This window comes from Gossypium hirsutum, chromosome D07 (genome assembly GCF_007990345.1).
Source record: "Gossypium hirsutum isolate 1008001.06 chromosome D07, Gossypium_hirsutum_v2.1, whole genome shotgun sequence".
Taxonomy (NCBI): Eukaryota; Viridiplantae; Streptophyta; class Magnoliopsida; order Malvales; family Malvaceae; genus Gossypium; species Gossypium hirsutum.
In genome coordinates, this window is record NC_053443.1 from 55,022,984 (window position 1) to 55,083,822 (window position 60,839).

The 60,839-nt window shown below is 33.6% G+C and overlaps 4 protein-coding genes across 6 annotated transcripts; 1 reads left to right on the forward strand and 3 right to left on the reverse strand.

The window, feature by feature from the left end:
* Positions 1 to 5,506: 5,506 nt before the first annotated feature.
* Positions 5,507 to 7,177, reverse strand: LOC107937648 (BRCA1-associated RING domain protein 1). The gene is made up of 5 exons (XM_016870577.2): positions 6,980 to 7,177; positions 6,840 to 6,893; positions 6,681 to 6,748; positions 5,970 to 6,301; positions 5,507 to 5,761 (listed from the first exon to the last, which is right to left on the reverse strand). Exons 1-5 carry the CDS (start codon positions 7,072 to 7,074, stop codon positions 5,606 to 5,608), a joined length of 705 nt encoding a protein of 234 aa, XP_016726066.2. The 5' UTR covers positions 7,075 to 7,177; the 3' UTR covers positions 5,507 to 5,605.
* Positions 7,178 to 22,624: 15,447 nt separating this feature from the next.
* On the reverse strand, positions 22,625 to 23,621 carry LOC107925849 (uncharacterized). Its single transcript, XM_016856579.2, has 2 exons — positions 22,979 to 23,621; positions 22,625 to 22,867 (listed from the first exon to the last, which is right to left on the reverse strand). Exon 1 carries the CDS (start codon positions 23,339 to 23,341, stop codon positions 23,006 to 23,008), a length of 336 nt encoding a protein of 111 aa, XP_016712068.1. The 5' UTR covers positions 23,342 to 23,621; the 3' UTR covers positions 22,625 to 22,867; positions 22,979 to 23,005.
* Positions 23,622 to 26,773: 3,152 nt separating this feature from the next.
* Positions 26,774 to 29,262, reverse strand: LOC107925957 (40S ribosomal protein S9-2). 3 transcript variants are annotated; one of them, XR_001692091.2, is made up of 4 exons: positions 29,052 to 29,226; positions 28,265 to 28,646; positions 27,900 to 28,166; positions 26,774 to 27,358 (listed from the first exon to the last, which is right to left on the reverse strand). XR_001692091.2 is itself a non-coding variant. In XM_016856728.2 (3 exons), the coding sequence occupies exons 1-3, from the start codon at positions 29,077 to 29,079 to the stop codon at positions 27,983 to 27,985; spliced, it is 594 nt and encodes a 197-aa protein (XP_016712217.1). In that variant the 5' UTR covers positions 29,080 to 29,262; the 3' UTR covers positions 27,583 to 27,982. The 3 variants fall into 3 exon arrangements, 1 of the variants encoding a protein (XP_016712217.1); XR_001692092.2 differs by having other exon boundaries at positions 26,774 to 27,416; XM_016856728.2 differs by lacking the exon at positions 26,774 to 27,358 and having other exon boundaries at positions 27,583 to 28,166; positions 29,052 to 29,262.
* A 10,526-nt stretch (positions 29,263 to 39,788) lies between these two features.
* On the forward strand, positions 39,789 to 45,044 carry LOC107925726 (uncharacterized). The gene is made up of 13 exons (XM_016856447.2): positions 39,789 to 39,980; positions 40,310 to 40,773; positions 40,980 to 41,046; positions 41,135 to 41,539; positions 41,963 to 42,093; positions 42,184 to 42,292; positions 42,389 to 42,534; positions 42,618 to 42,691; positions 42,778 to 42,895; positions 43,050 to 43,249; positions 43,365 to 44,413; positions 44,488 to 44,762; positions 44,930 to 45,044. The coding sequence occupies exons 1-13, from the start codon at positions 39,972 to 39,974 to the stop codon at positions 44,958 to 44,960; spliced, it is 3,078 nt and encodes a 1,025-aa protein (XP_016711936.1). The 5' UTR covers positions 39,789 to 39,971; the 3' UTR covers positions 44,961 to 45,044.
* Positions 45,045 to 60,839: the final 15,795 nt, after the last annotated feature.

Consider the following 60,839-nt stretch of genomic DNA (forward strand, 5'->3'; position numbering starts at 1 on the left):
CAGGATTAGGCAAGTTCTTGCCATCCATTTCGGTCAAAATCAATGCCCCTCAAGAACAGGCTTTCTTTACCACATAAAGTCATTCCTAATTTGGCATTCACTTTCCTCTAAAGTCTTTTTGCATGGGGAGAATTTTTTTCAATAGCAAGTCTCATTCGTGGAATTCCCTAAGACGAACCTTTTTGCTGTAAGCTCGCATCATTCTCTTTTAGTACATTTGACCATGACGTATAGCTTGTAACCTCTTTTCTTCAATCAAATTAAGTTGATCATATCGGGATTGAATCCATTCCGCTTGATCAAGTTTCAGTTCTGATAAAACTCGGAATGAATGAATCTCTACTTCAATGGGAAAAACTGCCTCTATTCCATACACCAATGAGAAAGGTGTTGCCCCGATAGAGGTTCTGATGAACGTTCAATAGGCAAAAAGGGCAAATGGGAACTTCTCGTGCCAATCCTTTTAAGTCTCAGTCATCTTCCCTACGATCTTTTTGATGTTTTTATTGGCCGCTTCTATCGCGCCATTCATTTTTGGGCGATATGGCGATGAGTTGTGGTGTTTGATCTTGAATTGGTTACAGACATCCACTATCGTGTTGTTGTTCAAATTCAACGTATTGCCAGATATAATTATTTCTAGCATCTCATACCGACATATGATCTTATTTTTTAGGAATCTGCTGACTCCCGACTTTTTAACGTTGGCGTAAGAAATAGCCTCTACCCACATAGTAAAGTAGTCAATAACTACGAATATAAACCGATGCCCATTTGAAGCTTTTGGCGAGATCGGCCTAATGACATCCATGCCCTATATAGAGAAAGGTCATGGAGAAGTCATAACATGGAGATGTGAATGGGGCACGTGAATCTTGTCTCCATAAATTTGGCAGCTATGGCATTTCTTGACATATTTGATGCAATCTCATTTCATGGTGGACCAATAATATCTGAATCTCATGATCTGTTTGGCCATCGTGAAACCATTAGCTTGCGTTCCACAAACTCACTCATGGACATCCTATAAGATTTGTCTGGCCTCTACAGCGTCTACGCATCTTAGCAACACTTGATCTTTTCCTCTTCTATATAAGATATCTCCATTTAAAACATAATCATTGGTCAGCCTTCTAAATGTCTTCTTTTCATTCTCAGTATGTCGTGATACCAAGGGTGATCATCCTTTTCTTCTTCATTGTCAGTGTTGTAACAATGAGCTGGAGTCTCGTAAATGTTCATCTAGATAGGCTTCACATCCTCTTGTTTATTTACCTTAACCATAGAGGCTAATGTAGCCAATGCGTCAGCCATCTGATTTTCATCCCGCGGAGATAACAGAAGGTAATGTCATCAAACTCCTTAATTAATTCCAGGACCAATTTTCAATAATTAATCAACTTGGAGTCTCTTGTCTCCCATTCATCTTTGAGCTGATAAATTACCAATGCAGAATCCCCATACACCTCTAACACTTTGATTTTACGTTCAATAACTGTACGAATTCCCATTATGCATGCTTCATACTCAGCCATGTTATATGTGCAATCAAAATCTAATTTGCTAGCGATTGGGTAATTATCACCATCGGGAGATACCAAGACTGCCCCAATCCCATTGCCCATAGCATTCGAAACTCCGTCAAAATTAAACTTCCAAGGTTCGTATTCTTGAAAGTTTTTTTTGCGGTTGCAATATACATCAAATCCTCATTCGGGAAATCGAAGTTTAGTGGCTCATAATCTTCCAAAGCTCTACTGTCCAGAAAGTCCGCTATTGCACTCCCTTTTACTACTTTCTGGTTCACATAGACTATATTAAATTCTGACAGTAAAATTTACTATCGGGCCATTCTTCCATTCAGAGCAGTCGACTCCATCATATATTTCAGAGGGTCCAGTTTAGAGATTAACCAGGTTGTATGATACAACATGTATTGTCTCAATCTCCGAGTTTTCCAGATCAGGGCGCAATAAAACTTCTCAATTGGCGAATATCTCATCTCGCATTCAGTGAACTTCTTACTGAGATAGTAGATCACTCTTTCTTTTCATCCTAACTCATCATGTTGGCAAAGCACGTATCCTATTGAATTTTTAAATACTGCCAAATACAATATCAGTGGCTTGTTTGGGCAAAGTGGCATTAGCACTGAGGAGTTGGACAAATAATGTTTGACTTTTTTAAAAGTTTTCTGACATTCTTCATCTCATACACTTGGGTTCTGTTTATTAAGAAAACGAAATATGGGGTCACATTTCTCAGTTAACTGTGAAATGAACCGAGCGATGCAGTTTAGTCTCCCTAGAAAACCTCGAACTTCTTTTTGATACACGGCGGGGGTAGTTCTTGTACAACCTTTACTTTGTCTGGATCGATCTAAATTCCTTTCTCACTGACCAGAAATCCCAATAATTTTTCTGATCTGGCCCCGAAGGTGCATTTCGCTAGATTTAGCTTTAGTTGGAATTTCCTTAACCTTATGAACAATTTTCTAAGGACTTGCACATGTTTCCCTTCAGTTCTAGACTTCGCAATCATGTCATCGACATAAACTTCTATTTTTTTATGCATCATGTCATGGAACAAGGTTAGCATGACTCTCTAATACATTGCCCCCGTATTTTTTAATCCAAACGACATCACTTTGTAGCTGAAAGTTCCCCACATGGTTATGAAGGTGGTATTCTCCATTTCTTAAGGATGTATCCTAATTTGGTTGTACCCGGAGAAACCATCCATTCGCACACATTCGCACTTTCCCATTTTTCTTAGGAATAAAAACTATGTTGGCTACCCATTCTGAATACTTAACCACCTGTAAGAAACCAGTATCAAACTGCTTCTTAACTTATTTTATTTTCGACAAGACATTAGGTCTTATCTTTCGGAGTTTTTGTTGAATTGTTTTATATTCTTTCTTTATGGGGAGTCGATGTACTATTATATCAGTATTTAACTCGAGCATGTCTTGATAGTACCATGTAAAGAAATCTTTGAATTCTTATAGCAACTCAATAAGATTTCACTTCATCTCTACATCAATGCAAGCTCCAATTTTCACTTTTTTTCCCTTTCCTAAGCTCACAACTTCTACTGACTCTTTATAAGATATGATTTGTTTTTCTCCTCGTTCTATCATTCTTAACAAATCAGGAGATAAATTACAGCCTCGATCATCTTTAAAATCTTAAGCATCCTCTATACCCATGTCTTGCTCAAAAGGAAACAATATCGCTGACATCATTAATATCTAGACACCTATTATTAAGGTGAAGGGAAATTCAAAGAAAAGGAATCTAAAAATAATTGTATGCACAGTATGTTTATGAATGGTGTTGCGCGGAAGGTTAATGATGATCCAGCTAATATTGAAAGAACAAATGATGAAGAAGTTTCGACCCAAGAACTTCTACAGCAACAAGATTCAATTGCATATAGGAGGCCAAGAAGAGAGATTCGTAAGCCTGCTCGCTTTGACGATATGGTGGCCTATGCACTTCCAATTGCAGATGATGATGTTCCTTCCACTTACACAGAAACAATAAGTAACTCTGATGGTGTAAAGTGGAAGCAAGCTATGAATGAAGAAATGCAGTCTCTTCATAAAAATAGGACTTGGGAGTTGGTGAGACTGCCCAAGGGAAAGAAGGCAATTGGATGCAAATGGGTATATGCAAAGAAGGAAGGATTTCCTGGTAAAAATGAAATTCGATACAAGGCTAGATTGGTAGCAAAGGGTTACGCTCAGAAAGAAGGAATAAACTACAATGAAGTGTTTTCTCCAGTTGTGAAGCATTCGTCTATTCGAATTTTGCTAGCCTTGGTTGCGCAATATGATCTTGAACTAGTTCAACTTGATGTGAAGACCGCGTTTTTACACGGTGATTTGGAAGAGGAAATCTATATGACTCAGCCAGATGGATTCAAGGTTGCTGGAAAAGAAAATTGGGTTTGCAAACTGACAAAGTCGCTTTATGGATTGAAGCAATCTCCGAGGCAGTGGTACAAGCGATTTGATCAGTTCATGAAAGGGCAAAGGTACACAAGAAGTAAATTTGATCATTGCGTGTATTTTCAGAAGCTACAAGAAGGAACTTTCATATACTTGCTCTTATATGTTGATGATATGCTAATAGCATCTAAGAGCAAAGTTGAGATTGAAAGATTGAAGACTCAACTCAATCTCGAGTTTGAGATGAAAGATCTAGGAGAAGCTAAAAAGATTCTCGGCATGGAAATATGTAGAGATAGAGCTCATGGCAGAGTTAGCTTGTCTCAGAAGCAGTATTTGAAGAAAGTACTACAGCAGTTTGGCATGAACAAGCAGACCAAACCTATAAGTACCCCGTTGGCTTCTCATTTCAAGCTTTCTGCACAACTATCTCCTTCGACGAATACGGAACGAGAATACATGTTGCAAGTTCCGTATTCTAATGCAGTGGGTAGCTTGATGTATGCAACGGTGTGTACAAGACCCGACATTTCACAGGCAGTTAGTATAGTGAGCAGGTATATGCATAATCCTAGAAAAGGACATTGGCAAGCTGTGAAATGGATTCTACGGTATATTCAGAAGACCGTGGATGTTGGATTACTGTTCAAGCAGGATAATACACTTGGTAAAGGTGTTATTGGGTACGTTGATTCTGACTATGCCGGTGATTTGGACAAGCGAAGATCAACCACCGGTTATGTGTTTACACTTGCTGGAGGACCAATAAGTTGGAAGTCTACACTACAGTCTACAGTTGCATTGTCAACCACAGAAGCCGAATACATGGCTGTAACAGAGGCTGTAAAGGAGGCTATTTGGTTACAAGGTATGGCTAAAACCTTGGGGTTGGTTCAGGAGCATATTAACGTGTATTGTGATAGTCAAAGTGCTATTCATTTAGCAAAGAATCAAGTCTATCATGCACGTACAAAACATATCGACGTACGATTCCATTTTGTGCGGGAAATTATTGAAGAGGGAAAATTTGTCTTCAGAAGATCAAGACTGCAGATAATCCCGCAGATATGATGACTAAGGTGGTAACAACAACCAAGTTCGAACATTGTTTGAACTTGATCAATATCCTGCAAGTTTAACAGTTGAAGAAGACACTATCAAGTATTGTTGTCAAAAGTAGAAAGAATTATGTGAAGATAAGATTATCCTAATCAAATCTTCAAGGTGGAGATTATTGGATACCTACAATCTTTGACTTTTCAAAGATGAATAGTGGCAGAAAGTTGGCACCGAAAGGCACCGAAAGTAGAAAGTAAGATTAGTTGGCATGGGATAATTGCAATTTTGGTCCCTAATTGTATAGGGACATTGCAAGTTGATCCTTAAACCTCAACTATAAATAGGCCTAACCATTTCTTACTTTCTACTTTCAGTGCCTTTCGGTGCCAACTTTCTGCCACTATTCATCTTTGAAAAGTCAAAGATTGTAGGTATCCAATAATCTCCACCTTGAAGGTTTGATTAGGATAAAATAATATTTGCTCAAAATGATACTGAATGATATATTTCATTAAAATAAGATTTTAAACATGTCTTTTACAAAAGATTTTTTTTACTCTCAGGCTCAGAGCAACAAGTGTGTTCTGAATATTACTTTAAATTGAGTTTAAAAATTACAGGAATCTCCTCGACAGTCCAATTATTTAAAACTTCTCCCGGCTCACAAGGGCGAATGCCTGATGAATTCCCTTCTCCCACCTTTGAATTTCTCTTCCCCGCTCCCTTGGCTGGAAAGTTTGCAAGACTCTGAGAAATCATTAAGAGACTGTGAGCAAGTAATATTATAAACAAACAGATGCAACAAAATTCAAAATGCTCCACAAGAAGTAGTATAAACATAAGCAGTCTAAAGACCGAGGGAAGTGTTATACAGCTACAAACATAAACGGTAGAAACAAAGTTAAAGAATTTATGCATCCAGCTATAACATAATGCCGGAAAGGTGAATTCTTACATGCTCGCTATCGTTGTCAGAGACCTTTGTATCACCATAGGAAGGCGGGCTGAGGGATGCTTGATCAGCTCGGCTCATGATGATCTGCCTATTCCTAGACTCTTTAGATGCCCCTATTTGTTTATGGGAAACTGATCGTAACAAATCAACTCCATCTTTGTTAGGAGTCTCGTATCCTACATCTGTAGCACGCCTTTGCATGCTGCACTTATCAAAATTTTCAGTTTTGCCAACCCCATCTTCAATGGAATGAGAAAGGTTGGCAGAAAATGCAGAATCCAAACTTCTATAGATTCCTACTATATTCTCCATGAAGGTCAAAGGCCTTAGATCTGCATCCAACACAGCCATTTGTCATCCATAAAATGAAACTCATAATACAAAACAAAAACAAATTTCCAAATAATCATGGAAAAGCAGAGAGACGTTCATCCTAATACCTACCAATAAAATTAAGTATTATCTACTTAAATTTTAATTTAATTTGGTTTTAAAATTAATAGACTAAAAATTAAACTCAAATTAACTAAACCAAAAATAATCCGAAACATGAAAACGATATTAATCCAAAAATTTTTAACCACAAATGGACTCAAACTAAATCCGTCAACTCAATAAGTCCAGAAATAAGATAAACCTAAATATTAACCTTCTTTAGCTCCGCCGCCTTTTTTCGGAAATGAAAAATCAAAGTACATAAATGAAATGTACCTCGATTTGCGCATTGAACTTTGCAAATAGGGCACTCTGAACCAAACTCAGTTCTTGCTACGCACGAACTGCAATATTTTCGGAAAGAGAAAAAAAATTAAAACCAAGCAATGAATAATCAAAACTCGAAATGGAGATGGAGAAGGAAAAGACAGTAACTCGCAGAACAAATGATCACATGGGAGCAACAATGGCCGCTTAAACAAGTTCAAACTGCAAAAAAAAAACAGCATTTAAAATGATAATAAATCCAAAATCCGAAACTAAAAAAAAAACGGCGAAAATAACATAACACGAACCAGAGAGGACACTTAAGCTCGAGACCCAGTTTTTGGAGATGAAGAACGCAAGGATTCATTGCTCTGCTACTATTCTGTTTAGTCGAAAAGCTCATTCTTTGAGAACTCTAAAACTAAACCCCAGAATGCTCTTTCCTGAGAGTGAATTAAAATAAAATAAAAAGGAAAGTGAGGGGTTTTCAGGGATGGGATGGGACTGGTTAAGAGGTTTATAGAGGAAGCTCTAAACGACAGAGAGATCTTTCGCATCTGATTGACGTGGGTGGATATGCTTACACGTGGACGGCTGAGATTTGTTAGGTTAGAAAAAGGCAGCCTTTGAGATTTGTAGTTGGCGGAACTGAATGGGTTTATGTGTTTGAAGTTTTGTTTTTCAATTTTAGAAATGTATGTTTGTGAGAAGTTTTTGTAATGATCCAATCTTCATGGGCATTGGAAAAGTATATTATCGAGCCTCTGTCTTAATGAAATGAGTTCATAAATAATTATTAGAAATATTTATGAGTCTAGTGGTGAGCTTAATTAGGTTTTAATTAAGTAAATTTAGCTTAATTAAGAGAAAATAAAAAGAAAGACTAGATTGAATAAGAGGTAAAATTTGAATTATAAATTAAAAGAAAATATAAAAGATCAAAATCTCAAATATGCCATTAAGTAATAGTTGAGGCGCAGCGGCAAAACAATGAGAAATATATAAAGATTTTTAATGATTTAAGTTATTATTAATTAATATTAGAATATAATAGTATAAATTATTATTTAATTGATATTATCTTATTAAATTAATGAAATATATATATTAAAGCCAAATGTATATATGTGTAATAAAAATAAGCATAGAATTGTAATTCATGGATTTAAATTAATTATTATTTAAGTAAATAAATATTTATTATTTATTTTTAAGTAAAATATATTTATTAATTAAATAATTATATTATAATATTTTTATGTGATAAAAATATTAAAACATGAAAAATATATGATGATGATTTAGTCCATGTGTAAATATAAGTAATATTACACTTGTAATAAATATATTGATTATTAAATAGATGTTTACTAAATTATTATATTATTATTAAACAAATAAAACTAGGGTTTGGAAGCTTTAAGCTTTAATTGGTAAGTCAATTAAGTCCTTTTTACTTAAATTTGATGTTTTAGAAGCTTTAAAACAAAGTTTAGGGTCTGTTTGATTGACGAAATTGATTTTCCAGAAAATCATTTCTAACTTTTTCAGCGTTTGATTGGCGGAAAACATTTTCCATTTGGAAAATGAACTCCAAAACAAGGGAAAATGGGTTACATTTTAGGGAAAATGTCTTACCCTTTCAATTTCCGTAAGACATTTTACGTGCTCTCCTCTCTATCGCCTCCTTCATTCCTTCCTTCATTTCCGATAGAAAACTGCTTCTGTTTATTGATTTTCCAGTAACTTGTTTTTTTAATTATTCAATACTTGTTTTTTTAACACAATTATAAATAATTTATTTGATATTAGTTTTTTCAATTTATAACGATTAATATTGTAGCTTAATAATTGAGTATTATTATAAATAAATCATTGCAATATATGTAAAAATAATTAAAAATATAAAAATTTATTAATATATATTAATATATGTAAAAACAAATTTTTCGAAAAATATTTTCAAAAAATCTGTCAAGCAGCAGAAAATATTTTACACAGATTCAATCAAACACCAGAAAATATTTTCCAGTAAATCATTTTACAGAAAAGTAAAATATTTTCCAGAAATCATTTTACAGAAAATATTTTACTGGCAATCAAACAGACCCTTAGTTGAAATTAAGTTGAGGTTTTGGAAGTTTTTTTTAGGTTTTTTGAACATAGTTCGTGTTGAACAAAATAATGAATTAGGGGTTTAATTGAATGAAATTTAAGTTAGAATTGATTAAAGGATTAAATTGTAAACTAGGCTATAAGTTTTGTGTTGTAGGGATTAAATTGAAAGAAGTTTTAAATTAGGGTTTTATTATGAACATTAGATAGTTAAGTGGAATATGGAAGGAAATTGAATAGAAATAAAGTATGAATTTAGTTAGAAAAGTAAATGAGTTAATTAGGATTAAATTGGAATTAAGGTATAGATGGAAAAGAGATTCAGTTAATTATTGTAAATTAGTGTTGTAATTAATAATGTAAATTATTATTATTTTCGTAGCTAGCAAAGAACCCGGGGCATCGATACTGAAAGGAAAGGAAAAAGTTGTCGAGGAGTAATCGAACAAATCCAGGTTTGTATTACTATAATTCAAACTACATTTATTAAATGTTATATTTAAATTTATGTGTATGGTAAGTAAAATTTTAAGGTAGGTATCAATATTGAAATGAATGAAATTGAGATGAAGTATGATTATGTATGAATATTTGATAGTTTATTGTTGGAAAGTGAAAATTTGTATCAAATTGAATTGTACATTGAAAGTGAAGCTGAAGTTGAGAAAGTGATTTGAATACCCTATTAACTAATCGAGTTTAGTCGGATATAATTGGCATGCCATAGGATTGGAAGAGTACGAGAATTTATCGGCTTTGTCGATCAGGCACTATATGTGTCGTATTAGGTACTTTATGTGTCGTATTAGGTACCACGTGTGTCGTTTCAGGCACTTTATGTGTCGTATACTGCTTCTGATATGTTAATTAGTATTGAGTACCGTTTTAGGCACAATGTGTCGTATTGATGTGTTTGGTTGGAATCCGTGTATCCGCCAAGGTCCATGTTTGTTAATAGAGTGAATAATCGAAATGTGAGAATTGAATAAATTTGATTGATCGTACTTCTAAAAGTGTAATAAATAAATTGTTAGTCGAATTGTGAGATTTGAAAGCATGAACCTAAGGTTCATGAATTGATCAAATTCAAGTCATTAATATATAAATTATTATATGAAATAATGAAACTGAATGTAAATTAGTTCTTATAAGTTATATATTTTACATGTTTAATGTTATATGATTAATATTTATAATTCATTAAAGTTATATAGTTTGAATTATGGTAATACCACTGAGTATGAAATACTCAGCGTACGGCTGTTTCCGTGAGCAGGTCAGTAGAAATCAAAGGTCTCGGTTCAGCATCCAGATCAATCCCGACTTTAGAGACAATTTGGTGATATAATATTTTTTTTAAAGTGACATATGCTTAGGTATTATATATAAATTATGTACTTAAGTCTTGTAACTTTTGTTGTAAAATGATGTCTAATATGGATTATAAGTATGAAATGAAATAATATGGCATATTTAGTAAATGTGGCATGAAACTAAATTGGAAATAACTGAAATTATTAGTTCAATTAAAAAAAATTCGGAGCACTCGAACAAGTCCCGATTCATTTCTAATACGTATTCTGGGCCTCGAAGGTCCATGAAAGGGACTAAATCATTAAATTGTAATATGTATGTTATTTATTTGTGAATTTAATCGTAAATTATCCGATATGTTCGGTAATGCCTTGTAACCCTATTTTGAGAACCGTATGAGGTTAAGGGGTGTTACAGTTGTTGGTATCAGAGTTATCAGGTTTAACCGATTCTCGACTAAATCGAGCTTGAAAATTGAGCCTATAAGTACATGCCAATGTTGAGTTGAAAATGAGTCGGGATTTGGATGCTGACCTATTTGTTTGTTATTGTTTATATATTAAATATGTCAAATGAACGAATAAATGATATTGATCAAGAAATATACACCGGATATGAAGAACTGTATGAATTAGATGAAACTGAATCAATAACACCTAGTGTAAACCCGATGAGAAATCAACCTTCTAATGTAGATAGAATAAATGATAGAAATAAAGATGATTCTCACTTACTATGAGTTATTGCTGATGCTTTACAAAGAGTAGCGGAGACTGTTCCTGCTACGACTTTCGTACCTATTTAGAGACGAGTCCCGATAAAAGAATTAAGAAAATACGGTGTCACTGAATTCTTGGGTCTGAAGGGAGTTGATCCATCCACAATAGAGAATTGGATGGAATCAACTAAAAGAGTTCTGTCACAATTGGAATGTACCCCCCAAGAGTGTTTGATTTGCGTTGTTTCTCTACTATAAGGAAAAGCTTATCTGTGGTGGGAATATGTAATTCGACATCTGCCAGCAGAATAAGTAACATGAGAATTATTTCGGAAAGAATTCCAGAAGAAATATGTCGGGGAATTATATATCAAAAATAAAAAGTAAGAATTTCTGATGTTACACAAAGTGATTTATCAGTAGTGGATTATGAACGAGAATTCTCTAGACTCAGCCGATATGCTTCAGAGTTTATACCAACAGAGGCCGACAGTTGTAAGAGATTTTTGCGGGGCTTAAGAGATGAAATTAGGGTACAATTGGTATCCCATCGAATCACAGAATTCGTAGATTTGGTTGAGCGAGCAAAAATGGTAGAACAAGTTCTAGGATTGGAAAAAAAGTAAAAAACAACTAGATTGATCAGGAAACGAGTGGGAGCAACTAGTTTAAATCATTTACCAAAAAGATCCAGAGAATCCAAGGGTGGTTGGAGACCAAGTTTTAGATCGGATCAAGGTGATAGAAACTGGGGAAAACAGACGATAATATTTACCGGTAGTGTGAGAGGTCCATCCCGGGATGTAGAAAATCCAGAATGTGAACATTGTGAGAAAAAAACATCTGGGTGAATGCTGGAAAGTGATTAGAGGTTGTTTCTGCTGCGAGTCGGTAGAGCATTTTGTTAAAGATTGTCCGAATAATAAAAATGTTACACCTACAGCATCCCAGAGATTAGTATCTACTGCTCGAGGCAGAGGTTCGGGTAGAGGTGGTTCTGTATCCAGAGGTGGAGGTGTAAGAAGGGGCAGTGATATATTTACACAACAGTTGGAGGCTAGAGCACCAGCCAGAGTACGTGGTTCAGACTCGGGAATAAGGTGATGCACATGACGTTGTAATAGGTATATTTTTATTGTATTCTGAACCTGTTTATGCATTAATTGATTCGGGTTCGTCACATTCATATATTAATTCAAAACTAGTTGAGTTGGGAAAATGTCTAGAGTTTTAATAGAAGTGACTAACCATTTTGGACAAACCGTGTGCAGGACAAAATATGTCGTAACTTTCTTTACTTTTGTAAATTTAAAATTTAATCTCTTTACTTTTATTATAAGAAATCTAGTCTTTCTATTATTTAGATTTCAAAAGGTTTAATCTATGATTTAGCCCCTAAAATATATCAATTTTCCTACTTTGGCATTTAATTTTTTTTGGTCCTATTTTGATACCTAAAGTATACCAATTTATTTTTAAACTTAAAAAAAATTACAATTTTTTTATAATTCTTTTTACATTTTTGTAATAACATTATTAATTTATATGTTTTTTTGTAAATTTTAATTTTATAATTTTTTATAATTTATATGTTTTTTCTATATTATATATTTATGAATTTTTCTATACTTATTTCCATTTTTTATATTTTTAATGTGTATATACATTTAATAAAAGAAAATACTTATTATTTTTTCACATAAAGACGCCACATGGTGCTTTGTACTCGGCTATAAGATTTTTTTTAACACTTGTCAATAAATGGACTAAACAATATAATAGAGGTATACTTTATATACACAAAACTGGGAAGTGAGGTATCAAATTGAGACAAACAAAAATTAGGTACCAAAGTGAAAAAATGAATATACTTCAAGAGCTAAATTATGAATTAAGTTATTTTAAAATTAATATCTAACTATTAACACTATTAAAATTATATTGTTAACTTTAAATTATTTACCATATCTTTTATTACATGACTACTGAGTAAGTATTGTTTTTATTTAAAATGTCACGTTAACAATTTTAACAAAAAAACTAAAAGCGATAACAATTGAACCTAAAATTTAAAATCTAAAAACTAAAAAATACTATGAAAATGGAAAATTATTTTTTAATTTTATTTTTAATTTTAATAATTTTTATATTAAAATATAGTATGGAAAAATTATAATTTTTAGTAAATTCTAAAAAAATATAATTTTTTTAATTTTAACTACTTTTTATATACGATAAAAATTAGACAATTTCTAAATTAAAAAATAATATGAAATTTATAAAACTAAAAAATGATATTTTTCTTCATATTTTTATATCTTTTCGAATTTTTATAGGTTTAAATTTTATATAGTTTTATACAATTTTTTGAATTTATAGTTTTTTTTAATTCTATTCAATTATTTGGATTAATAATTACTTTATAGCGCTGAAATGATGTTTTTGTCCCATGCCTCTATTAAACATTATTTTAACTTTTTTTAATTAATTAGAATTAAATTAATAGAATATATAAATTTGAGTGTTAAATTTATTGAATATTTTAAAATTAAGAATATATTAATCAAATCTGTAAACATTGTAGAGCTGAATTTATTATTATACTAATGAAAAATGTCACATCAACTTTCTATTAATGATTTAATAAAGTAGTGATCAAAATATCGAACGTTGATAATATTAATAATTGAAATAATTTTTTTAATATTAATATTATTATAACAATGAACGACCAAAACAAAAGCACGTTATACTTGAATGAGTACAAATGCAATTTACCAATACTTTTATTTCATATTTTTTAAAAAATTCATATTATTCTAAATAAAATTAAACGATAATATAAGGTTAAAAGAGATCAAATTAAATTAATTGAAAATAATTTTATAAAAAAATTCTATAATGTTTTTATTATGAAATATTAAACGTCCTTAAATAATTAAATTAATAAAAATATTAATTCTCAATTAATTTATTTTTTAATAACTTATCAAACAAGTCATTAATCATTATTCTTTGGTTTGTACCTAAAGCTAGTGAAATGTTTATTTATATCGAGAGTTTATTTAGGTATAAATTAAAATTGTTAGGAGCTTATTGGAGTATGACTTGAAAAGTTAACAACTTATTCGAGTAAAAAAAACCATTTATTGTATTTAAATCTTTAGTTGGCAATAAGTTTGAATACGATTTGTTGAGTAATATTTTATCGTATATTATTGATAGGGGTGTTTGGGTATTTATATATGTTGTTACAGATGCTATTACAGCTCATGATAAGGCCCCACTATTTTGTATTAACTTCGCTGCCTCTAGTATTGACATTATCTGCGAACTCCAGGTTTGCTAGACACATGTCTACGGAGCACGCGATCCTTTCTGTTCCTAGTATTGACATTCTGGGCGGGCTCTATACTTTCTGCCCGTGGAGCATGCAGCCCTTTCTACGAGCTTCCTGAGTCACTGTGAGCTGGATTTATGGCCTTGCATTATGAGCTGAGTTCGCAAACTCACCTTTCTATTCTCTCGTAGCTCGCTTCACACTCAATCTTCTAGTGGGACTAATGCGGAAATCCCGGAACTAGACATAAGAGAAACACAAATTAGAAATAAAACGAGAATAAATAAAATTAGTTAAATAATAATAATAATAATAATAATAATAATAAAACGATAGATTTGCCCTATGGAACCCTTGGTTAACTTGTAACCAAAAATGCCAATGATTGAGCGGCTCCCTACGAAACCCCTAGGAGAAGAACCTCTAGAAACACTGATGAACGGGAAAGAAATTTGAATATCTGTAACTCCGAAATACCCTCGAAAGTAACAAACTCCAAACTAAATAGCAAGAGAAGAATCACTCTACTCTCAAAAATTTGCCTCACACAAATTTGGAAGAAAACAAATACTCTCTTTTTTATTCGACCCCTCCAATGTGTAGAAAGCAAGCCTATTTATAGACAAATTACAAGAGTAATTGAATCCTAATAAAACTCTTTCAAGAGTAATTGAATCCTAATAAAAACTCTTTAAAATTATCTAATAAAATTACTTAACTCATAAGTGATGTGTCCCAACCAATGAGAATTAAGTAAATAATAATAATAAGATACATAAAAGATTAATCCACCAATTTATGGGCTTTCACTATTCCAAGATTGGTCCAGTGAATTGCATTCTCGTATTTGTCAACGTCACGAACATGATGACTTAAATTTGTAGCAACAAAGTCTTGGACAAAAGCATTCATATTTGATTTTAATTGTCGTGTCTTGCTTCGAGTGATTGAACCACTAAGAAAAACAACCCATTGAGTGTCACCTCATTGGCTCGTATCATTCTCCCCCTTTTCAAGAAGATTCGTCCTCGAATCTGAACCTACATCAAATTCAAAAGGAGAAAGATCAGAAACATTGAAAGTAACACTAACACTATACTCACCAGGAAGATCAATGCGATAAGCATTGTCATTTATTTTCTCGAGTACATGGAATGGTCCATCCCCTCGTGCATCAAGTTTATTCTTTCTCTTAGAATGAAATTGTTCCTTCCTCATATGTACCCATACCCAATCTCCAGGTTCAAACAAGACTTGCTTTCGCCCTTTATTAGCTCGATGTGCATTGGACTCATTCTTTTTCTCAATGGCTTTACGAGCCTTCTCATGGATCTCTTTCACTAAATCGGTTTTCCTTTCACCATCTAAATTAGCAATCTCATTCAAAGGTAAATGAAGTAAATCTACAACAGTACGTGGATTAAAGCCATATACAATCTCAAAAGGAGTAAAACCTGCAGAAGAATGAACAGAACGATTATAAACAAACTCAACATAGGGTATCCATTCTTCCCAAGATTTAACATTCTTACCTATTATGGCTCTAAGCAAAGATCCCAAAACTCGATTTACCACCTCGGTTTGACCATCAGTTTGAGGGTGGCATGTAATAGAGTAAAGTAGTTTAGTACCTAACTTACCCCATAACACCTTCCAAAAGTGACTAAGAAATTTTACATCTCTATCGGAAACGATAGTTCTTGGGATTCCATGTAATCTCACAACTTCACGGAAAAATAGATCGGCAACATGGGTTGCATCATCAGTCTTATGGCATGGAATGAAATGAGACATTTTAGAAAATCGATCCACAACCACAAAGATGCTATCTCGTCCACGCTTTGTCCTTGGTAAACCTAATACAAAATCCATTGAATTGTCAGTCCAATGTGAACTAGGAATAGGAAGAGGAGTATATAGACCATGAGGCATCACAGTGGATTTAGCTTGTTTACAATTAATGTAAGTAGAGCAAATTTTCTCAACAATTTTCGCATGTTAGGCCAATAAAAATGCTCATGTAAAACATCATAAGTCTTAGTGACTTTTTATTGCTCATGTAAAACATCATAAGTCTTAGTGACTCCAAAATGACCCATAAGACCACCACTATGAGCCTCTCGAACCAACAATTCTCGCATTGAACACTTTGGTAAGCATAGTCTATTATTTCGAAAAAGATAGCCATCATGCTTATAAAATTTGTGAAATGCGCCATGTTCACATGCGTCATAAATGCTTGCAAAATCAGAATCAATGGCATATAAATCTTTGAGATACTCAAAACCTAATAACTTAGTATGCAAAGTACTGAGTAAAGTGTACCTCCTTGATAGAGCATCAGCCACAATATTATCTTTACCTTTCTTATACCTTATAACATAAGGAAAAGATTCAATGAATTCAACCCACCTCGCATGTCGCTTGTTCAACTTACTTTGTCCCTTTAAGTGCTTAAGTGATTCATGGTCAGTGTGAAACACAAACTCCTTTGGTAAAAGGTAATGTTGCCAAACTTCTAATGCCCTTACCAAGGCATACAACTCTTTATCATAGGTCGAATAGTTCAAATGTGCTCCACCAAGTTTCTCACTAAAGTAGGCTAGTGGTTTACTATCTTGCATGAGGACAGTACCTATACCTACACCAGAAGCATCACATTCAATCTCAAAGGTCTTTTCAAAATTAGGTAAAACTAGAATAGGAGCATTACACAATTTATCTTTAAGTTTATTACATGCTAATTCTTGCTTATCTATCCAATGAAAATATACATCATTTTTAATAAGTGCAGTCAAAGGCGAAGCAATTGTGGAAAAGTTACAAACAAACCTGCGGTAGAAACCGACTAACCCAAGGAAAGACCTTACCTCAGAAATAGTTTTAGGGATAGGCCATTCTTTAATTGCCTTTTCCTTCTCCTCATCCACATGGATTCCTGTAGAACTTATCACAAAACCCAAAAAAACAAGCTTATCCATACAAAATGTGCATTTTTCAAGATTAGCAAAGAGTCGTTCATGCTTTAACACATCCAATACTAATTTAACATGCCCAACATGATCATTCAAAGTTTTGCTATAAATTAGTATGTCATCAAAATACACAACGACAAATTTTCTTAAAAAATGTTTAAGTATGTGGTTCATTAATCTCATGAATGTGCTAGGGGCATTAGTTAAGGCAAATGGCATGACTAACCACTCATACAGGCTATACTTAGTCTTAAAAGCAGTTTTCCATTCATCACATTGTTTCATTCTTATTTGATGGTAACCACTTTTTAAGTCAATTTTAGAGAAAATGCATGCACCATTAAGCTCATCCAACATATCATCTAATCGAGGAATTGGATATCGATACTTTACCGTGATCTTGTTGACAGCACGACAATCAACACACATTCTCCAAGAACCATCTTTTTTTGGGACGAGAAGTACATGGACCGTACAAGGGCTTAGACTCTCACGAATCAACCCTTTCTCTAAGATATCTTCAATTTACCTTTACAACTCCTTAGTCTCTTCAGGATTGCTTCGATAGACTGGTCTATTCGGAATACTCGAACCAGGCACAAAGTCAATTTGATGTTCAATCCCTCGTAAATGAGGTAATCCTTAGGCATTTCAGAAGGAAATACATCCTCAAAATCCTACAAAAGATCAACAAAACAACTAGGCAAATGTGTATTAAGGTTAGTCAAAACAAAGTTTTCCCTAAACCTAATAATTACAAATGTTTGTTTTGTACAAAGAGCAAATTTGATATCTCGAAACCTAGCGAATAAACTCACTTTCTCATCTCGTGACTTGTGTGTGCAATCACTCACCAATGTTGGGCCTTTAAGTTGGCTTTTAACACTAAGGGTCTCTTTACTTTCAGCCTTTTTCAATGGTTTTACCTCACTTCCCTTACCCATCTCACTAGCAAGTTTGAGTTGATCATTGTAGACTTCTTGAGAAGGAAGTGGAGCCAAAGTAAACTTCTTTCCAAGGAACACAAAGGTATATTGGTTAAGGAAACCATCATGATTTACTCGTCGATCAACCTGCCATAGCCGCCTAAGTAATATGTGCCCAGCTTGCATTGGAACAACATCACACAAAACTTTATCAGAGTATCTACCAATGGAAAATGAAACTAAGCATTGTTTGGATACTTTTACCTCCCAACTATCATTCAGCCATTGCAAGCGGTATGGCATTGGTTGCTTCACACAAGGTAGGCCAAGTTTCTCAACAAGGGAAGAACTTACCACATTGGTGCAACTTTCACTATTGATGATCAATGAACTAGGTTGTCCACTAATCAAACATCTCGTGTGGAAAATGTTATCTCTTTGTTCGCGCCCTTCCTTTTTAAACTGGACATTTAAAGCCCTTCGAGCAACAAGTGCTTTCTCACCATACTCCAAGTATTCTTCATACTCATCATGAGTATGCACATCATCAACATCTTTCAAATGAGGCATCTCATCTTCATTATCAGACTCAAAATCAACCTCGCCATCTTCTCGAATCACCAATGACTTTTTATTAGGGCATTCTCGAGCATAGTGACCCCTTCCTTGGCATTTGAAGCAGGTAATATATTTTGGCTGCTTAATGGCACTAGGAGAAGTAGAAGAAGAAGATGGAGCTCGATTAGTAGATGTAGAACCTTTAAGTGAATTAGGCATACCTCTATCTTTGGAGTAAGTTCTAGGCTCATTTGGCTTGAACTGTGTATCTCTCCCATTCCACAATCTATTATATTGTTTTTGCCAATTTCCTCTCCAAGCAGGATTAGAAACTGAACTAACACCCCTCGTTGTCCCTTTCTTTCGTAATTGCTTTTCAATGGTGAGTGCGGTTTGAAGCATCTCTTCAATATCCATGTAGTGTTGTAACTCAACTTGATTTGCAATCTCAGGCTCTAGGCCGGCAAGGAATCTAGCCATAGTCACCTCAGCCTTTTAAACAAGATTGGCTCTAATCTAAATAGTCTCCATCTCTTTGTAGTAGTCATCCACAGATCTATCTCCTTGAACAAGATGTTGGAGTCTTTGATGGAGTTCTCGATAATAGTATGGTGGAACAAACCGTTTTCACAAGATGCGCTTCATTTCAACCCAAGTAGTAACAGGTTGCTCTCTATAAATAATCCTGCTTTTACATAATTGATTCCACCATGTTAGTGCATAATTAATGAACTCAGCGACAGCGTATGTTACCTTTTTCTCATCAGAGTAATTGTAACAAGCAAAGACTGCTTCCATCTTTTCTCCTAATCAAGGTAAGCATCAGGATCATTCTTCCCTGAGAAAGATGGAAATTTTGGTTTGGGGTGTCATTGTTTCGTTTCAACCTTCCTCTAGGTACATACTCGGACTCAAAGTCATCATAAAAAACATGGCCCTCCATTCGTTTAAAAGTTCGATCTCGCGAATTTGATCGGCTTATAAAGGCTTCGTTCAACTTCTTGTAATTATCGGCAATGTATCTCTCTTGAGTTGTAAGTTTTGTATCAAGATACTCCCTTTGCTCTTATAACATCTGGGTCATGCGATGTTCGAATTGAGTTTGCAACTTTTTCATCTCTTTTTGTAACAACTCGACCAAAGGATCGTTCTCTCTTTTTTGCTTATCCTCTTTATTTTTATTCGTTTGGGATCTAGTGAGTGTCATGGTATCTGTGAAAGATCAAACAAACAGGAACAAGAAAGAAAAAATAATAATAACGTCACTCGTTAGCTCTCAAAAGAATAACTCTCTGAATGATTCAAAACTTGTAAATATGTTTGGAGAGGGTTACTAATCAAGATCAAATAACGGAGGTGCAAACTTCAAAGAGACAATGAAGACCCTAATTGCTCTAAGAGGCCAATAAACTTGACGAGACAATTTGTAATGGAGGCTACACGGATGAAGTAATTGTGCATGCCTTTAATATATGCTAACACAAGAAGAAACAAAGTGTTAGAAAGCGTAAGAGAAACAAAAAAGTAGACCTGCAATGATCCCTAACTCTAGAGTCAAAGAAAAACTTTAATAAGAAGAACACTTAAGAAAACTCTACACAATTAAAAAAAAAATCGGAAACGTTTGGTGTCTTAAGATTTTCAAAAATTGAAGCTTTAATTATACTTGAGTCAAGAAAAGAAGAAGGAAAAGAAATTCAATTTTGGGAAAAATAAAATAAAAATAATAACAATAATAGGAAAAGAAGAAACCTACGTATGAAAGGTAGGCAACTTTTTTTTTGCGGTTTTTTTTTGCACTTTTTGCTTTTTTTATGGTTTTTTTTAAAGAATAAGAGGAGAAAAAAATCGACAAAACCGATGAGAAGTGTTTTTGGTATTTTGACTCGTTTCGGATATGATTTTAGCTTCAAAATAACACCGAATGGCCTGAAACTGATACCAACTGATGCGGAAATCCCGGATCTAGACACAAGAGAAACACAAATTTAGGTCTATTTGTTAGGCCTGTTCTAGCCTGAAAATGGGCCAAAATTTTTGCACAAATCCAACCTGAATAAAATACTAAAACTTGTGCCCGGCCCAACTCGCCCGTATTAATTTTTTTATATAATTTAAAAAACAATTAATACATCAAAAATGCTAAAAATATTAAAATAAAATTTTCCAAATAAATTTTAAAAATATGTATACTTAAATAACAATAAGATAAATATAACTTAACAAGCAAATGTGAAAAATAGTAACAAAACTAACAATAAAACAAGAGTTCTACAATATCCAAATAACAACAACAAAATAGTAGTAACATAGTTGTGAAATAGTAGCAAAATAGTGAAAAAAGAAAGAAAATAATAATAAAAAACAATAGTTTTTTTTTCATATTTGGCTCGGGCGAGGCTCGGGCCAAGAAAGCATTACCCGAGGCCCAATCCGTTTTCTAAATGGGCATTATTTTTGCCCAAGCTCATTTTTCGAGTCTATATTTTTACCTAAATCCTCTCACTTTTCAGATTGGCCTTCGGGTCAAGCCGAGTGGCCCGAGCCATGGACAGGTCTATATGTGATATGAATAAATATATAGTCGTGACACATTAACATATATTTAAAAAATATAAAATTTATAAAAATTAGTAATAATGCGAGATCAAGTTGATTTAAATTTTAACATTTGTTTTTTCAAGATTTATTTTGGATGTAATTTTTAAAAAATAATTTTAGATATTTATTATAATTTCAAAAATAAGATTTTCGAAATAAGATTTTTTAAAAATTGAAATTTATTTTGATGATTTTTTTTCAGAAATTTGATGACAAAACGAGTTTTGTGTTTTTTGAACTTGGGTAAATGATAATTTTCTTGTTTTTGGTTGGTTAATATCAACTTACTAACACAGTCAAACACCTTTCCTTCCCGTGTTTTAGATGATATAATGCATAAACGGAAAAAAAGCATACATTTTCTTTTTGAAATAATTCAAGAAAATTATATGCTCTACCAACCAAAAACATGAAAATTATAATCTGCCCAAGTTCAAAAAACACACTAAAGATTTGGAGGCGAAAGTTTATAATTTAACCCAATTTTAGAAACACAAAAATCGACATGTCACGTGAGAAAATTATAAAATAGGAAATTTCTCATCAAATAAATCATGAAAATAAATTTATATTTTTAAAAATGAAAATTTATGTTAAATATATTTTTTAAAATTATATAAAATTATTTTACAACAAAGATAAACTTCAATAAATATATGTCCAAATTTAGATAAAATTTTTAATATTATATTCAGAGTGAGGATAAACAGATGTCTAACAAGAACTTTAACCATCGCTCCATACAAGTTTAATATTTTTATTTTTAAAATATATGTCAACATCACATGTCATGTGACAGTTTCTTATTATTTTTGTCACCCACATCAACGATTGTTAGCAATCAAACCAGTTAATGATCAAGGGCGTAGCTAGGGGGCTGGTAGGGGCCTTGGCCTCCCTAATGGAATTTTTTTTATTTAGACTCTTTAAATTTTTTAAAATTTTAAATTAATAAATATAAAATTATACTTTAGCTCTCTAAAAACAAAAAAAATTTGATTTAATTATTTAAAAATAATAAAGATATAAACTATTTAAAATTATATTTTTATTATCATAAAAATTAAAATTTAATTTCAATCATTAAAAAAAAATTCTTACATTATAGTTTCGTTAACATATAGGCTTAATTTATTCTTTTATCAATAAATATTCAAATAGATGAAAGTTGTCAATAAAATTTAATGAATTTTTTACCTTAAGCCTAAAAAATTGTAAAAAAATATAAATTTAGGAAGGTAGAAAAACTACAAACGTACTTGAGAAATACAGAAAAATAAATCCAAAAGAAGATAGAAAAACAAAAATAAGCAATTACTTTTTTTAAGTAACAGTAAGAGAAAGAAAAAGAGTTCATCAATGATTTTGGATGATTAAACCTTATAAAGCTTATTTAAAATTTTGAATTCCATGATTAGGTTATTTTATTATGATAAGAACGAGAAGTTTTGAAGCTATTTACAAAAGAAAAAAGAAAAGAAATTACTTGCTAACTATTTTCGTGAGCTCAGCTGTTGATACGGTTCCATTCTACATTTGAATCTGTTTTGTACATCATGATCTAAAGATTAAAAGACTTCTCAATCTAAGGTTAAAACCGCGACTCTTCCCCCTTGATACCCTTAGCTAATCCTTCTCAAAATAACTCCCTGCCATAATTTAAAATTAATTAATTAATAAATAAAAATTAGTTTTCTCAACATCCAAACAGGTCAAGAAGAAAGAAAAAGTTGAAATATAATTCGAAAAAGAAACCGAACCTTGATTGGTTGATGGAGGTAATAGATTTAAGTAGCTTCACCGCAAGGCGTTTTAACATTGTTCTTGCCGCTGAGAGGCGAGCAGGCAAGAACCACGTTGACACCACGTCGTCGTTTTTCATGGAAACCTCCACGAACGACGATGACGACGTCATTCTCATTCTCTTTGTCACGGCCGACGAGATCTTCGCCAAGATGTGATTCCTCTTCTCTTATCCTCAAAACCTGACTATGAACTCTCTCCACTTTCTTCTTCATCTCCACCACCACCGATCTCGGCGACTCCACCTCCGCCTCCTCCGTCGATGACTCTTCACTCTCCAACTCCATAACTGGAACCGGAACCTCCTTCTTCGCCTCCATGAAGACGGTATCCTCCTCCCCTTAACTCTGATTCTTTTGTGTTTCTTTTTCTTTGTTAAGTTGAAGTTTTCTAGTAATGGCGGGGGGAATATATAGGAAGGAAAAGAAAGATGAAGATAGTAGGGGGGGTTTAGGCTTTAACAATTTGTGCCGGGATTGCACGTGGCAATACAAAGGAGAGAAAAGGCGACTATCACGTCGTTGACTGAAAAGACATGCGGTGAGAGAGACTAGTACAAATGCGTTGCCGTTTGATTAGCCAAGTAGTTCTCTGTGAGGATAAAGCCGTGTAATAAGTGATTAACAGTGTAACATTTATTTTGGCAGCCCTTCAATTTTATAAAAAAAAAATATTTTAGCTTTCTATTTAATTTCTATCCCTTTTAACCTTTAAACTTATATTATTTATCAAATCACCTCAAAATAAATGAAAAGAATTGACAATCCACGTGGGCTGTCACATGTATACTATGTCAACAATTAATTATTTTTTAAAATTAAAAAACATTCAAAAATATTTTAAAATTAAAAAAGATTAAATTCTAAAAAAAAAACTAATTGCCATATAACATCCACGTGTATGCTACAACAACAAAGTTAACATAAATTAACTTTTCCATCCATTTTGGGATGACTTAACAAACAATGTGTTATAATAAACGTTGATAACGGCAATAGAACGATCACAAAGCAATAAGAATGGGAAAATAAATCACATAGATTTTACGTGAAAACCCTTTTGGGAAAAACCACAGGCAGAGGAAGAGAAAATCACTAATGTTGAAAACTGAATGATACAAGAAGAGTTTCGACTATATCTATTTAAATGTTAAAAACCCTATTCTAATCAATGTCAAATAAAATAAGTGTAGTTCTATATTGATCACCTTATTTTGCTATTATATTTATTTCTTAAACAAATGATAAGATTCAGGTCACACAAACTCTAACACAACGTAAGTGTAAAGGCTAAAATAACTTTTTTACATAGTTAAAGGCCAAATAAATAATTATGTCATTTACTTTTTTCACTATTATAGAATATAAATTAAACTAGTTTGCATACTCGTGTGATGCACGGAGCCAATTGCATGTATTAATTGAAATGCACTTAATTATTTTTATGATTTTGTTTAATTTGTATAATGTTTCACTAATCATTTGATTACGGAATCAAATCATGTTGATGTGTCGGTATGTAATAGGTGACAAATGTCTTTAAAACTAATTCCAAACTAATAATCACTAAAATTATTTCAAATTTCGATTTTATTATATATAATATGTGTATTTATGCTATCATATATATTATAGCAAATAAATAAAGTAAGAATTCGATAAAAAGTAAATATTATATTTATATTTAATTTTTAAATTAAATTATTATATGATGTGATTAATAATAGGATATATTATTGGGTGTGAGATTTGAGGTGGAACGAAATGATGGGAGATCAGTCAATTGATTTGAGCAATTGAGTATGGAATTATTGGGTGGAGTACACGTGGCATTGAATTAAGGAATTAGGAGAGATTAGGGTGATTCTTAATTGATGTATTGTGAAAGTGGTACAACATTTCCGTCTGTTATATTACTGTGGTTCAATTAACAAATTGAATGATAAAAGTTTAATATAATATTTGGTATCTAAATTTGATATATTTTTTTTGAATTTGACATTTTTTTATATGGTATCTAAATTTTTTTTGAGTACAATTTGATACTTGAATTTAACATTTTTTTAAAATTTGGTACCGAAATTTTTTTAAGTATATTATTAGTATATTGGAGTAATTTGTAAAACGTTTGACAAGTTTAAGTATCAAATCGAACCAAATTAGAAAAAAGAGTTAAGTTCAGGTACCAAATTGGACCAAAAAAATATTAAGTATCAACTTAAGAAAATGTGTCAAGTTTGGGTACCAAATTAGACCAAAAAGGATTAAGTATCAACTTAAGAAAAAATGTCAAGTTTAGAGGCCAAGTTAGGAAAAAAAATTTAAATTTAAGTACGAAATTAAAAAAAATGTCAAGTTTAGGAAAAATTAACTATACATATTATTTTTAATTGATGTATCGTGACAGTGGTATAACTTTTCTTTCTGTTACGAGTGAAGTGATATTACGTTATTCAGTAAACAAATAGAATAATAAATAAGGTATATATATTAGTTTTTATAAATAATAGTTGCACGAGTTCAAAGTTAAACATATGTAAAATTTACATTGATTTTATTAAAAATATAAAAAATAAAAGTATTATTACAAGAATATAATTTATTTCAAATAGCAAGGGTAATGTTGTAATTTCCCAACAAAGTCGATATCCGGTTAACTTGTGACAACAAGTCAATCAAAAATTTAAGTAATAATATAGATATATGACAAGAATCCACTTGCATCAGTGTAACTGTTCAATTATTATTTTTATATGATTAGTATTTTAACAACTCAATCGTTGAATTTTTTAATATGTTTATACTTATCATACAAATAATTTTTTTAATTGATCTGATATCTTTTTATAACGACTTAAATTATTGTCTATATTAATATATATTTAGAATTTTCGGAATAGTTAAAATATTTTGATTTATGACAAGCTTAACACGTACAATATATGTGGCTGAAACCTAAAATATGACTACTGAAATATTAATCCTATAAAAAATGTACAAAACTAAAGGCATAAAAGGCCTTCCTTCCTTGCTTAGCTTTTTTGTAATTTTAACTATATTAGTTAATTTTTAATTTTAATCCTTTTACTTTTTAATTATATAAAAATAATTAAATTTCAATTTCAGTCTTTATACTACTTTAAAAGTTAAGATTTAATCTTTATACTTGAATTTTTTATATAATTTAACACTTCAATATTTATAATGTTATTACTTAGTTTAAATATTTTATTCTGATTAAAATGTAGACCTAAATTTAAAAAATTATTAACATTGTTTATTTTTTTTGGTTAAATTTAAATCCATTACAATACCATTTTTTCCAATCGAATGAGAACTTTTTTAAAAATTATAAGATATTACACCAACAAATTAAATAAGGTGTTAGTAATTGAATCTGAATTTTTAAATTCAAACGATAGAGAGATTAAATTCTTAAAAATACAAAAACAAAATCCAAATATACTTAGAAAACAAAAACTTGGAAGCATATTGAAACCTTTAAAATTTAACCATTTAGTCCAAAATAATTACCCCAACGCGAAAGATAGATAAAAAAAACCATGCTAATATATACTTGATGAAAATAATATTCTTTTTTTAACCAAGGGTTGAGTAAAAGATGTTTAAGGTTTAACTTCAAGATTAAATATCAACAGGCTTGAATCGATGCAAGTCTTTTGCCACTACTCTAATTACTTAATTGATAATGAAAGAGATTTGATGCAGATGAAAGTGTAAAATGGAACCAAATTCAAGCTAACTCAGAACTAGATACTCAAAAAGCTCTATCAAGTTTTCTTAATGTAATAAATCATTATTTAAAACCTGAACAATTATTTTTACATTGGAGCCTAAACTGTTTCTATCCTAGTTAGACCCTAACTTAACTTGACAATTGTTCGGACCTTAGTCAAGTTACACCCTAACTTAGCAATTGTCCAACATAAGGACCTAAACTAAGCAATTGCTCCACATTAGAACTTCAACTTTTTTTTGTCTAAACTAGTTTCTGAACTAGACAATTATTTCTATATTGGTGGTAAAACTTGACAATTATTCTCACATTAGGACCTGAATTTTTGGGTTTTCAAGAAAATTCAAGTACCAACTTGGATAAAAAAAGTTAAAGCCTCAATATGAGAATAATTGCCAAGTTCTAAGCTTAACTGGACAAGAAAAATTTAGATCCCAATATAGAAATAATTGCCAACTCTAATGCTTAACTTGGACAAAATGATAATAGTTGCCAAACTCAAAAAAGTGATTTAATTTTCAAGTTCAATTATTCGTCAGCTGCAGATTGGCACTAGTATTTCTTTGATCTGTTGCTTTTGCCTGTGTAAAAAAAATAAAAGATGCTCAACCGATAGCTCAAGCTCCAACTGGCAAATATCTAGCAAGGGATTGGAATTGGGAAAAGAGTAGTCAAGATCGATTGCCTTGCTATGGGACAGCTTGAGTTCAAGCATAAATCCTTAAGGTCCAGCACAACAAAAATCATTATGTTGAGAAAAAAAACAAAATCATTAATGATTAGACATTATTATGACAACAAAATCTCACAAAGTTCGTTAGGAACATATGATGCCATCAATCCTTAATTGATACACTGACCACATCAAACCAAAGTATGATCCTCCAAAAACTTTTTGGAGTACATGAAAATACTCAAAAATTTAAACGTACCCCATATTGGACACATACTCAGTATCCAATATTACATCCCAGTTCATGCAACATATGAACTATCTAACTAGTTTAAATGAACAAAATAACCTTTCATTAACTTCCAATCCAAGAAAAAAGAACATAATATTAAATGAAAAACATATACCAAGATACGCTAAAGATAAAGGTCTAGAAGCAAGATACGTACCATATCTAATAAAGGGGAGAAGGAAATGGCAAGCTCCAAAACTATTTAAGGGTAACTAAGGGTGGTAGTACCCCTCTAAGGTTTTACTCATCTTCCTCTTCATCGCCATCTCTGCCAGCAGCCTTCTTGGCAGCTGCTCTTTGGTTCTTTCTCTTCACTCTTCCAGGTCGGCCACCTCCAAACGGACTAGTGAGAGAGAAATCGATATGTTTTTGCGAGTCAACCCTTACCATGAAGGATGGGATGTTGACAACCTGCCTCCCGACCCTATCAATGAAAGAGCAAACATTGGGATACAAACATTCGGAACATCAATATGTATACTCAAGTAGGCTTAACATATATAAAAGAAGTGAACCTTTTACCTGATATGCCTTTGCCTAATCAAGACACGGGCATGGTGAATAGACTTGGCCATACCAGTCTTGAACACAAGTGTTTGCAAGCGGCGTTCAAGGAAGTTCTCGACGGTCAAAGCCAAGACATAATCAAGCTTGTTCTGGCTCTCATCCAAAAGTCCATACCTGTTCATCCTACGAAGAAGAGCTTCACCTTCAAAAATACGACGAGGGTTCTTCTCATCAAGGGTGAGAAGGTCCCTAGCAGCATTACGGATACGGCTCAAAGCATACTGAACCCTCCACAACTCCCTCTTACATCGGAGCCCATACTCTCCTACAAGCCTCAACTCTGCATCTAATCGTTCTTTCTCATATGGACGTCTTGGCTTCTTAAAGGTCTTCCCATCTACAACCACACATAAATTTCACTAACAAAACAGAGATTCCACTAACATCAATGAGCCTGAAGCAATTAAACAACAATAATCTAGTCTTTCTTTACCAAATAATGTTCAAATTTGAGTAAATCAACAGGTAACAAATAGATCACAATGGCAAATAAAAACTAAAAATACATAAAAATTCGAAATTAAATGTAATTTCTAAGATCCTAAACTAAACTAAATTAAAAAAACATCATAAAAGGTATTATAGGAGACACATAGAGATGCCCAATTACCCATTTGTGAGAACCCAAAAAAAAGCTAAAATCAGAAGAACAAAAACCATCTTAGTAAAATACAATACAAACTTAGATGCAAAAACAAATTAGGCAAAACAAAACACTAGAATACAGAATGGGTTAACTTACAGTTACGGTAGAAACTGACGTGAACCATGGCGTCGTTACAGTTGTGGTAGATTAAAGTTGGAGGGAAAGGGGAAGATGCCGAAGTACGGAAAGAGATATGAAGTGGAGAGTTGAAATTTATATACAGGGAAAAGCCTAAACCCTAATGGATTTTCATTTGATAGCCCCCCAAAAAAATTAAGTTGAAAAAAAGAAACAAATAGTTTTGATCACTAAATTATTCTAAAGTTGTTACTTAAGTCACTAAACTATTAAAATCATTATTGTATGACTATCTTTGTTTGCATCGTCTGCACCAATCGAAAGCTCTCATTACTCTTTTCTTCTACAGTTCTTTTTTTTTTTATAAAATAACATTGACAAATTTACGAACCAAAATCCAAACAACTTTCTTCTCCAGTCTCTGACGCTAACCATCAAGTCAACTTAGTTGATTTAATGTATGTTCTTCTACTTGTCAATGGATACTGATTAACCATATCGATCTTCGAATCGTTTCTTGAAGCTTACAAGTCAAACTTTTTTAAAACAAAACTTAATAACCTATTGACTTAATTAAATACTTTCTAACAATTTAGTGACTTAAATAAAAATTTTACGAATAGTTCAGTGACCATTTTATAATTTTTTAAAATTTAATAATCAAAACATAAACTTACTAATAGTTTAATGACTCGAGTATAATTTATTTTAAGAAAAAAGTGAAAGTATGATACTTACTATGCTTGCTTATCTATGAGCTCTATATTTTGTTTAATTCTACTTGTAAATATTTAATTCAACTTTTTTTATATTTTTCTTAAAGAATTACGTTATTTTTAATTTAACATTCAATAATTTATATATGTATTTTTTAGTTTGATACATACCATAAGTCTTTGTACTTTTCACAAATTTTGAATTTAGTCATTACATTTTCATTTCTTGGAATTTAGTTCTTCTATTGTTCAGATTTCAAATTTCAGATCTAATTTGTTAATACTTTTTTTAGTTAAATTTGTTGGTGTAACATTTTAAAATTTTTAAAAATATTAATTTGTTAGCAATGTAAATAAAAAATGAAGTAATAAATCTGAATTTAACAAAATAATTTTAACAGTGTTAACAGTTGGACCTGAATTTTGAAATCTAAAAAGTAGAGAGACTAATTTTAAATTTACAAAGAGTACATGGACTTATAACATATTTTAACATTTCTTTTATTATATTTTTAAACATAAATAACATAATTTTTTAAGGTTTACATTATGGTATTATATATTATTATAGATTTTATTATGTGATATAATTTATAAAAAGTAAAATAATAATATATTGCAATATTGAAAACAAGTTGGCAAGCGTTCGATCGAATCAAGTGAAAAAAATTCGAGTTACTCGAGTTAACAAGTCCAATTTTATCATTCTAACTAATTTGAAATTTTTTCGAATTGAGTTGAGTGAAACGAAATTCGAGTTGAGTTGCATTAAGTGAAATTGTTCAAGTTAAATTAAAATGTTAAAATAAAATCTTGTTGCGTTATAATTAATTCTATGGTAGATCACATAAATATGAAACGATATGTATTTGAAAAAGAAAATAAGATACTTTAGTATGATAAGCTTGAATTGATAATTTATTTGTTTAGGTCCTCAAAAATATTATTTTGGAATTTAAAAAAAAATTAAGCATTGTTACATATATTTTTAGATTTTTTTATTTTTATAATTTAAAAAATGAAAAATTAGAATTTTTATAAATATTTAGAATTTTTTAAAATTATTTTTGTATTTTTTGTTGAAAAAAATCAATTTACTCATTTTCGAAATTGATATGGACCAGAGGAGTATTTACAGTAATCTGTCATTTGTATTATTCGAATTATAAAATTCAACTTAACTCAAACTTGAAAAATTGAACTAAATATTCGAGTTGACTTGAAAAAACTAAATAACTCGAATAATTCAATTCGATTAACTTGAAATTCAATTTTTTCGAGTCAAATGAAGTTTTGCTCACTGTAAAATTAGACTCCAGCCTTGAATAGTAGAACTTAAGCTTAACCTATATTTCAAAGTACCTTAATATTTTTATCCAAACTTAATCTAATTTTTTTTTCAAACCTTTTGAGACTTCAAAACTATCTCAACATGATATATATATACATATATATATAAATTGAACGAATATTTTTAAGAACAAATTCGATATCAATATTTCAACTGAAATAATTAAGGATGTCAACTATTAGCTTGATAGCTTTGAATTATGATCCGAGGTTAATTTAATTTTGCTTAGTGATGGCAAACACAAGCTTAAATAAATCGAAACAAAATTTAAAAGTACTAAAAACTCAATAAAACCAAAGTAGCAGGCCTTCCACGACTTGAAAACAAATTCTTCAGAAAACTGCTGGATGTAAACCCTAATATTATTTGCGGAATGAACTTCTGTTGTTCTTTTTGGAATTTTCTAGTTTATTAGGGTTTTCTTTCAAACCGAGTGTCGGAAGAATTTCTTTTATATTGTACAGAAAAGATCCCATTAGTGTCTGTTTATAGTTAGTCGGAATTAAATTATATACTTTTGTTATCGTAAAAATATAATTTTACTATTTTAATAGTTTATATCTTTATAATTTTTAAGGGATTAAATCAATTTTTTATTATTTTTGGGAGGTTAAAGTGCAATTTTACCATTACTAATTTAAAATTTTATAAATTATAGAAGACCTAAATGAAAAAATTTTCATTTTAGGGAGGCTGGGCCCTATCCTTGGCTCCACCACTGTTTATAGTAGAATTTTGTAATTAATATTTAAAATTATTATGAAAATAAACATTTGGTAATAAAAAATTGTAATAATATTATTAGAATTTTATAAATTATTTAAAAAAAATTGTGGTAATGTAGATATAATGATGTTGAACACTATAATTTATAAATAAGTATAGTTGAGTATCCAAAATTATTAAAGAAACTATGGAATGAATATATAAGATTATGAAAGTTTCTACTTCTATTTATGTTTTGAGAGTATTTTAGAATAATAAATGGTTTTACGAGTTGGTTTGGACCTATGTTGTCTTAAGTTCTATTTTTTTTTTGTTGTGTTTTATTATTTAATAAGTCTTCACTTTTAGAAGTTTTTGGCTACTCTTATAGCGCGTTTTTTTAGTTTTGCTTATGCAAGTAGTCTTGCTTTTACAAGTGATTTTAGGGATGGTTTTGTTGTCGTTCTCTCTAGTTTGGTGGATGTTCGAATCTTTTGCCAATTTTTGCATGTCGCTTTAGATCGTCCGGGGCTGATTTTCTTATCGTATTAAGTGCTTGCAATCACTCCAATATATTGTGTTTGAGTTGCAACAGAGTCAATTGTCAACGTGTCATAATATTCTATGGATGCTAAGGCTAAAACTCTTGTTGTGTTGATGCAGTCGTAAACCAACTAAAAATTAGACTAAAGTAAGTGCACCTATCAATTAATAGTATAGCTACGGTGAGCAAAGATATCGTTCCCATGAGGACTAAAAGTACTAGTAATTACTGTCTTTCTATTATTTAACCGACAAATTGGAGTGATTGATTAAAACTAAAACTAACTAAATTAATTAACTAAAGAACACGACAAATAACAAATTAGGAAAATAAACTATTAACAACCAAGAAGCGAGACAATACCCAGGAAATAATCTACTTAGACACTTCATCTGTCATTATCAATCTAAATTACGCAATTTCTTCACTTAGTATCTTGATCTGTAGAAATCCCTAAATTATGCTAATATCTCTCTTCAAGACTAAGAGCAACTGACTCTAGGTTAATCAAATGAAATTTCTTTATAATTAAAACCCCTATTATCGCATTAACTCGATCTATGGACTACCCTATTTGATTTGAATTTAGTCTGGTAGATTTATGTCGTCCTATTTCTAGGATTGTATGCAACTCCAGTCAATTACGTTAGATCTACTCTTAAATAGGGTCTCTTCCTCCTCTGATTTAAGCACATCAAACATGGATCAATAGTCTAGAGATATCAAATCAAGAATTAAGCGCACATAATTAAGAACAAGATCTAAGTCTTTATTACGTAAAAAATAGGAATCAAATAACATAATCTATCATTGGAAAATTAGTTCATGATAGCAAATAAAATCATCCCAAAGACAATATAACCACAAGAAATAAAGAAACTCATAATAAACTTCAGAGAAATCAGAAGGAGATATTCAATCTTGATAAAAATCTGCTTCGGAGTAAGCTTTATTGGTATTTTTGAGTTGTTTTCTTGAGTACTCAATGACGGCTTTCACCCCTCTTTTTATCTTTGTCATATATAGATCTTAGAATGTCTGAAAAACCTAAAGATTGAGTTTTTCCGCGTGTTTGGAGTGCAATTTGTGATTTCCACACGATTTGGCACAATGGCCATGTGTCCAGCCCGTGTGGCTCTTGAAGCTTGCTTCGATTTTTCGATTTCAACTCGTTTTTCGCTTCTTTTACTCTCAAATGCTCTCCTAGGTATAGGAATATGAATTTAAAGGATTAGGAGTATAAAATTCACAATTTAACATTGAACAACCACCCAAAAACACAATAAGAATGATGCTAAAACATGCTATTTTTATCACTTATCATGTCTTGGTGAAGCTTATCATTCACCGTTTATGACGGGTGTTTGTTATTTTTTTCCGAATTATATGGACTTATTCATGGAATGAATTAATAAATTTCCGTTTAAAAAAATTATGAAAATACATATTTTAAGAATGTAATAATGTGATTAATATATTAATTTTTAAAACACATTTTAATCATTTATGTATTATTTAAAAATAATTATTTAATTCTAAAAATTTTAAAATATTAATCTTTTAAAAACTACATTTTCGATTTTGAAAAGTGAGGGATATCTTATAATTTTCACCCTTTAAATTAATATAAATAATATATATAATATAATAAGGTAAACAACACAAACATCATATTGCAACAACCGGTAATCTATCTTTTTTTTTCTATTTACTTTTATAGTTTTTAATTATGCATTCCAATTTTTTTTAATAAAATCATATTATAAATATGAGTTAATATTTGGTTTAGTATACTTTTTTATTTATTTTACAAGCAGCCTTAAAAAATTACTATGTGTTTTATTTTTTAAATATTTATTTTTTAGTATTTTATTATATCTTTATAGGACACTTGTCTACCCATAACATTACTTGTGGAGTCTAAAAACTACAATAACAGTGTATCAAATATTTTCTCTATAAATATATTAAAAAAAATCAATTTGCTTCTTGTTCAAACTTCAAACTGCTGCCCAAACACAAGTTTGAACAAGATAGTGAATATAAATTAAAATAGTGTAATAATAAAGAGAGATAAACACACAACATTCATTAATGCACTTCAGAAACAATCCTACTTTACATAGTTTTGTTGAGTCAATGGTTTATTTAATAATTGATCCAATAACCTATGGGCTAAAGTCTAATCTATCTTTATAGAAGAAGCAATTGTAGCCCCAATACTCAGCAGAGAGTCAAATCGCTTTTTTTTAAACAAAAATGTTGACTAAAATATTCATTTTTTAACAGTATCGGTGTGGTAAATAACATGACAGTGCAAATGTACTTTATGATGGCATGACATTATTTGTTTTATATGTCACATCAATAAATAATTTAAAATTTATAAAATATAAAATAAATTCATAATTAAAAAATTAAAAAAATTAAAATTTATGCGGGCTAACATGGTTAAAAAATTAACATTTTAATCAATATCTTCATTGAAAGAATAACAATTCAACTCTTTCTGAAAGGTTGATGGTTGTATTTGGCTCTTTTTAAAAAATTAATGGCCAAATTTATAACTAAAAAAATAATAATCAAATTGATAAAATATATAAAATTTAAAGAATTAAATTTATTATTATACGTATTTTTAATTATAATCTAAATCAAACCCAACCATATTCAATAAACATTGAATCAAAATCGTAACAAACATGACAGTTCAAATAAATTTTCAATCGAATCCCATGTATTGATCTAATAATCAGAATATTCATCACGCCTGGACGAGGATAGGATAGAAGTGATACTTAGCTACATAAAGGAGAGGCAAAATACTCCTATTTCTAAGAATCCAATTCCATGATTTCAGAAAATCAAAAATCTTCCAAAATGACAACATCCGTATGTGCTTTTTTGAAACGAAAAGGTACAAAAGAAATGTCCCACAAAATGATTTTGCATGGATCCAGACAATGAATTTTGTCTTGGCATTGGGTATTCAGAATTGTACAGGACGGATATGGAATTGCCGAGGATCATACTATGATTGTACGTAAATGATAATATGGCTCTGCTCACACCGCACAACTACAAATTTTGGTTTATATGATTATTCTTAGAGTGATATTTAGTAAATATGGGTTTGAATGTTTGTTTTTATTTACTTTTTGAGATGGTCATTTCGAATATTATGAAATATGCTTACTTTATTTGATAATTGATATTTTGGAATTGGTTTAGTGAAAATATTTGCAATTTGATCCACGGCACACACGTATTTACTTTTGTAATTTCACTAACGCCCTTTTCTCATATAAAATAGAGATTTGCTACAAGAACTGCAACACTAATATCATCACACCACATGATTGGTCCATGTGGCAATAGTGATTCAACCTACATGACTTCACGCAATGCATTAGCAAGGCTTCGATACTCGACCTTGGCTGCAGATTGTTTCTTAGAGCTCCAAGATATAAGATTAGAGTCTAAGAACAAATAGTATCCAATACTGGATCATCGATCATCCTTGCTACTTCCCCAGTCATAATCAGAGCATCTGTCAACGGCAAATCTTGACCAGTCTTGAAAAGCAACCCATGATGCATAAGATAACGTAGAATGAACTTAATGAATTTTCAATAGAGCTTGCATAATTTGAATAGCCTTATTAACACTGTGACACCCTTTACTCAGTCCGATCGTCGGACCCGAGCAATAAGGTGCTACAAACAAATACGAAACATTTACTTACAATTTGTAGTTCAAAATCTCAATTAATTTTCAACATATAATAAATAATCAAATTTAACATGTAATTCAATCAATTTTGAGTTTACATCGAGCTTACGAAAGTTTAAAACTAACCCAGTATTAAACAAAGATCAATTTGAAGTAAAAACAAAAAAAAAGAGAAAAAATTAGAAATAGGGGTCACACAGTTGTATCCCCTATCCATGTGGAAATGCTAATGTCGTGTGGGTGTAGCATCAGAAAAAAGGTCACTATTACAAGTTTCTAATACCACTAACTTTCGGACCGTTACAAACACTATAATTAATTTCACGCTGTATAAGACAAATGTCTTGTAGAAAACCAATAACTTAGAGATATAATGAAACATCAAAAAAAAAAAGGGATCACTATCACAAGTTGTGAATAGTGGAGATGTCACCTTTGGTGTGGGTGTAGCATTTGAGTTTTCTTATTAAGGTTTATCATATGCTTCCTTTGACTTAATATGAACTCACCTTCAATTTGTTCAACATCCACCTAAGAAACAATTGAGTTAGCCAAGATAATTAAGATCATATTGTGCATGAAGGGTAGCTATAACATCATCAACAACTTTAGAATAAGCATTAGTCACTTTTACATCATCAACATATGCCATGAACTATAGTTTAAAACTGTCATCCAAAGTTATAATTTTAATAAACAATGAAGAAATCTCGTGAAGATATAAACCCAAGTTTAGAAAATAAATAACTTCAAAGGTTATCGAATTGAGCACGAAGGGCTTGCTCGAGAGATTTATGTAACCGACACATCAATTTGTTCAAAGCAAGGGGATGATTTATATAAACTTCTTCGGATAAGTCTCCATCGGTCTTGATAAAAATTTTAGACTTATATTTTGATTGAGGTTGGACTTGAGCATAGTTGTTAGAATTGAATTAGATTGATCAGTTGAATCGAGGACTATAAATCTAATGATTCAATCGACGATCAAATTTATTTAAATTAGTATCGAATTGAAGCTAACTTACATATTTAATTTGTTGTTATATTTATCCATGTTTTAAGATTTTTAATAAATTTTCTAATTATTTTTGAAAAAATTGCCTAACTAATTAAATCGAAAATTAATTATTTTAACTCCAAATAGGATATAGAAAGAAAAATGAAAATGACGTTTTGAACACTTTCTACCGCTAACATACATGTCAGTATTCCAATGCTCTCTTTTGCACTTTCCTTCAGCGTCGGACAGGGACACGGTATTGGTACTATCTTTATTTCCCTTAATACCCTCCACTTTCTTTTTATTCCCACAAAACTCCAAATTCAAATGAAGAGGAAATAATTTGGTGAATTCCGTTTTATATGTAATAAGTCTATATACTCTTCCCAAATTCGAAATCTAGTTATTTTACTTTTATTTCAGAAATTTAATTTTTTTATCATTTAAATTTTAAAATTCGGGTTTAATTTCTAACAATGTTAAATTTATTAATGTGATATTTTTAAATAAAAAATATTTATTTGACAGCCATGTAATTAAAAAAATGATGTTTTAATGAATGTAAATTTTAAAAAATAATTTTAATAGTGCTCATAGGTAGACTTGAATATTGAAATTTAAAACGTAGAATCAAATTCTTAGAAATAAAAAAAATAGGGACTAAATTTTAAACTTTTGAAGGGTACAAAAATTTATGACATATCTTAACCTAATATAAACGAAAAAAATGATGGGAAAGTGTTATACCCTTCCACCCGAATAAGGACATGTGGCAAACCAAAAGGTCGTCTAAACAACAACTCCACCAACTACCAATCGAAAGGTTACCTTCAAGCTTCACCTTTTGTCCTAACCATCGAACAAGCGAGAACCATCTGCTATTCTAGGCCCCTAGCCTTTTGTTAGAAATGTGATCTTTTTTGTCACCAAACCTTACGCGGGTTCAATTGCTTTGTATTGCTGAATCAAAATGAATGATAGGATATGTCTCATCACAGACATCTTGGTCCCATCGAAGATATCTGTCCCCCGCGTTCCGTAATGATGAAGAGAGAACCAACTCCTCACGTGGACTAGCCTAAACTCCATTCAGATACTCCTAACATCTACTCTTCAAAGTGTACTCCACTTTCACTTATTGTAACCTTCGACTCTCCATCTCGATTAGGTGAATTAGTCTCCAATAAACTATTTTCTCTTCTATATCTCATTGTTGTATCAATAAAAAAGCATTCAAAACCATTGATATTTCAAAACAAATAAAAAACCAAAATAACTGTACTAAGATTAATTGATAACTCGATACGCAATTAATTTGGAATAAAAATATGTATTTTTTAATTAAGTCGGTTCAGTTGAAAATAGAAAGCCACAAAGGAATTACTCATTAAAATTTAGGCTCCTTCCTTTTGTGATTTTAAAATCTTTTTAATCTCAAAACAATGTTAAATTAATATTTCTAGAATTGAGTAGGCAGGTAATTGATGGTAGATTCAGTTTCAATTAAATAAATTATTAAAAAATTATAAATATTAAAAATATTAAAAATTATAAAATTTAATTTTCTATTAAGCTGTATTGACTTTTTCCTTTACTTTAAATCGTTGTATCGATCGATTTTTGATTCAATCTAATCGACTAATTCGATTTGTGTCAAACACTTGACTTTTAAAATTAAAAATATTATCAAAAAATATTTTTCCACCCAAACACACAAAAATAGCCTTAAATAAATTTAACTTTTTGGCTTTCAGGTTTTGAAGAGAAATTATTAAAATACCTTTATTTATATTAATTATTTAAAATGTATTTAAAGATTTAGATCAACATATATTTTATAAATAATATTAAATTATTTAAATATTATTTAAATTAATTATTTTTACTTTTCTAACATTATGTCTAAAAATGATACTGTAACATTTTGCTGCAAACTTTTACAGTAATACCCCTACAAGTTTGTTGTTTATTGAAAATGACTAAATTGGAACCTTATGTGATGGTTTGATAGCACGATGATTAAAGGTGTTTACTGTTTCAGGTATGGTTTGGATTCGAGTTGTGCTAGTTGTATTTATTATTTGGGTTTTACATTGTTATTATGGTTTACCCTTTTAAACGAGGGTGATTTTCTTTTTGCTTAAATCTATTTTTTAAGCCTAATATTTTCGTGCAAACAATATTAGACTTGAATAAATAACTCAACCTTTGAATAAGTTTAGTTTAGCACAAATATATAAATTAATAATCTTATACAATTATTTAATTGTCCAAAAAATTGTATTATTATGGAACATGAATATCACTTCATACATCATGTAATTTACTTAAAAGTAACATTATAAAAAAAATTATTTCATAATTTTAAATATAATATTTGGAATGCGTTTTATTTATGTTTTGACTCGCACTATAATATTTAATCTTATTGTCACCGTTATTTTTATATTAATCGCAAATAAACGTACTGCCCGTCTAGACTCACACTAAATATATCAATCTTACATTACACCAACAAATCACTAGAAAGAAATTCATATCACCACTTTTTACCACAAATTTTTACCAAACTTATGTAACCAAAAGTGGACTTCAAAAAACATATTTAAATACATATAATTAATCCAATCCCAAATCCGTCCGTATAAATATTAGCCTCCGTTCCCTTCTAACAAACGGTTTCATTTTTTTTCTCTCTGTTCTATCAAACAAGAAAAAACAAAAAGCTTTTTTTTTCTTTTTATTTCCCACTGAAAATCTTAATTTCTTTCTGCCTTGTTTGTTTTTTTCTTTCCATGAAAATGAGCTTCGTTTTAGTGTTGATAATGGAAGCATTGCTGTTAAAACTTATTCTGGAGCTCAAAATTTAAGGCTTCTTTCTTTGCTGATGGATTTGGTGCGCAAGCCTTCTCTTAAGCTTAAATTAATCGTAAAAACAAGCTTCGTTTCTTCGTTTTCATTAGCGTTTTCTTTTTCTTCTATTAAGAACAATGTCGAAAAGAAATTTCATTTGGAAAAAAAAGGATTATAGCTTTTTCGCCGTTTTTCTTGAATTTTTACAAATATATCACTTCTTTCTCTGCAAAATTTTTGAAAGTTGAAGCTATTTTGTTGTTTGTTTAGCTAGAAAACGTCTTTGTTAAAAAAATTATTTTATTTTTCCTTCAATTTTCTGCTTTATTACTTTTTATTTTTATTTTTATCCTTTTTTAATAATAATCGCAGGAAAAAGAAAATCGAAGAGTCGATGGTTCATCAAATGGAGACAATTTTCAAAATATAACGCCAATACAAGCAGCGCTACTCAACAGCTTAGAAACCGTCCTTATCAACTCGGTCATACAAGACGACAGAACTCGCTTCTTAACTCACTCGCGTCAACTCGTCGACGACTTAGATGATGATCCCTTGAACCGAAGAAGCGTGGTATTGAAGCTTCTCCTTATCTGTTGTTACTTCGACGCTATCGAATGCGCCACGTCACTGTTCAACGGCGAAGTGGAAACCGATTTTCTCCCGTTGGTGAACGAAGTGGACACGGCGACGGAAATGACGGCGTTGCAGGCGGCGGCGGAGGCTCACTCTGTGCGTTGTTTAGAGTTGCTGCTAAAGAAACGTGCCCGTACAGAGGTGAAGAGTAAAGATGGACGAAGTCTGCTTGCTCTGGAGATGGCTTTGTCTAGTAGCAGGTAAAAAAATGTCGTTTTCTGTTTATAAAGAGGCAAAAAGCTGTGGTGTTTTGAGGAAGACAGCGAAGTAATGGCCCTTTTTTGGAAATGTTGTTTTTTCTATTCTCGGTTCGTTTTATTTTTTATTTTTATAAATATTATTTGTTTTTTTTAATTGACAAGAATAATGAATTTCTTTTTTTTGGCTCTTTCCGTATTATTTTCAGGATGGATGTGATATGGAATCCGGATGATTACTCTGTTGAGGACTTGGTGGTTCTTCTTAGTGAAAAGGTTTCCTTCAAAAATTGTTTGGTTCTCGAGAAAATTATTCTAAAAAAAAAAGAAGAAAAAGAAAAAAACTGAATATTTTATTTGACAGGATTTGACTGCGGTGAAACTTTTGAGTGAAAGAACAAAAGCAATAGGCAAGGTGGCGTATTCAGCTGCCATTGGAGGCAAAATAGTAGCTTTAGCAGCGCTTCTCATCGTAGCGGCGGAGAAAGTTAATGACTCCGTCGTAGTACCATGCGACGCTTATTCGGGTTCAAAAGAAAAAGACACCGTTTACCAGTGCGTGATCCTGGAAGCATTATCGTCAGGCCGCCGTGATAAGTCGCCGTCGAGAACAGCTAAAAAGAACTGTTTGTCCCCAACCAAAGTCGCACCCGATATGAAACGAAAGCTTTTGCTTTGCGAGATTGAGTTGCTTCAGCTGTTTGGAGCCGATTCTCATAACAGTGGTGGAGACAAGAAGATGACTTCATCCTTAATCCTTGCTATCAAGGTAATTTTGGTGTTTAATCTACGTGGGATTAACAACATGCGGATACTTATCTGTTTATTAGATCTACGAGTTAAGAAAAAATAAAGAGTCAGAATTAAGTTAAATTTAGTTTTAAAATATCATATTTAATTGATAAGATGACTAAAAAAGTTGACCAATCATATTTTCGAATCATTTGAATAAGGAAACTATGGGTAATTTGGTAAAAACCGGGGACACGCAACATGAACCGTTTCGGGGCTTTAAAAAGACTCTATTCTTCAGTATTTCGTTCGCTTTCTTTGATTTCTTCTTTCTAACGAAATCTGATTTTTTTTCGAATTAACAGTCTGAAAAGATTCTTGAAAGGGAATAAATTTTTGGTTGCAATAATTTCGTGTCATTTTAAATGTATTATTTTCTTCGTCATTCTTGTTATGATAGGCCCGAGATGAAGCTGTTATTGAGCTGCTTCTAAAGACCAACATGGACGTAAATGATGCTGATTCTGAAGGAAACTCAGCTCTGCATTGGTCACTTAGAATGTCCTGGGGTTCATCTTCACAGCAACTTAAGTCTCTCTCTTTCTCTGTCTCCATACATGTTTCTTTTTTCCCTTTTCTTATGATTGATGATTTGATTCCTTCTTGATTTCTTGTTGCCAGAATCTTATGGCTCCTTTTGAAGCACGGTGCCCGAGTAAACCAAAAGGACAAACTAGAATTAACTTCATTTCACATTGCTGCTGCCAATGGGAATACACAGGCACTCCAGGTATAATTGCTTTAAAATTTAATCAATGCATGCTGGTAACAAGCTTTAAAAGGATGTTTATTACCTTTGATATCATCCTTTCAATTGTTCTTATAGGTACTTCTACTAGAAGATCCAGATGGAATCCACTACAGAACTATAATGAAAGAAACCCCATTGTTTTTTGCTGTGAAGAATGATCATATTGAATGTGCTGAGCTTCTTCAGCGTTGGGGAGCAAGCAATGAAGTCCTCAACTTACGGTTCGAAACAAATACTACCCCTTTCTTTTAAAGTTTCATCTTTAACTTCAAAAGCTAACATCACTTGCCTTTGTGTTTGTCAGTAGAGAGAGGCCGATTGACCTGGCAAAGTCACAGGACATGCGTTTCATACTAAACAAAACTTATATTACTCTTAGTAAGTTTTATTTATAGTCATAAAATTAAAGACATAAATATTAATTATTCCTACTTCATCCAATCTCATGATATTCTAATGTGCAGTGCATCGTAATTCACCGGTTGAGCAGAAATATACTCCTCGTTTCCAAGGGGATGAAGTTATTTTTGATACATGTGAAACTCTTCTTACAATGGCAGATGAAGGAAGCTATACTGAAAGGTGACCAAACTTTTCAATATCTTTAGACCATGAAAAATCCTACAAGTTTTCATCCGTGACATTGAACATACTGTCCTATTCTCTTCCTTTGTGTTGTTTGAATATGTTGGTGTTTTGTTTTGTTTCTTAATGCTCTACTGCCTGTGTTTTGTAGAACCAACACAAATGTAAAAACAGAGATCTGTAAGTACTTCGAATCTGGAGGATGTGTGAGAGGGTCTAAGTGCTTTTATGCTCACGGTAAAGAGGAGCTTCGACAGGCAAAACATGGAATGCATCTCGTTAATTCTCCTGCTGCAGAGAAACTGAAACGGAAAATTTTTGTTGGCGGCCTGCATCCTCTGTTGGATTCGGGTTAGAATTTTGTCAAAATTCTTTAGTTGCATTTAGACTTGTATGCATTTTTGGTAATGTAATACTAGATTGGGAAGGATAAGTCATGGCTTTTCTTTTCTTTTTGGTTGAGCAGAGTCATTGAGCAAGTTTTTCCAAGATGAATTTGGGTCTGTGGAAGATGCCCATGTTGTTAGTATTAAAACAGGTGATGAATTACAGTCTCGTGGCTTCGGCTTTGTTACTTTTAAGCACGAAAAGTCTGTTTCGAAGGCTGTTCAAGCACATTACGTAACTATGATGGGCAAGCAAGTTGAAATCAAAAGTGCAGTTGGGAGATGGGATGAGTCCTTGAAGCTATTGACTCAGCAACATCCAAAGGATCCGAATGACCAACATCAACCACCAGTTGAGTCATCCATTGAAATGACTGCAGACGAGATGCCAAGAAGGAAGGCCTTGGAAGAGACTAAAGCTGATAAAATCTCATGGGTGAATAAATTACTCCATGGCCAACCGAAGACGTATTCTGAATCTCAAGTTCTCACTAGCCCCATTGCTTCCAACCAAAATATTCCAGTATGGCTGAGAACTTTTAAGAAGTGGCTTCCCGGTTTCTTACAAGAGGTATCAAAAAAACCGAAGGAAGGCGAATACCCTCTGTCGTCGTTGAAGGCGGATTTCAGGGCTGCATTCGGCTTAGAACTGGACCATGTTTCTCTTGGCTACACTAAGCTCAGTGATTTTATGAGATCTTTTCCTGATCTTTGTTGCATGAAGGTTATGCCAGTAGGAGGATGTGGATCTCCCAATCACATGGTGCTCATTCCTTCCCCTCCTAGGCCTGATTGGAAATCACTTCAGCCTCTCAACATGCACTGCTGCCCACCGTCTTGTACTGCACCACCTCATGAAAATACTGATGCTGATCCTAGGAATCTCAAGCGTCCTCCGGATCTTCTCTCGAATTCTTGTGAAGATATTAGCATCAGCAGCAGCCAGGTTGATCCATGTAAAAACTCCAATTTTCTGCAATTCTTGAAGTCAGACAAAGGAGGAACTCAGTGTCGGGGGTTCAATGAGCGGAAACTTGGTCATACAGGGAGGCATTTGGTTCTTGAAGCCCTTCTAAGAAAACGGAACAATTCATCCATATTCTTTCTTCGCCAATTCGATTTCTATCACGTAAGTGTTGAACTAACTAACAAACACTTTACATTGCACTACAATTAACAGCATCTCGGTTTTGATCTGTGCAGAATTACAAGGCAAGTGTTAAGCAAGGAAAATGCTTTTGGTGCAACCAATCAAAGTTGTTATGGGCAAACTTTCCATGTCAACACTTGTTGTGGTGCGGTGAATGTAAAACAGAAGCTGCACGAGCAGCTGGTGATTCCGATCATCGATGCGTCGTATGCGATGCAAAAGTACAAACATTCATCTTACCTACATTGGATAGATACCCTCAGTCATTACATGGAAAGTCCCTCAAAACCAAGGAATTTCCTCCTTTCGATCCGTCTTGTATTCCAAAGTAAGTCTTCCTCAGAACCCCATCAATGCCCCTAACGCATGGTTTTTTTTTTTTAGCAGCGTTGATATTTTGTACAAAACTCATATAGTGTTAAACTTTTGGGACTTCATATCCATACTTATTGGTGAAACTGATACTGACTTGTAAGTATGCTCTTTTTTTCTCAGAAATTTTGGCATCTCTTTCTGCTTGTCTTGAATCAAAGAATGAGATGGTCGTTGTTGGGATTATAAATTGACAAACTGATATCAATGCATCCAATTGTGGACTATCTTATCTGAATTTTTGTTATTATTTAAATATTCGTTTCTTATATCCATATGCAATACATAATTAGGCATACTTTTTAATTTTGTTAAAAATTGTTAGGAAAAGAAAAGGCATAGCTTTTTAAAAAAAAATTAAATATAAAAAACATGTTGGAGGATTTATTATGAAATATTGAATATATTATATATTTTTAAATATGTTGCTGGATTTGTTATAAACAAATTTAAAAAAGTAGCAAAAATATAAAATATAAGTAGATTGGAAAGATTTGTTATAAAATATAATTTGCAAAATACCATTAAAAATTATATAAAAATGACGAGGGTTTTATGTTTTAAATTCCGCCACTGCAAATGTTTTTGTCAAATTTTTATAGCGTGAATACATCAAAATTTAAGAACTTTGTATTATAATATATATATATATGATGTTAAATTTTAAAAAATTAAAATGATAAATTTGAGACTTTGAACAAGTAAATTATCAAATCAAGTTTATCATACTAAATCATCTTTTTTTTCTCTCTCTTATTAACTTGGACTTTAGTCATAATTTCAACCAGATTTCAATTTAAACAAATTTATTTTGTAACACCTCTAACCCGTATCTGTCGCCGGAACAATGTTACGGAGCATTACTAGGGTTTACAGATCAAATAGATAGAAAATTTAAACGTTTCATAACATATTAATATTCATAATAAAATAAATCAAAATCACATATTCTGTCCCTTAAGTATCTCAAATGACAACTTAAAAACATGTACAACTTAAAAATATATCCACCAAATATTCAGACTTACCTAATTAATTTACCTAACCAAGTTACCAAAGTTCACTATAATTCAAATACATACATATATCACTTATGCTAACATCACAATTATACATTAGTCTCTTACCAATATGTAGGTTGATTATATAAACAAAATATGATTCATAATATTTACATAAGTTAAACTTTAACTAAGATTGTATAAAAGCCTATACATGCCATATAAATCGTATTTAACGTTTCAAAAACTATCGAGATAAGCTAGATAGCGTGACTTGAGTGCTGATCCGATTGTCCAACCTTCTAAAAATCTACAAAGACATTAAACAATACAAATAAGCTTAATGAAGCTTAGTAAGTTCGACGGGTTAATTAAAAATCTTACCGAACTAGCTATAATAAATTTAGATATTAAAAATCATCCATGACAATTCCCTGTCATTTACAACATCAATTGATAAATACATCTGTATTCAAACTAATACAAATAAATGACTTATCTTTCAAATTTAATAAATAAATCACCTTACTGAGATTTCTCCATTCAAATAACGACTTACAGATAAGAGTACATTGTTAACAGAAGATCGAAAGCTAAATAGAAGCTCGTAAGAGCTGAACAGAGGCTAGGGTTTTTTTTTCAATTTCCTAAAAATAGTTTAGGCTATGGGGCCACTGCGCCATTAAGGTTTTTATTTTTATTTTGGGCCATTTGTATTTGGACTTGGACTTTATTAATGGATTCTGTTATTCTTTATTTATTTATTTTTTATATTTGGTTTCTGTTTGGGCCCAGGCTAAATTAGGCCTCTACAAAAATGATTAAAATAATAAAAGCAAAGACATACTAAATAGAGGGATTTACCAAAAAAAGCCAAATTTTTTATAAAATTACCGAAATAGGCCGGTTTTTTAATTATTTACCGGACTGGGCCATTTCCCCCAAAATCGCGCCACGTCGGAGCGATGTCAGGGGACGGGGCAGAAGGTCGCGTCCACATCAGCGCGACCTGCTGACGTGGACGCGACCTCCTGTCACTTAGCGCGGTATCGGGAACACGATTTTGACCCTGATTTTTACGCCTGGGTTTTATGGCTTTTAGGGTTTAGGGTGCAGGCTTTTTAGGAGTTAGGGGTCCAGGAAAATTTTTTTTCGAGTTGACGTTTCTAGTTAAATAGTGGGAAATCGCTTCTACTAGGATGCTATTTAAGAATAAATTGTGAAATAGTGGCCTCATGGACGCGATTTCGCTACAGTGGTCATGTGAGAAATAAATTTTTTTTGACGTTTTCTGAGGAAATAGTATAAAATCGTTGATACCAGGCTGCTATATGAGAAGAAATTGTGAAATCGCGCCCTTGTGGACGCGATTTCGCTACAGTTGGTCATGTAGGAAATAATTTTTTTTAACGTTTCTGAGCAAATAGTGTCAAATCGCGCCCTCGTGGACGCGATTTTGCTACAGTTGGTCATGTAGGAAATAAATTTTTTTTGACGGTTCTGAGCAAATAGTGTCAAATCGCGCCCTCGTGGACGCGATTTCGCTACAGTAGCAAGTTTGGGCTGAGGCTATAAATTAGGCAGAGAATTTTCTTAGAATGCATAACTCAGAGCAGAAACATTTTAGGTTAGGGTTAGGAAATTTAGAGTTTCAAAATGAGTGAACGTATTAGTGCTGTTATTTACTATGATGGTGAGGTTTGCCACACCGAGAATGGTGTTGTTTTTTTGTCGGAGAATACGATGCGACTGTCATTTAGCCAAAACATAGATTTGACAGAACTCTGTAAAAGAATTAGGCGTAAAATCTTCGGAACCACGCCAATGAAAGTTCAGTCAATGACGTATCGATTTTGTTCTTCTGTTGATCCGGTGACATATGACTCGTTCGACATAAAAGGTGCTCGTAGCTTGGAGGCAATGGTGCAGACTCATCTTGCTAGCGGAGCAACTTATATTGAGTTATATGTACAATTTACGTCACCAAATGATGTACTTCCGTCCGGTGTTTGAGATGTATACACGACCCCTGGCCGACACTCGGTTAGCGTGTTACAAAATACGGAACAGCCCATGTTCGGTAGCGGTGTCAAATGCACATCCCCCCCAAGACACTCTGTCGGTGGATGGGACATATACGTCGGTGGCTCGACTGTTGACGCTGGAAATACAAGCTGGAGAACTGCATTAAGTTCTATTGGATGACAATCTACATCCAATTGGGGGCGTTATCAAATGCCCAGAAGAATGGATGACGTACTACCTACGACATTAACCGGTGAGGGGACGTCGTACGCTGCAGATGATTGTGGGTTAGAAGGTGAGTCCGATGTGGATCCACCTCGAGAGCCCGGGCCGGATAGTGCAGAGGTGGGATTATTTTCTGAACCGGAGCCTATTCCAATAGAAGGTGAAGATGGTGATATGAGTGCAGATGATGAAGAAAATCCACGATTCAGAGCATATTCACCTCCAGCCCACATGCATAATGTTGATCTATCAGCAGATGATGCGTTAGAGTTTCTAGATCTACCACACCGGGTGCGCGATCGTACAAGTTCGGGAGTAGATATTGGTGAACTTGAAGTTGGTAATCAGTTTACCAATAAGGATAGTTTTATTGGTGCTTTGAAACAGCATAGCATCAAAAACGGCGTTAATTACCACGTCGTTAAATCAAAATCTGATAAGTTTGAGTCGAAGTGTGCGGTGCAAGACGGCACATGTTCATGGAAAATCGTCGCCTCGTTAAGGAAGAGGACAGGGTTGTGGGAGATCAAAAAGTACAAAGGTCCACATACATGTACTGCAGGTACAGTATTGAATGTGTATGAATAATTTTTGGATTTTCCAATGTTGCATTACTTAATGTACTCCCTCCCTATGCAGGTGTTTCAGAAGATCATCCAAAAATGGATTCAGCTATGTTGGCTAGCTTGATACTGCCCACGATAAAAGCAGATTATCAGACTTCAGTGCCGGTGATAATTGCCAATATCCGTAGCCAAATGGGGCACACGCCCTCTTACCGCAAGGCTTGGATAGCTAAGCAAAAGGCATTGGAGAAGATGCATAGTGGGTGGGACGCCTCTTATAATGAAATATGGCAATGGTGTCAGGTGCTAGAGAGATACGTCCCAGGTGCCATCACAGACCTTCAAACGGAACATGCGTACTACAACGGCTGATTGCTACGTGGATGCCAAATGTTCAAATGCCTATTTTGGACCTTTAAGCAATGTCGAGACGCATTTCCGTACTGCAAGCCGTTGGTACAAATTGACGGTACCTTCATGTTCGGTAGGTACACTCATCGATTACTGGTTGCAGTGGCACAGGACGGCGGTGGGAGAATTCTTCCAATTGCATATGCAATAACACCGGGGGAGTCGTCTGATGACTGGGATTTCTTTCTCTCTAGGTTAAGGAGGTATGTATGCCCCCAACCTGATATCTGTGTTATTTCAGATCGAGGCGCCGGTATACTAGCTGCATTTGATCGAGAGGGAAGCTTGTGGCAGCGTACACACCATAGATATTGCCTGAGACACATTGCTTCGAACTACTACAGGCAATATCCATCTAAGACGGAACGACGACAAGTGACCAACATGGGTATTTACTGTATAACTGTATTATTTCGTTTGTCAAATTGAATTAGTTTTATTCGTAGAAGGGGTATAAAATATTCGCTATGTTCTTATATTGGTAGGGTATGAAATGAATAAAGATCGTTTCCACGAGATGTTGGCAATCTTGCAATCCAACAACAGAGAAGGGGCGGACTACCTTTGCAACATACGTTTCGAACAGTGGGCACAAGCATACGACGGAGGCCTACGATATGGCCATATGACGTCGAACCTGGCAGAATGCATAAATTCTGTTCTTAAAAGAACGCGCCATCTACCGATAACAGCGGTTGTGCGAGAGACATATTTCCATTTGGCGGCACTATTTCCAAAGCGAGCAGCTTCTTATGCAGGCCAGATGCAGGGTGGGCATGTATGGTGCAGTAAGGTAGTTCAATAAATGAACAAGGCGAAGGCGAGGGCAAATATCATGCACGCTGTGTGTCACGATCGAGACAATTTATGGTTTCACGTGACGGAGTTCGACAGACCGCACCAAGGCGTTGTTGGCGGCCAATATCGTGTACACTTGCGAAACAGGACCTGTGACTGTGGGAAGTTCGATGTACTTCGTTATCCATGCGCTCATGTTATTGCAGCCTGTCAGAATCTTCGTCTGGATCCGCTGAGTTATGTGGACGAAGTGTACAAATTAGAAAACATGTACAACGTATGGAGACACGTTTTCCCACTGGTCCCAGATAAACGTAAGTGGCCGCCCGTATCTCTTGCTCCTTTTAAGCTGTTACCGGATAGAGAATTGCGTCGCAAGCCGAAGGGTCGACCTTTCTCCACTAGAATACGGAACAATATGGATATCCGAGAAACAGCCAGTCAACAGAAATTGTGCGGATGGTGTAGGAACCCAGGCCATACAAGTCGATCATGCCCTAATCGCAATAGTTGAATGTAATTATAGAAGAAATTACCTTTTATTCAATTATGTATTGATAATTGTATTAAATTTTGGTTAAATTATCAAATTACTACAATTTCTTAAAAGTTAATACCAGTCAAAACATTTTACGAAATCCAACATTATGTAAAACTACAATTTAATTAGGGTTTTTAATTAAATAGGGTTAAGGTTTTTAATTAAATTAGGTTAGGGTTTTTAATTTAAGTAGGTTAGGGTTTTTAGTTAAATTAGGTTAGGGTTTTTAATTTAATTAGGTTAGGTTAGGGTTTTTAATTAAATTAGGTTAGGGTTTTAATTAAATTAGGTTAGGTTAGGGTTAGGGTTTTTAATTTAAGTAAATTAGGTTAGGGTTTTTAATTTAGTAGGGTTAGGGTTTTTAATTTAATTAAATTAGGTTAGGGTTTTTAATTTAAGTAAGTTAGGGTTTTTAATTAAATTAGGTTAGGTTAGGGTTAGGGTTTTTAATTTAATTAAATTAGGTTAGGGTTTTTAATTTAAGTAGGTTAGGGTTTTTAATTAAATTAGGTTAGTGTTTTTAATTAAATTAGGTTAGGTTAGGGTTTTTAATTAAATTAGGTTAAGGTTTTTAATTAAATTAGGTTAGGTTAGGGTTAGGGTTTTGTTGATACCATTTTTTTTTGGATGAAAATGGGGTCGACTTGGGTTTTGAAAAAAGAAACGGGAATGGGAGTCGCCACCAATCCTTTTTTATGAGGTGTGATTGGATTACCTCGAAAAATGGTTGTTTTTAATAAACGGTTTGATTTTATTAAAACAACAAGTTTGGTCCACGAAATTCAGAAAAAAACGGGTTCGGGAGTCGGTTACGCACGAGGAAGGATTAGCACCCTCGATACGCCCAAAATTGGTACCTAGTTGATTACTTAATGTCTTAATGTCAAAAATTGAGAACCTTGAAGAATTTTAAAAATACGATCTTTGTATTAAAACGTTGAAAATTTTCAGGAAAAAGGGGCATATTTCACGTTATTCGAGAAGGAGAATCATATCCAGTGAGTTAGGACACAATGTCTCGAATTTTCGATACGCGGATGAGAAAGTTTATTTAAGAAATTTTGGCCATCTCGAATTTAAAAATGAGATCATAACCAGTAAGTTAGGACGCGACCCATTTTCTTAAATTTCGAGATCATTTAAAATTTGAGTTCAAAAAGATTCGTACATTTAGATTTATCGTGAAAATCGAAACCCAGTAAGTTAGGGTACGACCTTCTCGAATCTAAACACGAAATATTATTTATTCAAAACCAATTTTGTTAAATCGAGTATAATAAAAAAAACACGAAAACCGTAACAAAAAATACGAAAGCAAATTACATTTTTTATGCATGGTAAAACCATAATGAATATGAAAGTATAAAAAGTATAAAAAATACGAGCAATAGCAATCAAAATAAAATAAATAAAAGAACAAACCAACAACTCACAAAATAACAAATGTATAAGCAAATAAAAATAAAACATTCTCTTAAAATAATCATGAGAACTTAAATAAATAAGTAAATAACAAAAAGATTAAAATTATAAAATATAAAAGTATATATATAATAAAACAATGTAAATATGTACATATGTATTTTAGAAATATAAAACCAAAGATAAATATGTATGTATGTATATACACGAGTAAAAAAAAATCTATGTATATAGATATATTCATTATACACATGTAACAAAGTTTGAAAAATAAGAAAGATATAAATAATATCAATATAATATAAATATAGTAATATCAATATAAAAACAAATATCTTTGATATTAAAATAAGTTAATATAAATAACATATAACAACAGTAATACACATAATAATAACCATGATAGTATCAAATTTATTAACATTATTAATAAAATAACTAAAATAAATAAACAAATCGACTAAACTGAATTTAGAAACAAAACATGGGGTCTAAAGTGCAAATAAATAGAAAAGGGCTCCCATGGACCACAATAAAATGCGCTGCAAGAGCAAGGGACCGATTGGGAGAATATCCCCAACTTCTAGCCCGTCATTTCATTCAGGACCGAATTGAAATAAACGCAAAAACTGCGGGGCCAAATTAATAAATGCCAACGAAAGGGTGAAAGGATTAAATTGAAGACAAGCATAAAAGCGGAGGACCTGGGTTGCAAATAGCCCATTGAACGGAAACACACGGATCCCCTGGAATGGGTCGGGTCGCGTGCGGATCCTAAGGGCCAAAACGGCGCCGTTTTATTACTGCTATAAAAGCACCCATTTCTTTTATTTTTTTCATTTTTTTTCCATCCCACACAAAAAAACTGCAGAAAGCTCTCAAAGCTTCCCTATGCCTTCCAACGGTTGGGCTCTCGCCGCTGACCGTCCGTCCGCCGTACCGCCACGAAATCGGCGGCCAAAGAAGCACAACAAAAGGGTTTTTAAAAGCCCTGCCTCCAGGCGACTTGAGAGTCGGGTCCTTGAACCCCCACGAGCGCCGGGACTGGGGCTCACAATCCCTTCCCGAAATCGGTCCCGATGACGGAGAACGGCCCTCCGACGATGCGGTCACGAGGCATTCGGTAAGCCCCTCTTTATTCTTTTTGATTAATAGTCTTTTTTTAAAAAAGATTTGTAAAACGATAAAATAAAATAAAAAATAGAATCGAAAAAAAGAATAAGAAACAAGAACCTCTTTTATTTCCCTTGATTTCTGATTCTGATATGCGTTTTTTTTTACAAAGAAAGATTCAAGCCCCTTAAACATAATAGGTCTGGCCTTTTATAGCCGAAAGAAAGAAATAGAGTTTGTCTTCGTTTCTGCTTGCGTGTTTGCCATATTCTTTGCAGGTGATGTGACGATGGCGGTGGAGTTGGTGGCTACCAGAGGAGTGGCGGTAGGTCTGGGGCAAGTGGGCGTGGTGACGGCTGTGAACAGAGGGCAGGTGAGGAGGCCAGGAGCAGGTGCGGAGCTAGGGTTTCAGATTTTCTGAAACCCTAGTTTTGGCAGTTAGCTTACTGGGCTAAGACATTGGGCCTCGGGTTTGGGCCTGTTCTGTAATGGATTGGGTAGGTTAGGTTAATGGTAATTGGGTCTGTTTGTAATTGGGTTCCGGGTTAGGCTAGTTGGGTAAGTTAATTGGTTTTGGTTCAATTGTTAACAGGTTTTGTGTTTTGTTTTTGCTTGGGCTAGAGGTTAATTGGGCCCGGGCATGAAAATTGGGCTTGTACAGCTGCCCCTCTTTGCTCGTTGTCGTGTAACGAGAACAGAGCAAAGATTAAGAAAGACCAATTTTTGCCGGGTCTCGCCGAGTCTTGACTCCTCTTGACGCTTTTCTTCAAGTAGCTTTATTCTAGTCCACTGTCTTGTCGCTTCAATCCATTGCACTTCAAGGATGTCTGACTTGTAGCTTCAATCTACTCTGCCACAACTTCAGAAGGACAAGGTTTTAGGTTTAAGTCTACTCCACTGTAATATCAGGGAGATAAGGCCTGATGCGATCTACTCTGCTGTAACCTCAGAGAAATAAGATCCTTTATTTTAATCTGCTCCACTGTAACTTCAGGGAGATAGGATAGTGTCTTCGATCTGCTCCGCTGTAATCTCAGGGAGATAAGTTCTCTGGCTTCAATCTGCTCCACTGTAACCTCAGGGAGATAAGATCTGAAATTCTCCGGTCTACTCCACTGTAACTTCAGGGAAATAAGACCTGATGCGATCTACTCTGCTGTAACTTCAGAGAGATAAGATCCTTTATTTTAATCCGCTCCACTGTAATCTCAGGGAGATAGGATTACTAGCTTCAATCTACTCCGTTGTAATCTCAGGGAGATAAGATCTGAAATTCTTTGGTCTGTTCCACTGTAATCTCAGGGAGATAAGACCTGTATAATAAACCTAATTATGCCTAATGATTAGGATGACGTGATCAAAATGAAACAAATGCTCCTAACTTGACATATATGAATGGTGTTTGCATGAATGCAGAATTTTATTTTTTCCGAGAATGATCTCGCTTAGGTTATCACTACTCGCAGTTTATCAAAGTTTTGTGACTGACGTGCTACAACACCTTCTCGCTTGACTGATTTTTCTGAAGGAACATTTAGCCAAACTGTCCCCATTGTAAACCTCAAAGTTATATCCACTGGGACGCCAAAATTTGTACCATCATTCTCTCACAGTAATCTAAGGGTAGAAATATGTGGCTTTTCCTCTGTCCTCTTTTATCACAACCCGGGGATATAGGATTTGAACCGTTCTGGTTTCCTACACCATTCTCAAGGTGTCGTACCAAAGTCTTATGCGCAAGTGAAGGCTCTCTTCTCCGAGGTAACCTTTTCCTATTGCCTGATGATCATTGCTTGCTTGTTCATTTAAGCTTTGTAATTAACACGACAGCTTGTCATTTTGTTCAATCAATGTTTAGACGACAAAATCTGAAAGGATAGTCTTTAACTTAGACTCTTCCTTCTTAGATTTCCAACCTTTAAAATTGGCGTGTTCTAAACATTAATCTTGTTTCAGGTTCCTATATTATTTAGAACTTTTCAGAGTAACATGCAAAACTTCTTTCCTGAAAGTTTTATTAGTTTGTTAATCAATATTCCTATGCAACATGTTTGCAAAAAGATCATAACAATGGATAAGAATAAAGCTAGTTCTGATCATAACTCAAATAAAACATCAAAGATGGCGAAAGAAAGGTAACAAAGAAGTGGATTGAGAATGTGCGTTTTCACAAAAGGAAAGGAAGAAAGAAAGAAAATGTATTTTCAAGAATACACATAAGAACTAGGTGCCTCAATTATCGCAGCTTGAGTTTCTCTGTACAAACTTTCCGAAGACCCTTCTGAGTTTGACATGTGTTCAGGAGATCTGCAATACTCTGTCAATGTTCCAAGATGTTGCATATCCTTCCTTATTGGTTCAAGTAAAGGAAGATCATCATATCCCCCCGATCAAAAAAAAAAAAATTGATCCGCTCAAATCCTGATGTTCCAATCCTGCCCCAATACTTGAGTCGCCCTTTTCGGGTTTTCGACTCAAGCCCTCTTTGGTCTCAAAGTGCCCTTTACGGGTTTTCACCTTAGCCTCTCCAAAGTCTCCTTTTTTTTTTTTAGGAAGCAAAGCGCCCTTTATGGGTTTTCACTTTTGTTCCCCTTTCTTTCAAGTGAAATATTTCTTGACGGAGTCTGCGTTTACAGGATTTGGTAAACTTTTGCCATCCATCTCGCATAGGATCAAAGCTCCACCGGAAAAGGCCTTCTTTACAACATAAGGGCCTTCCCAATTTGGCATCCATTTTCCTCTAAAATCTTTTTGCATAGGAAGAATCTTTTTTAGTACCAAGTCCCCTTCACGAAATTCTCGGGGGCGAACCTTTTTATTATAGGCTCGCATCATTCGTTTCTGGTACATTTGCCCATGGTGAATAGCTCTTAGCCTCTTTTCCTCTATTAGGTTCAACTGATCGTACCGGGATTGGATCCAATCGGCTTCATCCAACTGTAGCTCAGATAACACCCGTAGAGAAGGGATTTCAACTTCAATGGGTAATACTGCCTCCATTCCATAAACCAGAGAAAAAGGCGTTGCCCCAGTAGAAGTTCTAACAGATGTTCGATAGGCAAGGAGAGCAAATGATAATTTCTCATGCCAATCCTTGTAGGTTTCAGTCATTTTCCCCACAATCTTTTTAATGTTTTTATTGGCCGCCTCCACTGCACCATTCATTTTTGGACGATACGGCGATGAGTTATGATGCTTGATTTTAAATTTGCTACAAACTTCAGCTATTGTGCTATTATTCAAGTTCATCGCATTGTCGGATATGATCCTCTCAGGCATCCCATATCGACAAATGATCTCCTTCTTCAAGAATTTGCTGACTACTGCTTTTGTGACATTTGCATATGAAGCAGCCTCCACCCACTTGGTAAAGTAATCAATTACTACGAAGATGAAGCGATGCCCATTAGAAGCCTTTGGTGATATTGGCCCAATAACATCCATACCCCACATGGAAAACGGCCAAGGAGAGGTCATGACGTGAAGAGGTGAAGGAGGCGCGTGTATTTTGTCTCCGTAAATTTGACATTTGTGGCACTTCCTGGCATGATCAATACAATCTCCTTCCATGGTGGGCCAATAGTACCCAAATCTCATGATCTGTCTGGCCATCGTGAAACCACTGGCGTGCGTCCCACAAATACCCTCATGGACTTCTTCCAAAATTTTCTTGGCTTCCACAGCATCCACACATCTTAACAGTACTTGATCCTTCATTCTTTTATATAACACTTCTCCATCTAAGACATATTCAATGGCTATCTTTCTCAGAGTTCTTTTGTCATTCTCTGTCGCTTGATCAGGGTATTCCCGATTCTTCACATATTGTAGGATACTCTGATACCAAGGACAATCATCTTTTCCCTCCTCCTCAATATTGCAGCAATTAGCCGGGGTCTCAGAGATACTCATCTGAACAGGCCTCATTGCCTCAAGTCTATTCACCTGAATCATCGAAGCTAGAGTAGCTAATGCATCAGCCATTTGGTTTTCCTCCCGTGGGAGGTAATAGAAGGTGATATCGTCAAACTCCTCAGCCAATTCAAGAACTAGTTTTCTATAACCGATTAGCTTAGGATCTCTAGTCTCCCACTCCCCTTTGAGTTGGTATATCACCAACGCTGAATCCCCGTATACTCTCAGTACTTTGATGTTCCGTTCAATGGCTGCACGAATGCCCATAATACATGCTTCATATTCTGCCATGTTATTTGTACAATCGAAGTCCAACTTGCTAGCAACAGGATAATGATCTCCACTTGGGGGATACCAAGACTGCCCCAACTCCATTACCCGTAGCATTTGAAGCTCCATCAAAATTTAACTTCCATACGTGATCCATTTGAGGATTTTCTTCAGTATTCGCCACATACATCAAGTCCTCGTTTGGAAAATCGAAATTCAAAGATTCATAGTCCTCCAAGGCTCTACTGGCTAGGAAATCGGCTATTGCACTTCCCTTTATAGCCTTTTGACTGACATATACTATATCAAATTCTGAGAGCAAGACCTGCCATCTAGCCATTCTCCCGTTCAAAGCAGTCAATTCCATCATATATTTTAAAGGATCTAACTTTGAAATCAGCCAAGTCGTGTGATACAACATATACTGTCTCAGTCTTCGGGTTGCCCAGATTAGAGCACAACATAACTTCTCAATTGATGAGTACCTCATTTCGCAATCGGTAAATTTCTTACTGAGATAGTATATTGCCCTTTCTTTCTTTCCCGTCTCATCATGTTGGCCCAATACGCATCCCATGGAATTCTCCAACACTGTCAGATACAATATCAATGGCCTATCTGGACTTGGAGGTGATAAGACTGGAGTATTAGCCAAGTACTGCTTTATCTTATCGAAAGCCCTCTGACACTCTTCATCCCATTCGCCCGGATTATGTTTCTTTAAGAGCCGGAATACTGGATCACATTTCTCTGTCAGTTGTGAGATGAACCGAGCAATGTAATTCAGCCTCCCTAGGAAACCTCGAACCTCCTTCTGAGTGCGCGGGGGAGGTAAATCTCGTATTGCCTTTACTTTGTCTGGGTCAACCTCGATCCCTTTTTTGCTAACTATGAAGCCTAATAACTTTCCTGATCTGACTCCAAACGTGCATTTGGCTGGGTTAAGCTTGAGCTGAAATTTCTTTAACCTCAAAAATAGCCTTTTCAAGACTTGAACATGCTCTTCTTCCGTTCTAGACTTCGCGATCATATCGTCAACATAGACTTCGATCTCCTTGTGCATCATGTCGTGAAATAAAGTCACCATAGCTCTTTGATACGTTGCTCCCGCATTCTTCAATCCGAAGGGCATTACCTTGTAACAGAATGTTCCCCATAAGGTAATGAATGTGGTTTTCCTCATGTCTCCAGGATGCATCTTTATTTGATTGTATCCAGAGAAACCGTCCATGAAAGAAAACAATGAATAGCCCGCCGTGTTATCTACCAAAGTATCAATGTGAGGCAGTGGAAAGTTGTCCTTTGGACTAGCCTTGTTCAAATCCCTATAATCCACACACATTCGTACCTTTCCATCTTTTTTGGGAACAGGGACGATGTTGGCTACCCAATCCGAATACTTGACCTCTTGTAAGAATCCAGCGTCGAATTGTCTTTTGACTTCTTCTCTTATTTTCAACACAATGTCCGGTCTCATTCTCCTGAGCTTCTGTTGAACGGGTTTACAATCCTCTTTTATGGGCAGACGATGCACCACAATGTTAGTACTTAGCCCAGGCATATCTTGGTACGACCACGCGAAAACATCCTTGAACTCTCGGAGCAAATTAATGAGGTCTTGTCTTGTCTTTGCGGTGATTTCAGTTCCAATTTTCACCTCCTTTCCATCCTCTAGGCTCACTATTTCTAATGATTCCCTATGAGGTAGGATATGCTTATCCTCTTGTTCCATCATTCTTAACAAGTCCGGAGATGCATCATAATCTTCGTCATTTTCAAAGTCGTGGGATCCTTCTGAACACACCTCTTGCTCAAAAATAGGCTCCGTGTTTGAGGCAGCGTCACTCATGTCATTGATATCTGAAGACCTATGAAGGCATATCAAAGAATATACCAAGAATATAAATTTATGAATATGTTTGTGCAAAAGAATTACAAATGAAAGAATTATTTGTAAGACAATCAAACAAATGAAAATATAAAAAGAAAAAAAGACTGATCAAGATGAACGTTGACATGTATTTCATTAAAATAATGATATTTAGGCCCCATGCCTATTTCACAAAAAAATTCATATTGTTTCTAGGCCAACAAACAACAGGAATGTTTTGAGCATTACTCTGAATAAGCCCTAAAGACTACATGGATTTCTTCAGCAGTCCAATTGTTTAGCTCACTTCCAGGCTCATAAGGGCAGATCTCCAACAAAGCCCTCCTTTCCGTTGCTTCTATGGCGTTGGTATAAACATTTTCCAACATTCCTCCCATGCCGCTACCGGACACTCCACATTCAGAATGGATAAATCCTCCCGACACAAAAGATGCAGATATGTGGGGAAAGGTTAAAGGCTCACACTTAGCTTCATGTCCATTCAAACGCGCCCTTCTTCTCTCTTGTCTCTTCTCTACTTCTTTCTTCTTCTGCTTCATGTCTGGCTTGTACCCTAAACCAAATCTATCAACTTTTCCTTCGGCATTGGTGCCTCAATCCTTCCCTGAAGATATTTTCCCAATCCTTTCCCGGGTAAGGCTCCTCTTCCTACCATCAATCGCAATCCCATCTCAGTGGTCCTGGATATTTTCGGTACTGGAATTCTATTTCCCTCCGCAATAAACATCGCGTTCACAAATTCTAACGACCGAAAAGAACATTCTAGTGCCTCATCGTTGATGTCCACATAAGGTGCATCGCTAGTCATCATTGCAATAATATCCTCCTCTGCATCTATTGTTACCAACCGATCCTCCGATACCAACTTCACCTTCTGATGTAATGATGAAGGTACTGCCCCTGCTGAGTGTATCCACGGTCTCCCCAATAGACAGTTGTAGGAGGGTTTAATATCCATCACCAAGAATCCACTCATAATTGACTGGGCCAATCCTTATGGTACCTCAATTCTCCCATAACCTCTTTTTTGTTCATCAAATGCTCTTACTATGCTCTGGCATGCTTTCATGTGCGAACTGTCTATTGGTAATCGACTAAGAGTGGACAAAGGCAATACATTTAGTGCAGATCCATTATCAACCAAGGCCCCGGGAGTGTGTACCCTTTGCATCGGACAGTAACATGTAGGGCTTTAGTAGAACCTCTTCCTCCGGATGGTATTTCATCATCACTGAAGAAGATAAAATTATCAGCACCAATATTGTTGATCAGCCGATCCAGCTTGTTTACCGAATATCGTCAGCCACATATGTTTCGTTTAGCACCTTTAATAGTGCATTCCGATGTACTTCCGAGTTTAAGAGTAAAGCTAATACAGAAATGCGGGCTGGCTGTTTGTGTAGTTGCTCCGCAACACTGTATTCACTGTGTTTCAAAAACTTCAGAAACTCCTTTGCCTCCTCTTCTTTTATTGGTTCATTTACCAATGGCTCAACTTCTACTGCTTCCCTTTCCTCTGTTCTTTCTTCCAATTCTCTTCCCTGGACGACTCTGCTTGAGCGTCATATCTTTTTCCATTGCGCGTGTAAGAACCTATTTCCTGATTTCTTTCTGCTTCTTTTCCCAAAACGGTCACATTACCCGTAATTCCACGGCACATTTGTTATCCCTATAAGAAAAATTTGATGGTTTCTGGATTACAATTTTCGGTGTTACCTGAGCCCTAACCTCATTATCCTTAGGGCGTGAGATAATGACCACAGGATGATTTGGAGCCTTTGTTCCCAACTCTGTCGCGCATATGCTCCTCATTTCTTTCGCATCTTCGTAAAACCTCATCTCCTTGTTATCCATC

Coding starts and splice junctions, on each gene's coding strand:
- LOC107925849 (XM_016856579.2), bottom strand. CDS start 23,341: ATGGAGGCGAAGAAGGAGGTTCCGGTTCCAGTTATGGAGTTGGAGAGT.
- LOC107937648 (XM_016870577.2), bottom strand. CDS start 7,074: ATGAGCTTTTCGACTAAACAGAATAGTAGCAGAGCAATGAATCCTTGC. Junction 6,894..6,979: donor GAGCTTAAGTGTCCTCTCTG/GTTCGTGTTATG, acceptor TTTTTTTTGCAG/TTTGAACTTGTTTAAGCGGC. Junction 6,302..6,680: donor AGTTCAATGCGCAAATCGAG/GTACATTTCATT, acceptor TGTTGGATGCAG/ATCTAAGGCCTTTGACCTTC.
- LOC107925957 (XM_016856728.2), bottom strand. CDS start 29,079: ATGGTTCACGTCAGTTTCTACCGTAACT. Junction 28,647..29,051: donor CGTCAGTTTCTACCGTAACT/GTAAGTTAACCC, acceptor GTGTGGTTGTAG/ATGGGAAGACCTTTAAGAAG. Junction 28,167..28,264: donor ATTAGGCAAAGGCATATCAG/GTAAAAGGTTCA, acceptor TTTCATTGATAG/GGTCGGGAGGCAGGTTGTCA.
- LOC107925726 (XM_016856447.2), top strand. Junction 41,540..41,962: donor CCTTAATCCTTGCTATCAAG/GTAATTTTGGTG, acceptor TTGTTATGATAG/GCCCGAGATGAAGCTGTTAT. Junction 42,896..43,049: donor GAAGGAAGCTATACTGAAAG/GTGACCAAACTT, acceptor TGTGTTTTGTAG/AACCAACACAAATGTAAAAA.